Here is a 72,089-nt window from a genome sequence, read left to right as displayed (position 1 = left end):
AGAAATTCCCTCTGGACGTCAATTCCGCCTTCGAAATCCCAGTAATGTCGAGGATATATAGCATCCCTAATTTTGGAAACACTAGTTTTCTACAGGTTGTTAAAAAGGTGGCCTACTAACTGGAATGTGTTAGTTCAGGAGTTCAGGAGTTCAGTGTTCGTGTTCAGAGTTCTGTGTGTTAGTGTAGGAGTTGTGAGTCGTATCAGAGAGAGCTAGCAAAAGATCCGTGTTCTGTTCCTGTAAATAGTCCACTGTATATAATAAACACCTAACTACAAGTTCCTGGTTGTATGGCACTCCAGGCTTAATTGGTGTCATCTGGAGATGCAATTAAAAGGAGGAAGTTGAGTTTGCGGGGGGGGCACAAGGAGAGCACACATACCCTGTTAGTAAGCATGTTTCCAGCTAATTTGGATATATGATAAAGTGAGCTGCTGTTACTATGAGTTTGCAGGTATCAGGACTGTTTATTACTAGATTGAAAGTACATCACCTTGCCAACAAAGGTCCGTATAGTTAAAGCTATGGTTTCCCCAGTAGTGATGTATGGAAGTGAGAGCTGGACCATAAAGAAGTCTGATCGCCGAAGAATTGATGCTTTTGAATTCTGGTGCTGGAGGAGACTTGTGAGAATCCCATGGACTGCAAGAAGATCAAACCTATCCATTCTGAAGGAAATCAGCCCTGAGTGCTCAGTGGAAGGACAGATCCTGAAGCTGAGGCTCCAATACTTTGGCCACCTCATGAGAAGAGAAGACCCCCTGCAAAAGACCCTGATGTTGGGAAAGATGGAGGGCACAAGGAGAAGGGGATGACAGAGGACGAGATGGTTGGATAGTGTTCTCTAAGCTACCAGTATGAGTTTGAGCAGACTGCAGGAGGCAGTGGAAGACAGGAGTGCCTGGTGTGCTCTGGTCCAGGGGGTCACGAAGAGTCGGACACAACTAAATGACTAAACAACAACAAATACCGTGCTGAAGAGAGGAAGAAGGACTGTAAATGGTTTGTAGATAGTAATAACTAAAAATGCTTGTACAGTGGTACCTCCGGTTGTGGACGGGATCTGTTCTGGAGGTCCAGTCGAACCCTGAGGTTTCCGCAACCTGAGGGCCGCTTCTGCACATGCATGCACAGCAAAACCCGGTAAAATACTTCCGGGTTTGCTGTGCGCCCATCCCGAAGTTTATGTAACCAGAGGGTTACGTAAACGGAGGTACAACTGTATAACCAAAGGCTTGCATAAAGTAATTATTGACTGTGCATTTGAGTATGACTACTGTTCTCATCGTCTGCCGCCAGGAAAACTCTGCTAGACACTTTGGAAAGCAGTTATAGTCGCTAACCTCTAATAAAGGAGCCCACTGTTTCCTGGTCTCTTGGCCCTGGGTAACACAGCCTGGCCTTGCTGCTGCATTCCCAGCTTAGCTCCTTGCTTAGCTGGCTCTGCCTATGGTGAGCAGGCACAAATGGAGGGAAATGGGCAAGGGATGACTGCAGGTGGCCTGGCCTGGGGCTCCTCCCCACAGGTGTTGGTGGGGGGACATGTCGGCTGGATGGGCTCCCCCCTGTGTGGGTAGGCAGGTGGTACAGCACAGCCCCGCTCCGGTGAGTGGGTTTGCTCTGGCAGCATCGGCGATGAAGGTTGGGTGCGGTGGGCTCCGTTCATCCCCTGCTCCACTGCCCAGTGTGTGTGCACCCAGCACTGGCAAACCACGCTATGCCACTGCTGGGAACTGCAATTTGCTAAGAGTGCTGAGAGCCGTAGTGGTTTCACAATCTTCCCTATTCCCAGGGAACTCTGGGAACTGTAGTTCTGGGAGGGGAATAGGAGCCTCCTAACAGCCGGAGTGTTTACCACACCCCACCGTTCTGCTTTAAGTGTATAGTGCAGTTGGGGGACTCAGTATCTTCTCTAACAGCACTAATTTTGTTAATTCATCCCTAGGAAACATTTCAAGAGCCTCAAAGTTGGATAGCGTGAAGTCAAATAACTACAAATGGGCCTTGAAGAAATAGTTTTAGCACTTTTCTCTCAGAAGGCACCTGGGGAGATGGGTATCTGGAAATGAGAGCAAGCAGAGGACAAAGAAAGGGTAATGACAGATGAAAGGAAGGACTGAATAATGAGTGTGATTAACATGGGAGAAGTTCTCTAAACCAGCACCTGAAAATGATGCGAAAGGCTCCTTCGAGTTCTTATGATCTCCATCTAGGTAGCCAAGTGTAATTGGCTCCCCACGGGGCAAGTTCCCTACCAGAAGACTACGCAGTCGCTTCTAAAGTCTTCCACTCATCTTAGGTCCTTTCCAAATGAACAGAAAATTAAAATGATTTAAAAGAAAAAAAGGGGGGGGAAACCCCACGCACACAGATTAGAAACCCAGCAAATTTTAGACTTTGAATATGAACTTTAAGTAGTTTTTTTAATGAACAAAATCAGAAACTTCATTTATTGGGGTTTTCACATGTTTATAATGATAGCGGTGCCTTGTGTACAGGAAGTTCCAGGTTTGATCCCTGACATCTCCGGGTCGAGATAGAAATGTTATTGTTATTCTTATTGTTATTCTTATTTATTCAATTTATATACCACCCTTTCTCAGGAGGTCCCAGGGCGGTGTACAATGTTAAAATCACATTGCATGGACAGGGGGAGTCCCCAGATCCCGAACGGTCCCCCCCCGTCATGTGGAATAACGACTGAAGACAACGTGCTATGGGATTAAATTGGCCACAACTTTATTAAATTTCAAATGTGGGTAGACCTTGGCTCAGGCATTGGGCGTTCTCCCTCCCCAGTCCCCAGCTGGGGACCTAGGGAGCATCAGGGTTATCCAGTGTGTGGGGGGGGGGATGGGCCGGCTCTGAGGAACATCTGTTCAAGCAGAGATAGCCGCCCCCGTTATGCCGCCGCCGCAGGGGAGAGCAATGACAACCTTTCGGCGTACGGTCAAAGCCTCCCTTCAGAAACCCCTTTAACGGGGAACCCTGGTACCGCCACCGCAAAGAGTAAGATGGACTAAAGGATTCCGCCCAAGGCCTGATACCGCCAAAGTTGTGATGTTTTGCTACGGGAAAGGCGAAACCTGCCAATGCAGGGAAATTCCTTTCCGGCCCTTTAACAGCGACCTTAATGTAGCAGCGCCCGCATACCTGTGAAGAAAAGTTAACCTGCAAAACCTGTGAAGAAAAGTTAACCTACAAAATAAGACATTAACTGAGGGTGGGTAGGGTGGGAGAAGCTCTGGAGCCAAGTGAGGATTCTCAGGTAAGATCCTCCCTCTATTGTGTGGGCAGGTAATCCCTCCCCTACCTGGCCTGGTCTCCTTGGCAACGCTTCCCCCAGGTGGGATTGGACAACTGACTGAGGTAGGCGGAGACCTCCAGGTATCCCACCTGAGGGAAGGCAAAGCCAAGCCTATGCTGATGGAGCCGCTCCAGATCTAGGGGCTGCGTGCGTCCATGCAAAGGGCGCCCCCCGTTTTAAGCGGGGAGCGGTCATTACAGAACATCACTGATAAAACCACAATAAAAAACACAATTAAAAAAATAAAGGCAGACAGCCTAACGGCAAAATCGTCATCATAGTAACAGACCACTTCCCAACACAACAACTTCTACCTCGGGTTAAGAACTTTGCTTCAGGATGAGAACAGAAATCGTGCTCCGGCGGCACGGCAGCAGTGGGAGGTCCCATTAGCTAAAGTGGTGCTTCAGGTTAAGAACAGTTTCAGGTTAAGAACGGACCACAGGAACGAATTAAGTGCTTAACCCGAGGTCCCTTCCAGCTCTACACAGTGGCAGAGGAAGGGTGCAGGCTGACCCGGGTGCCATCACTGAAGGGGGTGACAAATTTCGCTCCATAAGATGCACCTGACCATAAGACACACCTAGTTTTTAGAGGAGGAAAGGGGGAAAGCCCCTTTTTGGGGGGGATCAGCTCACAGTTCTGCAGCTTCTTTAGGAAAGGAAAAGGAGCCGTTTCTACAGTTTCCAGACAGATAATCTAATCAGCCGGTCACATGTCGCTGGGGAAACAAACAGCCTCCGTCTGCAGAACATTCAACAATGGAGGCCTGGGCCAGAAAGGGAGCCAGTGATTGACCACACATTCACTCCATAAGACGCACAGACATTAGCCCTTACTTTTTAGGAGGAAAAAAGTGTGTCTTATGGAGCGAAAAATACGGTAAATAATAAAAAAAATGGGCTCACAGAACTTTTTAGGAGTGACATGGTGGTTTGGCACCTGCAGGTTCCGCACTGCCTGAAATGGCAGCGTGGGACTTGTCAGGAAATCTGAGCCTTATCAGGAGAAACTGGCCACTCTCCAGGCACCCGGCTTGATCTCCTGGTTGACCTCCCTGTCTGCATTACCAGCAGGATACAGGCTATGTCACTATCGGCGATCCTCCTCAAGTGTGAGAAGAACACACCACTCTTCCCTGCTCCCTGTTCCCCCAGGGAGGGGAAAGAGATAGACAGAAATGTATTTACATGCCTTTATTTCTGTCCTTGCAGCATTACAGAGAAACGTGTCTGCACTCTCCAAACTCCAACAGCAGAGAGACAAACTCCACCCCTGTACTTCCTGTACAGGTCAGATTCCACTCTAAGCTAAATCCAGTGCTCAGCATTGTGAATAGACTGTCCCTTTGTTCCCATGGTACAGTCCCAAACATTCCCTTCCTGTTTTGCTTTCCAGCCAGCTGCAGCTCACTGCCGCATTGCTCCTTTTCTGTAACAGGACTTGCATCTGCCTACTGCCTCCTCCTCAGCTGCCCTACAGCTGGCAGAGAGGCAGCAGAGAGGCTCCAAGCGTCGGAGAGGCTCGCCCCGCCCTCATGGGTGGGTTTCCCCACCCCTGGCTGCAGGACAACGCCCTACACACACACCAGGCACCCAAGCGGCTAGCTACGCCGCTGGCTCTACGATTCTGTGATTCTGTAATTTTTTAAGAAAATATTTTTATTAAACAATTTCAGCATAACAAATTATCAAACCATATAATCACATACATTATTTTCCCCCCTTCCATCCCTCCCTCCGCCCGCCCCCCAACCAGGGACTTCCCTCAGCTCCTCCCTATGATTTCTCTGCACATATTCTCTGCATGTTATAAAATTATACATATCCTTGCCTTGTCTATCTATCTATCATGTTATCAACCAATCAATTTGTGGATGTTTATTCAAAACCTGCCAAGAAGTCCAGTTCATTTTGTTGTCTTTTTAGATAATCTGTAAAAAGCTCCCATTCTTCCTTAAAGTCACAGTTGTCCTGGTCCTGCAGTTTGTATGTCAATTTAGCCAACTCTGCGTAGCTCATCAGTTTTTCTTGCCACTGTTCTTTCGCTGGAATTTCCTCATTCTTCCATTCTTGTGCTATCAAGACTCTTGCCGCTGTTGTGGTGATTCTGTAATTCTTGACACACACACACCCCAAGCCAATTTGAAGAGGAGAGGAGAGGAAAGTCCCATTTTACTGGCTGAACTCCTTGCACAGACTTTCACTAACAGGACTAGTTAGTTCAGTTCAGCCCATTTGGGCTTTCTAGTTCCCCCCAATTGTTCTTTTGCTTTGCTTTGGCCAGCACTAAAGATAATCATAAAATTGTAGACGTGGAAGGGACCATAAGGATCATCTTCTAGTCCAACGCCCTGCAATGCAGAGATCAAACCAACAATCTTGGCATTATCAGTACCATGCTTTAACCAACGGATCTATCCAGGATATGAAAATTCATACGCTGTCAGCTTTCAAAAACTGAATACCACTGTATGCCCACCACTGACTAGGATCAAATATGTTGTTGTTGTTTAGTCATTTAGTCATTTACTCTTCATGACCTCATGGACCAGAGCATGTCAGGCACTCCTGACTTCCACTGTCTCCCTCAGTTTGGTCAAACTCATTCTGGTACCTTCAAGAACACTGTCCAACCATCTCATCTTCTGCCGTCCCCTTCTCCTTGTGCCCTCCATCTTTCCCAACATCAGGGTCTTTCCAGGGAGTCTTCTCTTCTCATGAGGTGGCCAAAGTATTGGAGCCTCAGCTTCAGGATCTGTTCTTCCAGTGAGCACTCAGGGCTGATTTATTTCAGAATGGAGAGGTTTGATCTTCTTGCAGTCCATGGGACTCTCAAGAGTCTCCTCCAACACCATAATTCAAAAGCATCAATTCTTCGGCGATCAGCTTTCTTTATAGGATCAAATATAGCATACAACATCTATAAAAGAACCCATCATCGATAATAGCCTTGTATGTCAAATAGAGATATCAAATATTTGGATAACATCCGAGCCTTCAAAAGGGGTTTGGAGAGCTGGAGAATTTTTTTAATCACTATCACAAGCCGTTTTGTTTTAAGGATTAATTTACTTCCAGTTGTAGCCCAAATTCTGCAGGCTGCAGAGATACACACACAGCACCCCAGCGAAGATCTGAACCCTGAAGACTTGATAATGAAAGACATGACACAGCCTTGAAATATTTATTACGCATTGAATTATCAATACCTTTTCGTGCAGGATCCCCCTGGATCTTTTTGTACATATCAAGCAAAGGTTTCAGAGAGAGAGAAGCAAGCTTTCCCATGTACTGTATGTTTATTATTCCACTTTAACTTTGGGAAGGTCAGCTCTGTTAGTGCCTCTGGAAGCTGAAATGGAAGGATCAAGGAAGACTGATCGCCTGTGCTGAGGTAAAACCATGATAATAATAAATAATTCTTCTGATAGAGAGAATTACTCTTATGTGGGGGGCATTAAAAAGGAATGAGGCAAGGAGAGAGGAACAGGGAGCTAGAAGCGAAACCGCTGAAACTTCATGGAGTGGTATTTATCCATATTCTCTTTCAAAAACCAAAATGATTCACTCGGAGGGTAAAGTTTGTTGATTGCATCACTGGCTGTCAGAGATTAAGAGCTACGGAACCATGACATTTTAAAATTCAGAATAAAAGCAGCTGGCGGCAATTGGAGTCCCAAGCACCCCGATTCCAATTAAATATCATTAAGTTTTTCTGCAACAGTCGGAGCCATTTGCAAGCATGAAACCCATAGGGTAAACAATGCACAGGAATTATTCCAGTGCAGACAATGAGCAATAAAAAAAAAGCAAGCAAACAAACAAATTGTCCCATTAGAGGGAGACAACTGATCTCCCAAGCAAATAATGCCGTCCAACATGACATCTCATTTGTTATAGGACTGTGACAGAGAGCAGGCAGGAAAGAAGGAGATGGGGGAAGAGAATTTTTTGAATTAAATCTGCTGATGCCTATATTGAGATCTCATGTGCTCTGGAAAACTACATTACCCAGAGTCCTTGGCAGCTGTGCTATTGTGTGTTCAGACCCAGAAACCTCCCCCCTAAATGAATTCACACTTGACTCAAATTTTTGGTTTGGTTTTTGGCAGAATTTAGCCCACAACTTTATTGATTACAGAAAGTGACTCTGGTGCATAGGCTCTGGTTCGACTAGCTCCCTGCCATACAGGTAGCACTGACCCAGGGTTCCAGCATAGGTCAGCCAAGGGTGAACACCTGGATAATAGGAAAGCTAGGAATGGGCTAACTCCACCACCAAAATGTCTCCCTGGACTCAGGCATGGGCACAACCCCCTCACAGGGGTTGACCAAACCATCAAGTCCCTGGATTCCTTTAATGGAATACCCTTCAGATAGGCAAGAGTGTTCTCCCATCCCTATCACCTGAACCAGAGCCTATCCGCAACCTTACAAGTTGTGACGATTTGCTATGCGGCAGGCGAAACCCAAATGGCAACAGCCAATCAGCCAAGTGAGGAAAATTCCTGCTGTGCCCCCGTCCCAACAACAGATGACACACAATGGCATAGCAAGGTCAAGCGCACAAGCCCTAAAAGTAGCAAGAGGTGGACGGGTATTCCGAATGCACACACCGGAAGAAGCTCTGGGTCACGTGCATGGGCATAAATAGGTCCCTTGAACTGTTTGGACTGTGTCCCATTGGCCAGCTTTGAGGGACCTACCAATTGGGTGTTGTGGCTGACTAACTGTACCCACCCACAACACAGGGTGTCAGTTTTCCAGGTCTCACCACAATACATGCCCTCTAAGGGAGGACCCGATTTCATAGAATCAGAGAATCATAGAGTTGGAATAGACCACAAGGGCCATCGAGTCCAACCCCCTGCCAAGCAGGAAACACCATCAGAGCACTCCTGACATATGGTTGTCAAGCCTCTGCTTAAAGACCTCCAAAGAAGGAGACTCCACCACACTCCTTGGCAGCAAATTCCACTGTCAAACAGCTCTTACTGTCAGGAAGTTCTTCCTAATGTTTAGGTGGAATCTTCTTTCTTGTAGTTTGGATCCATTGCTCCGTGTCCGCTTCTCTGGAGCAGCAGAAAACAACCTTTCTCCCTCCTCTATATGACATCTGTTATGTAGTGTAGTTTCACCCTGGGCCAACAGGGGGATACTGTATATAGTTTTCACTCAGGTCTGTAGATAGTTTTCACTCAGGTCCGCGTCCGTTATTTTAGGCGGGAACTCTGAGCTGTTGTGGTTACAATGTTGACAGCCGGCTGACTATAAATACAGGCCGGCTGAGCTGTTCGCTGTCAGTTTATTTCCAGCTTACCAGAATAAAAGAGCTACTTGAAGAAATCGCTGTGCCGGCTGCTATGTCAACCCACAACTTAACACTGGCGACGAGGATGGGATGGATGGACATCAGAGCACAGCCAGATGCGGCCAGCCTCTGAACTGAGCTGAATCACAGAGCGAAATCACTGAGCGAAATCACTGGGCAGAACCAATTCAGAGCTGACTGTTCTGGCTGGAGCACTGTGTCCATCCATCGCCCTTCACGCCGGCATCGGAATCATGGCTTCACTTGTGCCTCTACCGCCGTTTGCGCCAGCATCTGAATCATGGGACTCCTACCTCGCTCGGTTCGACTGCTACCTCCAAGCCAACGAGCTGACAGCAGTATCAAAGGATCGGAAGCGGGGCCTATTCCTCAGCCTCTGTGGGCCTGAGGTGTTTGAGACAGCCCGAGCATTGGTTGCGCCTGAAGCAGTCCAGGAAACACCATGGGACACGATCCAAGAGAAGCTCCGCAGCCACTATGCGCCAAAGCCGTCCAAGATTGCTGCCCGCCATGCGTTCTACCACCGGAACCAGGCAGAGGGGGAGTCAATCAACAACTACACCACCGCCCTGCGACAGGCTGCAATGCACTGTGAGTTCCGAGACTTAGACGATGCCCTGATGGATCGAATCGTCTGCGGGGTCCGGGACATCCATCTGCAACGGCGTCTCCTAGCCAAGCCAGACCTCACGCTGCAGAAAGCCATTGAGGAGGCTGTGGCCTCAGAAGCTGCTGAACGCTCTGCTCAGGAGATCCGCAAGTCCAGCAGCCCACGTCTTGCTAGGGAGCCAGTTCCGGTGCATCATGAAGAGGCCAGCAGTGATGAGGCATCCTCCAGTGAAGACGATGATGTGCACCAGACAAAGCGGGAGCGCAGGAAGTTCCAACAGAACTCCAAGGGCCAACCGGAATGTGCTGGCTGCGGAGGCAACCATTCCCGTGCCAAGTGTCGATTCAGAGACGCCATCTGTAGGAAGTGTTCCAGAAGGGGCCACATCGCTAAGGTCTGCCGATCGGCTCCGTCTGACACCCCCCCTTCATCGACTCGCAAGTCCAAGTCTTCACTCCAGTCTGCCAAGGAAAGTTGTTTCGCACTCACCCACTGCCGCTGCCCGTCTGGAACCACGATTGGCCAAACCGACTCGTCGACGCGACGCAAGCTGAACGTCACGGTGCTCATTGAAGGAGCTCCATGTGACATGGAGATCGACACCGGGTCTGCCCTGTCCATCATGTCATGGAGCACCCTCAAAAGACTGGTACCCAGAGTGTCCAAAAGGCAACTCGACTCTCACCGCGTACACCTGAGAGACTACCAGGGAAACGACATTCCCGTGGTAGGCGTTGGCCGGTTCCGGATCGCCTTCAAGGATTTTTCGGGCCTGCTCCGGTTGGTGGTGGTCGAAGGTCAGCGGCCAAGCCTCCTAGGGCTAGACTGGTTTGATGCCCTCGGCCTGGAAATCACCGGCATCAACTGCATCTCTAACGCAGAGACTGAGGGTCTGGTCAAGGACTTTGCCGAGGTTTTTGACGGCACCTTGGGGCAATATACAGGTACGCCCATCTCCTTTAGCCTTGATCCACAAGTCGCCCCCATCAAGCTAAAGCCACGCCGGGTTCCCTTTGCTCTCAAGGCTAAGGTGGACGAACAACTGGACAAACTGATCGCCCAAGGAGTTTTGGAGCCGGTTGACCACGCAAAGTGGGAAACCCCCATCGTCACGCCTGTCAAGCCAGATGGGTCGGTGAGAATCTGCGCTGACTACAAGTGCACGATTAACAAGGCACTTCAGCAGCACGCTTATCCGGTTCCTGTTGTCCACCACCTGCTGCATTCCCTGGGTGAGGGTAAGGTCTTCGCTAAGCTGGACCTTGCCCAAGCCTATCAACAACTGCCTGTCGATGATGCCACTGCTGAGGCCCAGACGATCGTCACCCACCGGGGGGCATTCCGTTGCCGCCGGTTGCAGTTCGGGGTGAGTGTGGCTCCTGGCATCTTCCAAAGCCTTATGGAGCGTCTCCTGCAAGGGCTTCCGGGCGTGGTACCATATTTTGATGACGTCTTGGTGTCTGCAGACTCACACCAGCAGCTGTTCGAGCGCCTCCGTGCCGTGCTGACCAGGTTCCAGGAGGCCGGGCTCAAGGTAAAGAGGGAGAAGTGCCAGATTGCCGTTTCACAGGTAGAGTTCCTGGGCTATCTTATCGATGCCTCCGGCCTTCATCCAACCACATCCAAGATCCGCGCTATCCAGCAGGCCCCCACCCCAAAGAACAAAACGGAGTTGCAGGCATTCCTGGGGCTGCTGAACTTTTATAACATGTTCCTGCCCCACAAAGCCACAGTGGCTGAGCCTCTTCACCGACTCCTTAGCACTAAGACGCCTTGGGCCTGGGGTCATCGGGAGACGGCGGCCTTCAACGCGGTCAAGGCTCTCCTTTCTTCAGACAGTGTGCTGGTACAGTACAGTGAATCCAGGCCGCTGGTCCTTGCCTGCGACGCCTCACCTTTTGGCATCGGTGCTGTCCTTAGTCACCGTTTTCCAGATGGAAGAGAAGCACCGCTCGCCTACTTTTCCAGGACACTATCTCCGACGGAACGGAATTACAGCCAGCTCGACAAGGAGGCATTGGCACTTGTGGCTGGGGTGAAGAGGTTCCATGAATACCTCTATGGCAGGACTTTTGACCTCATCACTGACCACAAGCCACTCCTGGGCCTCCTCGCCGGTGATCGTCCAACTCCACCGGTCCTCTCACCACGCATGCTGCGATGGACTGTTTTCCTGGCTGCCTACCACTACCGGCTCATCCATCGCCCGGGGAAATCGATGGGCCATGCCGACGCCCTCAGCCGTTGCCCTCTTCCAGCATTTGTGGAAGACCCGGCTCCAGCTTCATCGCTCCTTCTGATTGAGGATCTTCCGACAGCGCCTGTATCGGCTGCCACTGTGGCCTCCGCGTCTGCCCAGGATCGCACCATCAGCCGGGTGCTCAACTGGGTGTGGAGGGGGTGGCCACAAGGGCCTTTTGCATCGGAGTTCCAGCCCTTCGCAACCAGACAACATGAACTCTCAGCTCATCGCGGCTGTCTGCTGTGGGGAGACCGCGTCGTGATTCCCCAAGGACTCCGTCAGCGCGTCCTGGAGGCTCTGCACGTTGGCCACCCAGGAATTGTCAAAATGAAGGCGTTGGCTCGGTGTTACGTCTGGTGGCCTAATATGGACGATGCCATCACTGCCTGGGTGTCCGCCTGCCAAGCGTGCCAAGAGTCGAGGCCTGCACCACCGGCAGCTAAGGGACACACCTGGGAGACGCCAAAGACACCCTGGTCGAGGGTGCACATTGATCTGGCTGGCCCCTTTCACGGCCGGACCTTTATGGTAGTGGTGGACGCCTATTCCAAATGGCTGGAGGTCGCCCTGATGCCCTCCACCACTACCGAAGCTGTCATCCGGGTGCTGCGAGGCCTGTTTGCAACGCATGGGTGTCCTGATGTCCTGGTCTCTGACAACGGACTGCAGTTCACGTCAGGCACGTTTGAGCGGTATCTTTTGGGACTGGGCATCCGCCATGCCCTAACGGCACCTTTTCATCCATCCAGCAACGGGCAAGCAGAAAGAATGGTGCGCTCGACAAAAGAGGCACTGGCGCGCCTGGACCGGGGAGACTGGCATGAGCGGGTCGCCGAATACTTGTTCGTGCAACACATCACCCCTCATGCGGCCACAGGGAGGAGCCCTGCTGAACTGCTTATGGGCCGCCGCCTCAGGTCACCGCTCGACCGGCTACACCCAGACTTTGCCGTGGCTGAACCCCCAGGCTGTGCCAACGCACCACGGTCATTTGTCCCAGGAAACCAGGTCTTTGCCCGGAACTATGTGGGGGACATCCCTTGGGTGCCAGCCACAGTAGTGGGAGTCACTGGACCTCGCTCATACCAGGTGGCACTCGAAGACGGACGCTTGTGGCGACGGCACATAGACCAGCTTAGGCGCAGGGTTGGGGACTTGGACACTACCGAGGTGCCCCCAACTGCGCTTGCGGCTCCAGAAGAGACACGTACAGATGGCGAGGCCCCACCTACACCTCCCTCGCAAACTGCCAGCGTGGAGCCGAACCAAGCCGTTTCAGAACAGACTCAGACCACTCCACTTGCGGAGGCTCCACTCACAGCAGCGGATCCAGGGGAGTTGGTTCCAATGCCACCTAGGGTCGCACCACAGCCTCAGCGAGAACTGTGTGGCCCTCCGGACTTGGCTACCAGTCCCCGGCGGTCTGGCAGAGTTTCCAAGCGCCCAACTTATTTAAAGGACTATGTTGTTGGACAGGTATCACTGTTGGTCTAAGTAGGGGAAATGTAACCGATATGCTTTTGTGCCTAATTGAACCATTACGCGTAGTGCTGTATATAAGGAAACCATTACGATTGTAACTAACGCCTTATCTCGGTGGGGAGGGGTGTTATGTAGTGTAGTTTCACCCTGGGCCAACAGGGGGATACTGTATATAGTTTTCACTCAGGTCTGTAGATAGTTTTCACTCAGGTCCGCGTCCGTTATTTTAGGCGGGAACTCTGAGCTGTTGTGGTTACAATGTTGACAGCCGGCTGACTATAAATACAGGCCGGCTGAGCTGTTCGCTGTCAGTTTATTTCCAGCTTACCAGAATAAAAGAGCTACTTGAAGAAATCGCTGTGCCCGCTGCTATGTCAACCCACAACTTAACAACATCCTTTTATATATTTGAACATGGCTATCATATCACCCCTTAACCTCCTCTTCTCCAGGCTAAACATGCCCAGCTCCCTTAGCCGTTCCTCATAAGGCATCGTTTCCAGGCCTTTGACCATTCTGGTTGCCCTCCTCTGGACACGTTCCAGCTTGTCAGTGTCCTTCTTGAATTGTGGTGCCCAGAACTGGACACAGTACTCCAGGTACTCCTGTTATAGCAGCCAAGGTGCCTGGGAGGGAACTCTCCAGCGATACCTCCTCTTGACTGCATTTGCCACTGTCCGATAAGTAGCCAAAGGAGTTAGTGGGGTGAGCGGGAGAGACTTCATCAGGCAAAGCCTTCTTCCACCTGCCTTGCCCCACCCTCAAGTCTCTGCTTCTCAATTTGTATTGTATTATTTTATGCACTGTGGCTTGCCATTGTTTTATTGATTGTCGTTTAGAAATTATTTCTTGTAATTGTTAAGAGTGAAATTCTGTTTAATTTTTATATGCTGATATTATTATTCTATACTATTCTAATGATGGCTGAATGTTACTTTTTTGATGCAGGCTGCTTATTTTAAAGTTATCTTTCATTATCTCATTTTTGTATTGCATTAGATTGTTATAAGGTGTACATTCTTTGTTCCTTCAGCTTGTAAACCGCCTTGGGTATTGTAAGATAGAAAGACGGTATACAAATTAAAAGAGAAGAGGATGAGGTTGATTCTCGTGGAGCACTGCCTGGGCATTCACCCTCCATCACCTTGTCAACAACAGGATGCAACAAAGTCTGAGTATCAGAATTAGGCTGTTTTCCAACTTTGTTGGAGAAAAACAATTGTTTTCTGCTTCCAATTCTGAACTGAGTCAAGTGTTGCTACTGATTAGGCAGAGTAAAAGAAATCAATCTGCAGATGTTCAAGGACACTTAACTTCACTTTATCCTTGCTTTGAAAACAGGCTCTAGGATTAAGTCCTGACAGCAGGTACGATAAAGCCCAGGTGATTCAAGAAAGCGGTCGGTTTCTTGTTTCTTTTTTTCTGCTGAAGAACTAAACGGCGAAAAGAGACCTGAAGAAGGATCAGACCACGGAATGCATCCATTCTGGGAGGTTTCTTGTGCGCTATTTACAAAGACCTGAAATATATCCTCTCTGCGGATATACATAATTCAGAGGGCCAAGTACCATAAGAGATTGCTTTTATCTATTTATTGTGAGCTCTGCCAAAGGTTATAAAACCATAAAGGCAAAAGGGGGCATGAAGGACATCTTTGCACGGAATGTATTCATAATTTAAAGGGATTGCAGCCGAGGTTTTCTCAACCCCTCGGAATAATTCTGACAGTTGGCAACGGAGAGTATTCATCGCCGCCTGCAGAACGACGACGATCATTTAACATTCAAGCCAAGGCTTATTGTTCCTGTCGCCTAAGATTATGCACAGAATGCCACATCTTAAGCCTTATTTACATGTAAAGTGAAAGCCACCAGTCTTTGGCTTGCGCTACTGCTTATTCAAAGGGATTCGAAAAATCAGTCCTGCCGATTTTAAGTTCCTTCTGAAGGGCTGCTTAGGAACATGGTGAAGGTGAAGTGGCTGAGATAAGGCCTGTTCTCTGGTTCACGTGTGGGTGAGAGACCTAGCTAGGAAGGCCAAGAGCAAGGTGTGGGGAGGGGTGTGAAGTGAAGCTGAGTTTCAGCTTTAAAAACTTCAGGTAAAACTCTGTTTCCTGTCCTTTCCCCTCCCCGCTCTGTGGCCTTTGCTTCAGGCCTGCGCACCCCTAAAAGGCTGTGCTTCTTCAGAGTTGACCCCAAGGCATTTTGGTGCTTGAGGCAAAGGACAAGATGGTGCCTCAAAACAGCTTGCTGCCAATAAAAGGTCCAAGTCTGGGCCGCAGCACGATGAAAGCGTTATTGCAGATATTAATTGTTATGTACTGAAGTTCTCACCCTGGGCCAGCAGGGGGATACTGTAGATAGTTCAGGTCCACATATGCAAATAAGGCATCAAAAGTGACGTTCAGCGATTGGATAGTTACAGAAAATGGTTACTGTTGCGTTCTAGTGGAGCTCTATATAAGCAGGCTGGCTGAACCCTTCAGTTCAGTTCTGTTCTGGCCTGCGAATAAACAAGAGCTGTTTGAAGAATCGCTGTGTCGTCTAATATGTTCACCCACAACTTAACATTAATATTGTGCGGTTTGAAGCTACAGAATGCATGAAAACTGATTGCTTTTTTTGAAATGAAAACATTGTCCAGGCCCATAAGTTTAATTCCAAAGTTTACCTGTAGAACTGTCCTGGAAAAACAAAACAAAAGCATCAACGGTACACCCAAAATATCCATACAATATCTTGCGCTGTGCGGAGCATGCTCAGCAGCTTAGAAATAAACTTATAATCAGGGCTGAGTCGCATAGTTTTATCTCTCTCACAAACATTATTATTATTATTGAAGAGCCTCTCTCCCAGCCCTACTTGGAGTTGCCAGGGATTGATCTTGGCACTTTCTGCATGAAAAGAATATATTCTTCCACTGAGCTACAGCCCTTCATCTTGAGAGTAAAGGACAAGGGTCTCCTTGAGGGTCAGGGGTGTAAAGTGCAATGAAACGATGCCTTATGAGGAACGGCTAAGGGAGCTGGGCATGTTTAGCCTGGAGAAGAGGAGGTTAAGGGGTGATATGATAGCCATGTTCAAATATATAAAAGGATGTCACATAGAGGAGGGAGAAAGGTTGTTTTCTGCTGCTCCAGAGAAGCGGACATGGAGCAATGGATCCAAACTACAAGAAAGAAGATTCCACCTAAACATTAGGAAGAACTTCCTGACAGTAAGAGCTGTTTGACAGTGGAATTTGCTGCCAAGGAGTGTGGTGGAGTCTCCTCCTTTGGAGGTCTTTAAGCAGAGGCTTGACAATCATATGTCAGGAGTGCTCTGATGGTGTTTCCTGCTTGGCAGGGGGTTGGACTCGATGGCCCTTGTGGTCTCTTCCAACTCTATGATTCTATGATTCTATGAATCTGCTGCCCGAAGATCAGTTGTATGCCAATAATAATAATAATAATAATAATAATAATAATAATAATAATTTATTATTTGTACCCCGCCCATCTGGCTGGGTTTCCCCAGCCACTCTGGGCGTGTTCCACAAAGACCAAAAATACACTAAGATGTCATACATTAAAAACTTCCCTGAACAGGGCTGCCTTAAGATGCCTTCTGAATGTCAGGTAGTTGTTTATCTCTTTGACATCTGATGGGAGGGTGTTCCACAGGGCGGGTGCCACCACCAAGAAGGCCCTCTGCCTGGTTCCCTGTGACTTGGCTTCTCGCAATGAGGGAACCGCCAGAAGGCCCTCGGCGCTGGACCTCAGCGTCCGGGCAGAACGATGGGGGTGGAGACGCTCCTTCAGGTATACTGGCCTACACACACACACACACACACACACACACACACACACACCTGCTCTTGCTGTGCCCAAAGCACTGCACAAATGAACAGCAATAAGTATTTTTTAAAACCCTAATAAGAAGGATTACAGATAGCCCATAAGTGGCCATGAGAAAACACATTATGAAAATATCAAGCAATCCGTACGGCTTTGCATAAAACAGCGTATACACTGGCCTAATACAGCAGCTTTAGAAAAAACTAAACAGAGAGAATAAAGACTCTGCGGTTATTTCTTTCATGATAATAATAAATAAATCTGTCCCAGTCTGCGTTTTAACCGAGAGAGTGCAAATCAGGTCAGGTCGCTTAACAATGCGGACTGAACAAAATCCTCAGGCATTTCTTAATTAGGAATTATCCATTGTTCAATTCATTCCCTTTATTAAAAAAAAGAAGAAGCCAGACTCTGCCTGAACAGTCTTCATTTTGTTCAGTTCGTTTGTTTTTCTCCCCATCTTCCTCACCAATACACAGAAACACATTGATAAAACACTGCATATAAAGAGATTTTTCCCACTGATGTGATTGTTTGCCAGGCCAGCGTTAGCAAATGGTGCCCTTGTTGGGGAGCTGCCAACCTACCCTTTCACCCGCCTTGGTTTCTGAGCCCATGAGGTTCCATTTTGAGTTTCCACAATGCGCCTGACATAGGGTCACCCCAGGGCATTGTGGGAAATTCCAATGGCCACTGGCTGCTCACCATCCTTACCATGTAATCTCACTGATGTAGGAGGCAGCCTGCCAGAGGCCACTTTGCCAAAGGCCCTCTAAGAACTGGAGCCAGTCCTGAATTAATTAATCTATTTCTGGTCCTCATCAAATTTTCAGGAATTTATTTGTAAATCTCTTGGTCCTGTTTTTGTATTGCCCTGATTTTTTTTTTCTTGTTTACATCATTAAAATGTTATTCAGATACATGGTTTGGAACATATCCAACTAAGTTCTACTCAGACTGGATCTGTTAAAATTGATGGGTCTACGTTAATCATGCCCATTACAATCACTGGATTACTACAATTTGTTCTATGTGGGGCTGCCCTTAGGCCTGGTCTGAAAGCTCCAGCTGATGCAGAATGCAGATTCTAGACTACTGATGGGTACAGACAGCTGACACCTCTGCTAAAACATCTGGGTTTTTATTATTTTCTTTTGCGGGTTTTGTCGGTCACATGGGGAGGGGCAAATAGATTTTAGCAGAAATGCTGGATGCCACCCCACTGGAAAACATCATGCGGAAGTTCTCCTGGCTTCTGAGATTCCTTTTATAAATTGATAATTCATTAAAACAATTTTATTTATAAAGAAGTAAACAATACAAGGAAAAGGAGAAAAATATGTGAGAAAGGTGCTACAGAAATACAACGAGCAAAATCAGTAACATTTCCGTACTTTCTTCTATAGAAACAAAAGATGTTCTAATCCCGATACAAATGTGGTTATTCGTAACCAACCACATTCTTTAAAAACCCATTCCAAATATTACTATATTTGTCCAAACAAAGTCTATGTCTAGAAGCAATCAGTTCCTAAATTGCAAGTGCTGTCGTCGCTCCATTGATTAAAGGGGATTTTATCTTCATTCTTCCAGTTCATCAATATCAGTCTCTGAACCCCAGTTAGGGCCCATAGAATCCTTTCTTCGTTGTCTGGTTGTCAGCTTCCATACAATAGGTATATAGTTCAAAAGAGTATTCTCCTCTAAAAAGTTTAACTTTTTTTGTACGGTCATATTTATAAATATCTTGCCTGACGTATCCTACCGGGCCAGGTTCCAAGTTCTTGTCTTGATATGCAAAGCCCTGAATACATAGAATCATAGAATCATAGAATCATAGAGTTGGAAGAGACCACAAGGGCCATCGAGTCCAACCCCCTGCCAAGCAGGAAACACCATCAGAGCACTCCTGACATATGGTTGTCAAGCCTCTGCTTAAAGACCTCCAAAGTAGGAGACTCCACCACACTCCTTGGCAGCAAATTCCACTGTCAAACAGCTCTTACTGTCAGGAAGTTCTTCCTAATGTTTAGGTGGAATCTTCCTTCTTGTAGTTTGGATCCATTGCTCCGTGTCCGCTTCTCTGGAGCAGCAGAAAACAACCTTTCTCCCTCCTCTATGTGACATCCTTTTATATATTTGAACATGGCTATCATATCACCCCTTAACCTCCTCTTCTCCAGGCTAAACATGCCCAGCTCCCTTAGCCGTTCCTCATAAGGCATTGTTTCCAGGCCTTTGACCATTTTGGTTGCCCTCCTCTGGACATTTGGGCCAGAATCTTCTTTCTTCTTTGGAGATCACTCATAGCTGAGTAAGATTGTCTTCCATAAACACGGTTTGAACAATGAGTCCGTAAGTGATTGTGGAGGCCAATTCTGGATCCACACATCCTTCCACAGTGGGGACATTGGTTTCCATGCTAAAGATCGCTGTGATGTTCTCCTTACCAGAGCTATGACAAGTGAGGACGACTGCTGGACAGATCACCGACTAATACGCTCCGTGTTGGCTATCAAGATTATACCTCAACGCAGGCTTCAAGGAAGGAAACCAAGGTGCAAAATGAACACTCAAGCTCTTCAAGATCCCATTAAGTGGGCTTGCTTCCAAACGACTCTTAAGGATCATCTGCTTTCGGAATTCCTTGATAACATCGAGGAACACTGGACCAAGCTAAAAACATCCCTTATTGCACCCTGCGAACAAACATTTGGGCCAGGATAACTTAAGGACCACCTGAGCCCTTATATATGAGCTCCATCTCTGAGTTCACCGGGAAGAGCAGCACAAGTTGTCTCCCATGTTAAGGAGGCCTGACTGATCTCATCTAGCAGCTGAGCATTTAGCATTACTGTGCTCTGGAACACTCTTCCAGCTGAGATTTGGCAGGCAATCTCACCATTGACTTTCAGGCATCTCTGAAAGACTTTTCAATGCCATCAGGCCTATGTAACTGTTTGATTTTTATCTTTAATTAGCCAGTCACCTTAATGATCTGCATTTTTAGTTTTAAAATGGTGTTTTATGTTTTAACATGGTACACCGCCCCGATGTCATATAATACGGTGGTACAGAAATAGTTTTGGAAATTAAATACCTACATTTCAACAGCCCTACTCTGAGTAGGCCTAGGATACAACTCTTGATCTCAACATACACAATTCTAAACACATTTTGTCCCACACCTTTTTGTGAGCTGAGAACCGTATAGCAGAATGCAGAGAAGTGAGAAATCCGAAGAGTAACTTTGTTTTTCCTGCAGGTTTTAGCCTACGAGGTGTGAGATAAGAAAGTTCCCTTTAAAATATAATCCAAATTTGTCCTCCATCCCTAGCCCAGATCACAATCAGGAAGGCATCAAGATTTGTTACTTGTGTGCAAGTAAAAAAAGAGGAAATTTGAGTCGCCTACAAACAGCTGCGGGCTTGTTTCTGCAATTCCTGTTGTAGAGATTGTAGAGGTGGGGTTTTTTTGTGGGGAGGCTAGTTGTGTTGTGTGAGTAGCTTGATCCCAAGACTATTTATTTCAGACAGATGCCTCTGCTGCCATGGAGCTCACACCTTGTCAGGCATAAACTGAGGCTGCCACTGGAGGTGATTAAAAGGGATTAAGAGTCACGTGGGCTCTTCAAAGAGCACAGAAGTCTGACCTGCTTTGAGCTTGGCTATATTGACACTTTTACTTCTAAATCTTTTTTCTATCCTTTGACTTTCCAGGGACTACAGCTAAGCACTTTTCTGCTGCTTAACACTTTTGCCCTTCTCCCTTAAAATCAACAAACCAGGTTTTGCACCTTTCAACGTTAGCTTTAGTCTGAGCTTAACTGCAATTAATCAGGCTTAACTTGCCACAGAGCCTGGCGGAGAAAATTGTCATTTTGTATGGAAATCAGCCCTGAGTGCTCACTGGAAGGACAGATCGTGAAGCTGAGGCTCCAATACTTTGGCCACCTCATGAGAAGAGAAGACTTCCTGGAAAAGACCCTGATGTTGGGAAAGATTGAGGGCACAAGGAGAAGGGGACGACAGATGACGAGATGGTTGGACAGTGCTCTCAAAGCTACCAGCATGAGTTTGACTAAACTGCAGGAGGCAGTGGAAGACAGGAGTGCCTGGCATGCTCTGGTCCATGGGGTCACGAAGAGTTGGACATGACTAAACGACTAAACAACAACAACATGGAAATGCCTCTGCTAGTCTTTCTGGACTCTCCTCTCCCGGCAGTTTAGCTTTATAGAGCCTGTAAAAGGTAAAGGTAAAGGGACCCCTGATCATTAGGTCCAGTCATGACTGACTCTGGAGTTGCAGCGCTCATCTCACTTTACTGGCTGAGGGAGCTGGCATACAGCTTCCGGGTCATGTGGCCAGCATGACTAAGCTGCTTCTGGCGAACCAGAGCAGCGCACGGTAAGGCCGTTTACCTTCCCGCCAGAACCTATTTATCTACTTGCCCTTTGACAAGCTTTCAAACTGCTAGGTTGGCAGGAGCAGGGACTGAGCAACGGGAGCTCACCCCATCGCGGGGATTTGAACCGCCAACCTTCTGATTGGCAAGTCCTAGGCTCTGTGGTTTAATCCACAGTGCCACCCACATTCCACATTTGTATATATAGCTCACAATAAATATACTGAAGAACCTGGAACTCTGAGCATTTCTGCTAAAGTGCCGTGAAGAATTCGCGACATGAACATATTGGAGGCTATGGTACTGGGCAAGGTTAGGAGCTGGTGCATGGGCACCCAATGACTGTAGAAGACACGTGGCTGATTCATACTGCCAGCTTTGACAGTAGATAGCTGCTTCTTCCATGGTTATCCATTGTTTCCCCTCCCCCTTGTATCTACAGTTGTACCTCGGGTTACATACGCTTCAGGTTACAGACGCTTCAGGTTACAGACTCCGCTAACCCAGATATAATGCTTCAGGATAAGAACTTTGCTTCAGGATGAGAACAGAAATTGTGCTCTGACAGTGCGGCAGCAGCAAGAGGCCCCATGAGCTAAAGTGGTGCTTCAGGTTAAGAAGAGTTTCAGGTTAAGAACGGACCTCAGGAACGAATTAAGTGCTTAACCCGAGGTACCACTGTATTGCATTCCATTGCCTTTTTGGAGGAAAAAAACCTATGGAGCCATAGATTGTTCGTCTTTTGCCCATTTCAGTGTAACACTTCTCATATTTTATAATAGCATTTAATGATTTCGTGGCTGTCATAAAACACTTTACGATGCTAGTAAATAGCAAAGCATTGTTTGCCTACGTGTAATTAACATAATTGTTTGTAATCAAAGAGTCAGTGTAAAACCTGTAAATCTACTTAGCAGCAAAGAAAGTCAATTCCACCATATGTTCACAGCACACAAAAGTATGTGAAAGGAGAACATAAGAAGAGCCTGGTGGATCAGGCCAACGGCCGACCTGGTCTAACATCCTGTTCTCACAGGGGCCACCAAAATGGATGCAGAAAACCCCAAAGCGGGACCTGAACACACAAACATTCTCCCCTCTTGTGGTTTCCAGCAACTGGTATTCAGAAGCACGACTGCTTCAAATTGTGGCGGAAGAATATAGCCATCAAAGCTAACAGCCGTCAATAGCTCTCTCTCCCCCATGTATTTAAAGCCATCTAGATTGGAGGAGACTCTTGAGAGTCCCATGGACTGCAAGAAGATCAAACAGATCCATTCTGAAGGAAATCAGCCCTGAGTGCTCACTGGAAGAACAGATCGTGAAGCTAAGGCTCCAATACTTTGGCCACCTCATGAGAAGAGAAGACTCCCTGGAAAAGACCCTGATGTTGGGAAAGATGGAGGGCACAAGGAGAAGGGGACAGCAGAGGATGAGATGGTTGGATAGTGTTCTCAAAGCTACCAGCATGAGTTTGACCAAACTGCGGGAGGCAGTGGAAGACAGAAGTGCCTGGCGTGCTGTGGTCCATGGAGTCACGAAGAGTCGGACATGACTAAACAACTAAACAACAACAACAACAACAGATTGGTGGCTATGTGGAGGCTTCCAAGCTCAGTTGTAGAATCTGAGTAACATTGTGGCAGAATTAAATGGCTCACCCTCTGCCTCCTCCTCCTTTCATTTATTAGGAGAAAGGACCTAGCTCAACGGTAGACCACATGTTTCGCATGCAAAAGGTCGTGACTTCAATTCTCAGTGTCTCCAGGTAGAGTTAGCAAAGCTGTGGTTAGCCCGTGTCAACAATTTTGCACCAGATCCCAGATGAATACTCGTATTTAGTCAATGATCAGAGATCCGGTCTTCAAGGACGGCCAGAGGAAAGCCATTCTGATGAACTAGTGAGAATGTCTGGAGTTTGACACACGTCCATGTTATCCTGGTGCCAGATGTGAGAAGTGACCAGCTGAACCTTGTTGAATGACGTGAGTTCCTAACTAAGATACTAATCCTAAAGTCTGGGGGAGAATGAGAAGGGTTTAAATATATGTGACTAGACAAAGCCTTACAGACATGTGTGTGAGTGCTCTAAATCATAGGAGCCAACTCCTAGGGGGCTGAGGTCCCTTTGCCGTCCCCCACCCAATAAAACATTTGAGGGAACAGCCTTCCCCAAGTTGATCAACATTTCTGTGTGTGCACCACATCATGTGATTGATTCTACAGGGTGAGACTTAGGATGATGATGATGATTTTATTATTTGTACATTACAAGGGACACGGGTGGCACTGTGGGTTAAACCACAGAGCCTAGGGCTTGTCGATCAGGAGGTTGGTGGTTCGAATCCCCGCGACAGGGTGAGCTCCCGTTGCTCGATTCCTGCTCATGCCAACCTAGCAGTTTGAAAGCACATCAAAGTTCAAGAAGATAAATAGGTACCGCTTTGGCGGGAAGGTAAACGGCATTTCTGCGTACTGCTCTGGTTCTCCAGAAGCGGCTTTTTCATGCTGGCCACATGACCCGGAAGCTGCATGCTGGCTCCCTCAGCCAATAAAGCGAGATGAGCGCTGCAACTCCAGAGTCATCCACGACTGGACCTAATGGTCAGGGTTCCCTTTATCCTTTACCTTTACAAGCATTACAAGATCAAGCATTGCCTACAAAGGTATTTGTTATAACTGCCCCAGCCACTCTGGGCAGCTTCCAGCGTGCACAAAAACACCACAAAGCATTAAAAACTACCTTCAGGCTGCCTTCAGGTGTCTTCTAAACAGAGGCACCACCTCACCCTTAGGATTGTGGCTGCCTGCCGCTGTACATGGATGTGCAACGCCACACGCTCACACCTGCATGTAGTGAATGAGACGTCACACAGCCAGTGAGGCACCCTTTTCCATGGGGAGGGACTTGGACTTGGAGGCAGGGAGACACTGCCTCCACATCCAAGACCCACTCCCCAGAAAAGGATGCCTTGCTCACTGGCTGTGGAGGACAGAACTGCTTCCCTCCTGGACTTTCATTGACTTTGTGGGTGCCCAGCCCCCACATTTATATTATTTATATTATTGTGGGTGCCCAAGCTCCCACAACCCCCTAGAGTTGGCTCCTATGCTTCTAAAGATTGAACAGTTACTTATCTCCTTGACATCTGATGGGAAGACGTTCCATAGGGTAGGCACCACAACCCAAAAGGCCCTCAGCCCGGTTCCCTGTAACTTCACTTCGAACAGTGAGGGAACCACCAGAAGGCCCTTGGAGCTGGACCTCAGTGTCCGGGCTGGACGATAGGGGTGGAGATGCTCCTTCAGGCCTACTGGACCGAGGCTGTTTAGGGCTTTAAAGGTCAGCACCAACACTTTGAATTGTGCCCGGAAACGTACTGGGAGCCAATGTAGGTCTTTCAAGACCGGTGTTATGTGGTCTAAAGGCTGGCTAGCTTGCTTTAATTGTAAAATGCTGGGACTTTGATAGAGAAATGGAATTAATGGTTTGTATTAGCAAAGATAATCATTTTGATCCATCCTTGGTTATTTTACTGACCTTTGTTACCCATACTGTTTTAATAAAAGAAGAGACCTGCTCAGGCCAATGGCCCATCTAGTCCAGCATCATGTTTTCACAGCGGCCAACCAGATGCCTGTGGGAAGAAGAAGAAGAAGAAGACCACAAACTTGACATGAGCCAACAGTGTGACGCGGCAGCTAAAAAAGCCAATGCAATTCTGGGCTGCATCAATAGGAGTATAGCATCTAGATCAAGGGAAGTAATAGTGCCACTGTATTCTGCTCTGGTCAGACCTCACCTGGAGTACTGTGTCCAGTTCTGGGCACCACAGTTCAAGAAGGACACTGACAAACTGGAACATGTCCAGAGGAGGGCAACCAAAATGGTCAAAGGCCTGGAAACGATGCCTTATGAGGAACGGCTAAGGGAGCTGGGCATGTTTAGCCTGGAGAAGAGGAGGTTAAGGGGTGATATGATAGCCATGTTCAAATATATAAAAGGATGTCATATAGAGGAGGGAGAAAGGTTGTTTTCTGCTGCTCCAGAGAAGTGGACACGGAGCAATGGATCCAAACTACAAGAAAGAAGATTCCACCTAAACATTAGGAAGAACCTCCTGACAGTAAGAGCTGTTCGACAGTGGAATTTGCTGCCAAGGAGTGTGGTGGAGTCTCCTACTTTGGAGGTCTTTAAGCAGAGGCTTGACAACCATATGTCAGGAGTGCTCTGATGGTGTCTCCTGCTTGGCAGGGGGTTGGACTCGATGGCCCTTGTGGTCTCTTCCAACTCTATGATTCTATGATTCTATGAATCTCAGATCCGAAAACTGGCAGCAGAGACCTTGGCGGAGACCTTCTTTGATTCTAAGAAGAAGAGGAGGAGGAGGAGGAGGAGGAGGAGGAGGAGGAGGAGGAGGAGGAGGAGTTTGGATTTGATATCCCGCTTTATCACCACCCGAAGGAGTCTGAAAGCGGCTAACAATCTCCTTTCCCTTCCTCCACCACAACAAACACTCTGTGAGGTGAGTTAGGCTGAGAGACCTCAAAGAAATGTGACTAGCCCAAGGTCACCCAGCAGCTGCATGTGGAGGAGCAGGGAAGTGAACCCGGTTCACCAGATTACGAGTCTACTGCTCCCAACCACTACACCACACTGGCTCCCACCACACTGTGGGAAATCTGCAAGCAGGACCCAAGGGCACTAGCACCCCCCCCCTCCTGTGCCTTCCAGCAACTGGCCTTCAGGAACATTACTGTCTCCAACTGGGGAAGCTCAGCAAGCTATCCTGGCTGGTAACCATCAATAGCTTTCTCCTCCATGAATTTGTCTAATCCTCTTTTAAAGCCATCTAGGTTGGCGGCCATCACTGCCTCCTGTGGGAGCATAGTTTAACTATGAGTTTTATTAATATACAATAAAAATATGTTCACAATAAAAGCTAAAACAATGAGATGAACCCTTTACTGAGTTTCTCAAAGCTTTTCTCAGCCTTTCCTTCTGCTTCAATGTTGAGAGCTGACGAAGGCAAGGTAAGATTGTATTCTTGCTGTTATCCCCTTTCTGGTGGAAACTGTCTAATTATCCTGAGAGCAGATATAGCATCATATTTATATTTTTGTTTTAGTACAATCGAGACATAACTGAGTTATGTGTTGTGAGATTAATGCTTAAGTATAATTTAATGCTGAAGTACAATTTATCTCCAGATCTTGCTAGATCAATTGGACAGGGGCTAAGCTGGAAAACAGGTTGGTGGGCTGCCAATTTACATCTGGCATACATCCAAAATACTACGGTACAAGCATTACAAGATCAAGCATTGGCTACAAAGGTATCTGTTAGAACTTCTGTGTTTGAGATGCTTGAGATAAGATGTGCAGAAATGCTCTGGGGAGGGAGCACCTTTGTATTGGAGGGCAAAATGAAGCAGACCTGATGCATTGTGTTCATACATTGCTGTACACTACTCTGATATCTTATGAGAGGGCGGTAAATAAATAAATAGAAATTACGGGAGGAATTTAGTGCTGCACTAAGGTGAACATTCTACCAGGACAAATCTGTTGGCTTGCCAAACACAATGAGCTGTGTGCTGTTCTGCCCACCCCCCACAAACCAATTTTGGAGGGCATGGGGGCACATGATGGCGGGGAGGAATGCCCCATTGTGCAAATGGAAGAGGAGAGGCACAGTGGCAGGCAGTGGCGGAGCTACCTTCTCTGGCCCCGTGAGCGGTATACATCTGGGGGTGTGGCTGGCACGCGTCCCAGGGGTCGTGGTGCATCCCAGGGGTTGTGACGGCCACCCGCAGGGGACATGGCACACGTCGGGTGGGTGCAGGTCAAGCGGTGTGCGATTTCCTGTGTCTGGGCATGCACAGACATGGTTTCCAGTGTCTAGGCATGCACAGAAGCAATTTTCAGCGTCTGGGCATGTGCAGAAATGATTTCGGGAGCCAAGGAAGAGAGTCGCCATGCTGTGCTGTGCCGGTTTAACGCAGTGCACAGGGACTCGCCTAGTGGGCGGATCAGTTCAGGGTTGGCTCATGGGCCAGTTAAGCGACCCTCATGGGCTGCTTCTGGCCCATGGGCCTTAGGTTGCCGACCTCTGCTCTAGATGTTGCTGGACCAAAACTCCTGGCATCCCTAGCCGTTGGCCATCATGGCTAGAGCTGAAAGCCAACAAGATCTGGAGGGGCACAGGTTCCCCACCAATGGTTTAAAGTGGGGATAAACATGGACTTTTAAAGAAAAAGCTACAACTATAATTCTTGACATAAAAGCCTTCCATACAACCATGTTTATTAATCACCTTCTAATCGAGGCAGGATGCTTTGCCCACAATAATCTGCACTGCGGGGGACCAACTCTGTAGATCAAGTAAACACAAATTAGAAAACCCGGCAGCATCCATTAAAAATGGCAGCTTAAACCCTGATAAGAGAAGGCAGTGTTTATATTTGGGTTATTTGCTTTCATATAATTCAATTATAAATTACCGGCAGTCGTTTCTCTTCCCATGCCGAAAAAGAGGCAGTGTGGGAGGGAGGGCGTGTTCAGGGGAATGGCGGAGTCCTCAACACTTTCTAAGGAAACACTAATTAAAATTTGCATTTACTTATGATCGGGCTTATTTGATTGGTACACAATGAGCAGGCTCACTGGAGAGGGTGCGTGTGGCTTGTGAGGAAGAGAAGGAAGAAAAGGGTTGCCTTTCTTTGCTTTATTATTTTATTTTATTATTTCATTTATTTCATTTATTTTCGCACCCTATACCTGCAGGTCTCAGGGCTGCAAAATATACATTCAAGATATAAACAGAAACAGTCGAATAATCCCCCCAAAATACATTAATACAATTTCAAAAAATTTAAAAATGCAATTAAAAAGCAGTTTAAAAGAATGTCAACAGGACTCTCTGCTGGACAGCAGTAGTCCTTTTGTAGGACATCAGGCCCTGCCTTTGGCCTGGTGGAGAGAGGACTCTTTTAGGATTTCTTGATGAGCATATCAATTCCTGCCTGATCAGCTAATACTTTAGAACCCATAATCCACGACCAGTTTGGGCAAGATTCAGTGTAACTTTCTACAGGGTTTCCCAAACTTAGGTCTCCAGAAGTTATGGGACTCTACTTCCCATCATCCCTGATCACTGGTCCTGCTAGCAAGGGATGATGGGAGTTGTAGTCCCAAAACAGCTGGAGACCCACGTTTTGGAAACCCTGTGTAGAAGAGCGAATTTTGAAGGATGTCTGTGTTTCGCTTTGCACGTTGTTTGAGAAAGTGCAAATCAGGAGGCTTTGATTTGAATGTGAACTGTATCAAATTCTGTTCCAACTCCTGCTATCACCCAACAAGCTAATCCCTGGTGCTCATTTATGGTGTCCCTTCCCATAAAAAGAACAGGACAGTGATACGAAATCTCAGTGGGGTGTTAGGTATCTAATGGTCTCGGAGGAATAAAAAGCCCAAGAGATTTAGCCCTGCCAGCCCTAGGAATATGCCTGCTTAGCAAAAGGGAGAGTTTGAGGAATTCAGCTCTGAATAATTCATACCATTAAATTAATATAGGTTGGATAACTTTTCGTGGTCTCTTCTGCTTCCCTAAATTCACTTTATTAAATGTTCCTGACATCAAGCTAGGCAAGAATGATATAAGCAGCATAATACACGGGGGCGGGAAATGGGTTCATTAAAAAAAATAAATCCCAATGACCTTGTCATAGGAAATATATATCTGCATTCTCACTGTGCTAAGCTAAGCCATATATTTTATGATTTTGTTCTTAAAAGCCTTGGCACCCAGGAAAGAGGAGCAGCTTAACTCCTTTGAATGTACACTTTTCTGCCTACAGCCCTCCCCCCAATAAAAGCATCTGAAAAGATTATTTATGCCCCAGGTGATTGCTCAGGAAATGACAAGCCCAGTGGGATGGATCTATGTGAGAATTCATTCTCTTTTAATTTCATTACATTATGTTCATTCCTGCGTAGTGAATATTGTCTGCATTGGAAACATGCTTTTGGTGAATACAATTGTTAGGTAAATTGATCAGTTAAATACAGCACTGAGCTGACAGAAATACATTTTGCATATATTTTTCGGAGAGCTAAAAAAAGCAGCTACTGAGAAGATGTGTAAAGGTAAAGGTACTCCTGACTATTAGGTCCAGTTGCGAACGACTCTGGGGTTGAGGCGCTCATCTCGCTCTATAGGCCGAGGGAGATGGCGTTTGTCCGCAGACAGCTTCCCAGGTCATGTGGCCAGCATGACAAAGCCGCTTCTGGCAAACCAGAGTAGCACACAGAAACTCTGTTTACCTTCCCGACAGAGCGCTACCCTATTTTTCGCCCCATAAGACGCACCAGCCCATAAGACGCACCTAGATTTTTGGGGGGGAAATAAAGGAAAAAAAATTTATTTCCCCCCCCAGGTGCGCTGCGCTACACCAGGAGCTTGGGGCGTGCAGAGCTCAGCGCGCCCCAAGCTTCTGCGTGCCGGCAAGGTCTCCGCTAGTGTGGGAGAGCCGGGTGCCTCTCCCAGGGCTAGCGGACCCCTGCGCTAATCCAGAAGCTTGGGGCAAGCTGAGGTCAGCGCGCCCCAAGCTTCTGTGTGCCGGCAAGCAGTCCGCTAGCCCTGGGAGAGCCGCGGGGCTCTCCCAGGGCTAGCGGATCGCTGCGCTATAACAGGAGCTTGGGGCGTGCTGAGCTCAGCGCGCCCCAAGCTTCTAGGTGCGCGCAAGCAGTCCGCGGCCGCCCCAAGCCTCGCACACCCGGCAGGAGGTCCCACCGGGTGTGCGAGGCTTGGGGCGGCAGCGGACTGCTTGCGCGCACCTAGAAGCTAGCAGTCCGCTGCCGCCCCAAGCCTCGCGCACCCGGCAGGAGGTCCCACCGGGTGCGCGAGGCTTGGGGCGGCAGCGGACTGCTTGCACGCACCTAGAAGCTAGCAGTCCGCTGCTGCCCCAAGCCTCGCGCACCCGGCAGGAGGTCCCACCGGGTGCGCGAGGCTTGGGGCGGCAGTGGACTGCTTGCGCGCACCTAGAAGCCCCAAGCTTCTAGGTGCGCGCAAGCAGTCCGCTGCCCCCCCAAGCCTCGCGCACCCGGTGGGACCTCCTGCCGGGTGCGCGAGGCTTGCAGACACTCGCCCGAAGCAGGGGGAGCCCTCCCGAGGGCTCCCCGTGCTTCGGGCGACAGGCTGCCGCCCCAAGCCTCGCGCACCCGGTGGGACCTCCTGCCGGGTGCGCGAGGCTTGCAGACACTCGCCCGAAGCAGGGGGAGCCCTCCTGAGGGCTCCCCGTGCTTCGGGCGACAGGCTGCCGCCCCAAGCCTCGCGCACCCGGTGGGACCTCCTGCCAGGAGCACGAGGCTTGCAGGCATTCGCCCCATAAGACGCACCCCGATTTCCTCTTCATTTTTGGAGAGGAAAAAGTGCGTCTTATGGGGCGAAAAATACGGTACCTATTTATCTATGGTGAGTCTTCTTCTTCTTCTTCTTCTTCTTCTTCTTCTTCTTCTTCTTCTTCTTCTATCAATCGTAGCCAAGTAAGATTGTCTTCCATGAACACAGTCTTAACAGTGAGTCCGTAAGTGATTGTGGAGGCCAATTCTGGATCCACATGTCCTTCCACGGTGGGGGTAGGTTTCCAGACGGGAGTTGATCGTGGTGAGGGTTTGCCAAGCATGCCTTTCTCCCTTTTGTTCTGAGTTTGAGCATCTTCAAAGCCCTTGACACCTTTGGGCAACAACTGTTCTCCAGTTGGAGCGCTCGCAGGCCAGTGTTTCCCAGTTGTTGGTTTTATACTACATTTTTTAAAAAAGATTTGCCTGGAGAGAGTCTTTAAGCCTCTTTTGCTTTGGAAGATGGTAATCAGGCATCCGCACAACATGACCAGTCCAACGAAGTTGATTTTGAAGAATCATTGCTTCGACACTGGTGATCTTTGCTTCTTCCAGAACACTGGCATTAGTTCGCCTGTCTTCCCAAGTGATGTGGAAAAATTTTCAGAGACACCGTTGATCGAATCTTTTGAAGGAGATGGCGTTTATAGGTGATCCACATTTCACAAGCATACAGTAAGGTTGGTAGTACAATAGCAATCTTTCCTGCAAAGGTCATTGTGAATCTTCTTTAAGGGTGTGCAGGCAAACAGCACCTCTCCAGGGCTTTAGAGAAGTGTTTTATCTCAGTCAATCTGGAGATGTTATTGACCGAACCTAGCACCCCATCTTTGAGCAAACACACAGAAAGCGGTAGAGATGTGGCAAAATGTTGTGAGGTTTTTAATTAGGCTGAAAGATGCTAAGAGAAGTCTCAGACTGGGACTTCCACCGTTACTCTGTGCAAACCACAAGCCTGATAAACTAGCTCCTGTGTCAGGCTGCAGTACTAGCATACAGACCATTTGGTCAGCTGATCCCAAGGACCAATCCCTGTCCACCAGGCCCTACAAAGCCCTAGCAAGCAGAAAAGTGGGCATTGTGGGGGCAGAGAAGCACCACAAATAATGAAAACAGAAAGAAGAACTGACTCCAGTCCTTACTGATGTAAGACTTTAAGTTCTGGGCATCTTAGAGTGAAATACTCCTTCTTCAGAAGTCTGAAAAGCTTGCAAGCTCTTAAAACTCCAAAGCGCCTTGCTCTGAAAAAACTAAACTTAGGAATCACCTTTGAACAAGTTCTGAGGCAAAACGTTCTTCTCTCGGCAGAGATATAGAGAGAAGAAAACTGTGCCTCACAACTTGTTCAAAGCTTAGATTTTCAGAGCCAGGCATTTCAGAGAAGTGTGCGTTTTGAAGGATAGCTGCCTTTCAACCCACAAATTGTTCGGTAGGTGCAAATTAAGTAGGTCCTCATTAAAACCCAAACAAGATTTCTCCTCCTTCCGCAAGCAAGGCGGGTATCATACGTTTCATCTACCATCTTGAAAACATTCCTGATTATTCCATTCTGAGCAGAGAATGCGACATGATATAGTATTTTAAATAACTATCTCCAGCTGACATTTGACACCAATTTCAGTACTGCTGCCTTGTCTGTGCCATTGTTGGGCGTTACCCTCACGCTTTGCATCTGAACTCTCTGTATTTATTTTTAATATAGTCGAAGCATCAATCTTCTTACACCTTTTGGGTCATATGCTTAGTGATAGGACAAGCATCATGTGCACTTTGCAAGGACAACCTGTTAAGGGCAAGTTGACTACAGCAATAATAATAAACAGAATCTGGAGGGCAGAAGTGAAATAATTGCCTCTGATTGCATTCATGTCTTCCCTGGGAGGAAAAAAAAATGACATGATGATTTGCAGTCTGATTGCAAACCGGGATTAAATCAGCGGTAATATAAAACGCTGACACTTTAATGGGCCCTTTTAACTCATTCAAGGGCCCATTGTAAATCTGCAGGAAAACAATTGAAATGTTTTCATTTTGGTTAGTTGCGCTGCATCACCCATCTAACAAGCTCTTTGGCTTATCATAATCACGAAACCATTAGCTATACAAAGAGCACATTTGTACGTCATGAACTTGGCAGAACATAAAAAGTGGTCTGATTTCTCCAGGGCTAATTGTGTAATGGCGTGATTGCTATCTTTTCAATGTTTACTGTTTTCGCCCGCTGAAAGCTTTGTCGGAGTTGTCCCAGCCAAGGAACAATCCTCTGCAGAACTTCAGGCTGATTAGCGACTGTCATATTGATTAAAGCCGGCTTTGTTTGCATTTAAACACATCTGCATGTTACCATGCAAACTGGGAAGGGCCACTGCGAGCATATAATTTGCAGAAAAATGCCCAGATTTCCTCCCTGGCATGCCCAGATTAAAGCTTCTCAGATAGCTGATCTTGAGAAACACTTGTCCAATATCTCCATGAGTCATTGTCACTTGCATTATACCAACATCCTCCAACTGGATGCTCCCATGGGTTTTAAACTCCCATTCCCATCAGCACCAGCCAGAATGGCCAATAGTTAGGTATGATAGGAGTTGTGGTCTACACCCCGCTGTGTAATTTTGTTATGACCCTAGGGGTGAATTCCGGGATTCAGACTGGGAGAGGGCATAGCACCTAAGGCCAGCCTAAGAAGCACCTAAACAACAGCAAACACTTTTTGCAGAAAGATCCAATGATCTTTTAGCAGAAAGTTCCAAAGATCCAACCAGTACCCTTTTGATCCAATACTGTTAAATTGCCTTCCTTTGACTCAGAGGAATTTGGCTCAGAATACTTAGCTCAGGGATAGGGAGCCTCTGGTTCTCCAGATGTTGCTTGACTACAACTCCCATCATCCCTACTCACAGTCCCTGCTGGTTGGGGCTGAGGGGAACCAGAGGCCTATGATATCTGGAGAGCCACGAGTTCCCCATCACTGCCCTAGGCTGGGCATCTGTAACGAAAGAGGTTCCTCTTATCAAAAGTAGAGATTGTCAGCTTCGCCTTTGAGCTGGTGCCAATGACTGGACTCAACCTCTTCAGCCCCGGCTGGGCCAGGTGAGCTGGGAAGCACTTCCACGGTGGGAGAGCAGGTCTAAGTGCAATGGACTCACAGCTTTGAGCTGTGAGTACCAAACTCAGCACCAAAGTCAGCAGAGCACAGCAGAGTATGAATTACACGAATGACAGCTCTGGAGCTTAACTTTATTCTATTACAGCTACTGCAAACTAAAAATAAACTACAAACTAAAGACTAGCGGAGGCTTCTGGACTGCATGAGTTTCTTATGCAGTCATCTTATCTTTACACGGATAACACTCAGACTCCTACAGAGTCAGGCAGGAGCGGAAGAAGCAATGAGCAGATTCCGCCCCCTCCTTTCTGAAAACAGCATGAGATTCTCGCAATGGGAGGGGTGAAATATCCACAGAGATAGCTATTGAGACAGAGGTGCAACTCCTATTTAATTTCCAGTCTGAAGATGTTAAGGCAACATCTGAGCTGTGGTCTCGTGAAGTTTCCAATTTGAGTTTTACAGGAGCTGTCCAGGTATCAGGGACTGGGAAGAGGAGGAATGGTGGAGACCGCCTCCCCATCCTGACCCTTCCAGGGAGGAGGAGGAGGCAGAAGCAGACTGACAGCTGATGGACACAGTGTCTTTAGAAAGCATTCCAGACACTCCATCTCCCAGAACCCGGCGAGCCTTGAAAGTAGGAGAGCAAACAACTCAAAGACAGAGGGCACGTAGCAGCACCTGTAGAAGTGACGGATGAGGAAGTGGGAGAGACGGGGTGGTGGAGATTCACTTGGGACAATGCTATTATCCAAGAGGCTGGGTTCTATAGCCTCTCTCTGTAAAGACAATGAAAAGAGGATGGTAAGAAACCTTTCATTGTCTTTATACTTTCCTGGGCAAGCAGCCGGGAGCCACTGGCAGCATCCTGACACCAGGGTAGCCTTCCAGTGAGATCATCTCTCACTGCAGAACAACTCCTCACTTTTTGCTGAATATGTGGTCTTCCTATTATTTAATACTGATGGCTTTGGTCCTTGTAGCTAGGGATGATGGGAGTTGTAGTCCAAAAACAGCTGGAGGCCCAAGTTTGGGGAACATTGAGCCAGATGGACCAACAATCTGAATCAGTATAAGGCAGCTTCCTGTGTTCTGGAGAAGAACCATAGCATAGGGTGGGCTATCTGCTCTGCATGAAGAAGGTTTCTGGTTCAATCAATCCTAGATCTCTCCAGGTAGGCTTGGAAAAGGCGTTGGGTCTGGAATCCTAGAAAGCCTCTACTAGTCAACATAGACCAGGGCAGAGAAACCTGTGGCTCTCCAGATGTTTCTGGAGACCAGTTGCCATCATCCTTGACCACTGGCATTGATGACTGGAGCTGACGAGAATTGGAGTCCAACAAAACCAAAGTGATACAATACGATATGATACGATAATCTTTATTGTCATTGTCCCATACAGAACAACGAAACTGAAAAAATCTACATCAGACATTCAAAAAGCAACAAGCCTGCTATCCCAGCCTGGTTAACCCCCTAAAAACTCTGATACCCCATAATTAAATACAATATACTCCCATACAGACTACCTTACACTGCGTTTAAAACTGCAGTTTTGCCAAACATTCCCCTGCTCATGTGCAGAAAATGCTGAGCTAGATGAACCAAGGATCTGACTCACTATAAGGCAGTTTCTTACATTCCTGAAAATGATAATAAAAACAAAAAAATAGTTAATTGTTGGTTGTTAGTTTTTGCTCGTTTTTAATTTAAGCTAGCACTGGTGTGTTGAATGTATGTAAAGCAGTTGACATTCGTAGGATTGTGTTTTATTTATAGTCGTTCATATCTTATTTTTCCTGCAACTCTACAGCGGCTGCAGTGCAAAACAAACGAAAACAAAAAAGAAATACAACGGACAAGCAAGGCTTTGGGTAGAAGCTAGGCATCACGAGAGACACATGGCTTTGTCCAAAAATAGCAGCTTCACATCCCCCCTCCTCTGTCCCCTGGTAACCAACAAAATATGCGACATCATTGCAGTCCTTGCTTCTCTGCCCCATGCTACGTCATTGGCTGCAGCTTGCAAGGGCGTGAACTCTCAGAAAGAATGTCCTACTATGGTAATATCATGCCATCAAAGGAGAGATGAAGTTGCCTGGGATTGCCTTTTTCAACTGCAACCACACATACGATTGCATTCAACTAATATTTAATCAAGACAATGGACTCTGAAATGAATGAAACTCTGTTAAACATGGCCATTGATTTCAGTGGGTCTACTCTGAATAAATGGAGGCGGTGAGAGATTTTACTTTCTTGGGCTCCATGATCACTGCAGATGGTGACAGCAGCCATGAAATTAAAAGATGCCTGCTTCTTGGGAGAAAAGCAATGACAAACCTAGACAGCATCTTAAAAAGCAGAGACATCACCTTGCCAACAACCTTGTATTGTTAAAGCTATGGTTTTCCCAGTAGTGATGTATGGAAGTGAGAGCTGGACCATAAAGAAGGCTGATCACCGAAGAATTGATGCTTTTGAATTATGGTGCTGGAGGAGACTCTGGAGAATCCCATGGACTGCAAGAAGATCAAACCTATCCATTTTGAAGGAACTCAGCCCTGAGTGCTCACTGGAAGGACAGATCCTGAAGCTGAGACTCCATTACTTTGGCCACCTCATGAGAAGAGAAGACTCCTTGGAAAAGACCCTGATGTTGGGAAAGATGGAGGGCACAAGGAGAAGGGGACGACAGAGGACGAGATGGTTGGACAGTGTTCTCGAAGCTACCAGCATGAGTTTGACCAAACTGTGGGAGGCAGTGGAAGACAGAAGTGCCTGGTGTGCTCTGGTCCATGGGGTCACGAAGAGTCGGACACGACTAAACGACTAAACAACAACAACAACAACAACAACAATATTTAATCAAGACAATGGACTCTGAAATGAATGAAACTCAGTTACATATGGCCATTAATTTCAATGGGTTTACTCTGAATAAGGTCTAGGGCTGCAAACCTAACCGCACTTACCTAGGCACATCATATTTAATTCTGGTTAAACAAAGTTAGGATTGCACCATAATTTTGGCTTCAGTAACTGCCTGTAAGCATCTTTTTGCTTTATTGATATATTTATAAAGGCCAACTTCTTTGCTCTACTCTTATCAAGTCATTCAAGATGTGATGGGAATCTTTTCTCAAATGCGGTCTTAAGTTCATTCGCCGTGCCTTCTTCCAACCATCTATCACACAGAGTGAGTCGAATTATGTATGGCTGTTACTCTATTATGCATTCAGCTGAATGTGTTACCTTAATTAGGGCATCGTGATTTAATACATGCAAATGCATTTGGTACAGGAGCCGTCCTTTATTTATAGAATGCAACTCTTTGGCTTTTGATATTAACCAAAGAGGAGCACTGCAGTCTGTCTTCTCTCCTGCTGAAAAACATCTCAGCTTTGCCCGCTCCCAAGTCTCAAAAGCAGCTGTTTCCTAGGTATGCAATTTAAGTAGACCGTTCAGCCCAATTTTCTGCATGTTTATTTAGAAGTAAATCTGACTGAGAACTCCCAAGTATGGGAGTGTAGGATTGCAGCCTAAATCACACTGAAACAAATGTGGCTTGCAGCACAATCTTCTGCATGTTTACTCAAAAGTAAATCCCACAGTCTTCGCTGGGAGCCAGCCCCTCAAGATGTCCTTTCTTATTGCGCATTCATCACCATTTGTGCTCATGATACTGTTTGGGGTAGTTATATGTGATTGTGTTGTCAATACAATTGCATGCCCTGTAGCTTCCTGCAATAATCATAGAATCATAGAGTTGGAATAGACCACAAGGGCCATCGAGTCCAACCCCCTGCCAAGCAGGAAACACCATCAGAGCACTCCTGACATATGGTTGTCAAGCCTCTGCTTAAAGACCTCCAAAGTAGGAGACTCCACCACACTCCTTGGCAGCAAATTCCACTGTCAAACAGCTCTTACTGTCAGGAAGTTCTTCCTAATGTTTAGGTGGAATCTTCTTTCTTGTAGTTTGGATCCATTGCTCCGTGTCCGCTTCTCTGGAGCAGCAGAAAACAACCTTTCACCCTCCTCTATATGACATCCTTTTATATATTTGAACATGGCTATCATATCACCCCTTAACCTCCTCTTCTCCAGGCTAAACATGCCCAGCTCCCTTAGCCGTTCCTCATAAGGCATTGTTTCCAGGCCTTTGACCATTTTGGTTGCCCTCCTCTGGACACGTTCCAGTTTGTCAGTGTCCTTCTTGAATTGTGGTGCCCAGAACTGGACACAGTACTCCAGGTGAGGTCTGACCAGAGCAGAATACAGTGGCACTATTACTTCCCTTGATCTAGATGCTATACTCCTATTGATGCAGCCCAGAATTGCATTGGCTTTTTTAGCTGCCGCGTCACACTGTTGGCTCATGTCAAGTTTGTGGTCAACCAAGACTCCTAGATCCTTTTCACATGTACTGCTCTCAAGCCAGGTGTCACCCATCTTGTATTTGTGCCTCTCATTTTTTTTGCCCAAGTGCAATACTTTACATTTCTCCCTGTTAAAATTCATCTTGCTTGTTTTTGCCCAGTTCTCTAATCTGTCAAGGTCGTTTTGAAGTGTGATCCTGTCCTCTGGGGTGTTAGCCACCCCTCCCAGTTTGGTGTCATCTGCAAATTTGATCAGGATGCCCTTGAGTCCATCATCCAAGTCGTTGATAAAGATGTTGAATAAGACCGGGCCCAAGACAGAACCCTGTGACACCCCACTAGTCAATGATGATATAAAAATCCTGTAACAATTTATACTACAAGTTCACCAGTTGTTGCTTTCTTTAGTCCCACATTTAATGCGCTATGGTGCAAGAATGCCTTAGAAAAATGTATCCACTTTTTGTGATGTAGCTACTCCCACATACTTCCTGTTGGTATAATATACGGATACACCAACCCCTTGAAAATGAACAATATTTTAGCATAGCAATCACAGCCTAATCATAAAAGCTGAAAGTGTAGAACTATGGTGGCATGGCATTATAGCACAAATAACATGCTGTAGGGAGGGGGGTGGGATTGGGGGTGGCCAATGGAATAGGTAAAGGTAAAGGGACCCCTGACATTGACTTACTAGGTGTAACATGGAGGGGAGAGAAGGGCAAGGGCTGCATGTCAGTAGGTAACGATTCATCGTCATTATCATCATTTATAATTCTTTATATGCTGACTGGGTTGCCCCAACAAAAAACAATAAAAGCACGATACAACCCCATACACTGATAACTTCCCTGAACAGGGATGCCTTCTTTCGTGTGTGTATGTGATTCATGAAGAGTAAGGCTGTCAATGGCCATCAGCCATGATGAGGAACTTCTGACTTCTAAGTTTCTGAGGAACGTCTAAGCATAGCTGTCAACTCTTCCCTTTTCTTGCGAGGAATCCTATTCAGAATAAGGGAATTTCCCTTAAAAGAGGGGGGAAAGTTGACAGCTATGCTTCTAAGCTGTCATTCTAAGCAATAACAAACTAAGGTGCTACTGGAATGAATTTTTCTATTTTGTTTTGACTACGGCAGACCAACACGGCTACCTACCTGTTACTTCTAACTCCTCTGTGGGAGCAATTTTCTCTCTCAACACCAGTTGCTGCGTATCACAAGTATGGAGACTGCTGTTACACGCAGGTCCTGCCTGGGGGCTTCCCTTGGCATCTATTTGACCTCGGTGAGAACAGAATGGAGGACTAACTGGCCTGATCTTTGGCGTGATCTGGCAGAGCTCCTCTTAAGTTCTTAAGTTCTGTCTGGTGCTCCCATCCAAAGCATGCCGTGTCTTGCGGTTAGCTAGCAGGTAAAGACAGAAGGAGAACTGAAAGAGCCAATGAACCAAAAGTCAGTTATTACTAGGTCCCATCAAAGTGAATGAAAATGAAACACGCAGTTGAATTATTTTGCTGGAAAGTCTTATTACACTCAGGCTCTGCTTGCAGGTTTCCCAAGAGGTCTTTGGTTGGCCACGGGGAGAACAGGATGCTGGACTAGATGGATCTATTGCCTCATCCACCTGACAGGCATTTCTTATGTTCTTATGGCAGACGTCAAGAAGACATCATCATCATTTATTATGTATACCCCACCCATCTGGCTGGGTTTCCATAGCCACTCTGGGTGGCTCCCAACAGAATATTAAAAACACGATTAAACATTAAAAACTTCCCTAATCAGGACTGCTTTCAGATGTCTTCTAAAAGTCAGATAATTGTTTATTTCCTTGACATCTGATGGGAGGGTGTTCCACTACCAAGAAGGCCCTCTGCCTGGTTTCCTGTAACCTCACAGTGAGGGAACCACCAGAAGGCCCTCAGAGCAGGACCTCAGTGTCCGGGCTGAATGATGGGGTTGGAGACAATCCTTCAGGTATACTGGACTGAGACCGTTTAGGGCTTTAAAGGTCAGCACCAACACTTTGAATTGTGCTCGGAAACGTACTGGAAACCAATGTAGGTCTTTCAAGACCGGTGTTATATGGTTTCAGCAGCTACTCCCAGTCACCAGTCTAGCTGCCGCATTCTGGATTAAGGTAGCTGTTTCCTGTCCAGGAGGGCCTAGTCACACCCCTGGGAAAGCAGGCAAGTCCAGGACCTGACCTGAGAGTAAGCCTGAAGGAAAGGACTATCTTGTTGCAGATCTTTGCAAGCTATCCTGGGAGTCTTCTTGGCTGAAGTGTGGAGTAAACAAAAAATGCTTAAAATAAATCAAGCTGACTAGCCAGGTGCTGCAATACCCAGTTCAGTGGCTCGTCACAAGGGAGCAGCCAACCTGAGTCCCAGAAGCTCTTGACACCCATCTTCTTCTTAATAGTACAGCTTAACTCATGCCAGGTCATCGTTGCACAGAGCAGTTCCTCGTTCCTGCCAGCAGCAGCCAGAGATACAGAGTGATGGGAACAGGGAAACATGTGGTGTGAGAACTCGAGGCCCCTGAAGCGCACATCATAGAAGGAGATGACAGCACTCAACATGGGGCCATTGTTTTCCACCAGCAGGCCTGCGTACCTGATAATGGGTGGTTCTGCCCAGGAGGACACTGAGAATTTATGTGGATCGATCCATAAAGGTGCAATTCCATCCTTCCTTTTTCGCTGCATGAAATAAAAAGGGAGGTTGTGAAAGAACAGCATATGTGTGGCAAAAGGCCAGGTGGCGCCGGATTGCAGGTAAAAGCATGCTGAGGGTTTTGAGTTCCTATGAAAACGGAAAGGGATAAGATGGAAAGGAAATCATTCTCGACCTAACATTGTAAACATCTGGGATGTCTTTTTGCCATAGCATTAGAAATCAAAGAACTGTACAGTGGTACCTCGGGTTACATATGCTTCAGGTTACATACACTTCAGGTTACAGACTCCGCTTAGCCAGAAATAGTGCTTCAAGTTAAGAACTTTGCTTCAGGATGAGAACAGAAATCGTGTTCTGGCGGCACAGCAGCAATAGGAGGCCCCCGGAACGAATTAAGTACTTAACCCGGATTCTCAGGCCTCAGTCAGAGGTAACTGGCCACTCTCCAGGCACTAGGCTTGAGATCCTTGTTGACCTCCCCGTCTGCGTCTCCCGGCAGGATACAGGCAAGGTCACATTCGGCGATCCCACTCAGCGTGAGAGGGACACACCATTCCTCCCTCCTCCCTGCTTCCCTCAGGGAGGGGAAAGAGACAGACAGAAATCTATTTACATGTCTTTATTTCTGCCATTACAGCAGTACAGAGAAACACGTCTGCACTCTCCAGACTCCAACAGTAGAGAGAGAAAAACTCCACCCCTGTACTTCCAGTACAGGTCAGATGACACTCTGAGCTAACATCCGGTGCTCAGTACAGTGAATAGACTGCCTCTTTGTTTCTATGGTACAGTCCCAAACATCAACATTCTGTTTTGCTTTGCAGACACCTGCAGCTCGCTCTTGCATTGCTGCTTTTTCCTGACAGGTACCACTGTATGTGGTTTGCCATCCCATGCCTTGCAGAGTGTCTTTTGCCCTCAAACGGAAAATGTGAGGCTGGGTAATGATAGTGTTGATGTCATTTCATAAAGTAAGGTGGGAGAATGAGAAGAATTGACACTGGGCGGGGGAAACCCATCACTTTGTGATTGATTGATCACAAACTATACATCATGTTTGCTTTTATCTTGGATAAGCTGTCTGCTTGTGAAGATGAGTGTTTAGCAATATTAAGCCAATATGTAAATATTACCCATAGGAGATCTGGAATAATCTAATTCATTTCCTTGAATTATTCATGGGAGAGGGTGTTATCTGGCTAACTCTGTACAGATTACTGCACAGGGACTAGTATAAATCTCTGTTATTATTAGGGTAGATTAATCACACCCAGTTGTACAATTATATACATCTCTCCCTGCCAGGCTCAATCTTATCCATCAGTGATCAAGGTTGAAGTTCACAGATGCCTTGCTTTCCATTCCATTCACAGGCCTGGTCCACCACAGAAGGCCATTTAGGAAGGGGAAGAACCTAATGGTTTAATATAGGAATGACTAAATTTTACATTGGTGAGGACCCCACTGGAAACGTAGCATCATGAGTTTCAGCGAAATGCCAAATTTGCATACTTAATAACATAAAGTAAACATAATTTGCATAGTTATTGGTTACATTTGGGTGCACTTGATGCAAGGAGCTCAGTAGCATTTTAGCTTCACAGAATCTAATCCTCTACAACACAGAGATCATAACATACACAACCAAAAAAAAAAAAAAAGCCAGGGAGAGAAGGTAGCTAGGGGTGGAGAGAAATTAAATTCAGTTCACATTTAAAGGCAAATCTACTAATTCGCACTTTCCAAAACCGTTCAAGAAATGAAACCAAAATTCACTCTGCTCTGAATTTTGAGATGCAATTCTCCAGCCAAGTAATGTGTAGAAAACTGCATATATACTGAGGTAAAAATGTGCCAAAAAAAGTATATACTTTGGAAAGTGGTTTGTCTGACTTTCTGTCTGTCCATCCATCTGTTCTCTATGGGTTCAGCCACCAATCAAGATATCACCAAATGTGGCCCTCGAATCTCCCTGATTGATCCTTGGGACTTTGCCCAAGCCATATCCCCTTCCCAGCCACACCACTCACTGCTCTTACTTCACACCTTCCTTGAGTGTTGTTTGCCTGACTGGGACACATCCTTAAACTCTCATAGTGTCTTGGGCAAGGGTGTGTAGAAACTAGCACAATGCACAAAGGTAAAATATATGTTTGTTGCTCCCCACACTTTTTATTTGGGCCCCACCTACCACTGGCATTTACACACACACACACACACACACACACACACACACACACACACATTGCTGAGAAGGTAATGCAGCTTTTGGGCTGAAAGAAAAGTGCGCACTTCCGGTCTAAAGTTAAGGGTTTTGCACCGTAAAGCATAGTGGGTGGGGATTGGCCTGGAGTCAGCTGACTTAATGTTCAGATGGGGTGGCACTGCAGAATAGATGGCACCCTTGAAGAAGGAAGCTTGCTTTTCTAAGTCTGCAGAGAAGACAAAATGGCCAGCTGGTCAGGAGGTGATTGGCCAAAGCTTAACTTCAGGGAGGTCCGGTATGAGAACTCCCAACACCCAACTCCATATGCATAGATCAATGGCCCCTGCTTCCCTCTCTCCTGTCCCTCTCCACACACATTCACACACTCTCTCTCTATCTCATACACTCACATTTCCAGTAGTGGGTGGTGCCCAATGGGACAGTTAGAACAGAAGGCAATGAGGCCAAATGTAGATGGACCCAGAGCCACCCCGACTGCTTTTAAGGAAAGCAAGCAGGCAGGGACTACCTGAGGTTGGTGGAACCAGGCTCCATTTGCCCAAATTGCTTCTGCCGCACTGTTCCCCATCTGTAAAATGCTATTTTTCCCTCCAGCCACCATTCATTACCCTTATGAAAGTTTATAATCCTGTAAAAGCGACTTGCACTTTTAAACACACCCACACATTCATTTCGCTCTAAACAAGATAACAGAATATACTCCAGCCCCGTAGAAACCTATGATTTGATACAATGAAATGAAATGAGATATATTTTACTCTTCAGTGTTTTGTGCGTTATACCTTAATTTACTGGAAACCTTCGAGTCACAATGTGGAACGGTATGCACAATGAATCTTCCTTCAGCACTGCATAGCCAGATAATTCACAAATCATTCAACCATTTCTCTGAAAACACACACACACACAAGAAAGATTGTCTTCTTCTTCTTCTTCTTCTTCTTCTTCTTCTTCTTCTTCTTCTTCTTCTTCTTCTTCTTTTCTGCTTAGGACCTTTGACTCTTTTTGCTATGGTCACTTTTAAAACAATGATGTCAATCCAAACATACACAGAGAGAGTGATCAGAGCTGTAATCCAGAAAGAATTTAGAATGCAATCCCAGATTCCCAGGCTGGAATCCCAGATCCCCACTAGGACTCCACAGAGGCCAAAAAGAGACAATGCACGTACTATTGTAACAAACCAAACCAAACCAAACCCTTTAATATAGATAGATAGATAGATAGATAGATAGATAGATAGATAGATAGAATCCTAGAATCCTAGAATCATAGAGTTGGAAGAGACCACAAGGGCCATCGAGTCCAACCCCCTGCCAAGCAGGAAACACCATCAGAGCACTCCTGACATATGGTTGTCAAGCCTCTGCTTAAAGACCTCCAAAGTAGGAGACTCCACCACACTCCTTGGCAGCCAATTCCACTGTCGAACAGCTCTTACTGTCAGGAAGTTCTTCCTAATGTTTAGGTGGAATCTTCTTTCTTGTAGTTTGGATCCATTGCTCCATGTACGCTTGTCTAGAGCAGCAGAAAACAACCTTTCTCCCTCCTCTATGTGACATCCTTTTATATATTTGAACATGGCTATCATATCATGGCTATCATATCATAGATAGATAGATAGATAGAAAGATGAAAGATGAAGATGATAGATAGATGATAGATAAATAGATGATAGATGATGGAGAACGAGAGAGAGAGAGAGAGAGAGAGAGAGAGAGAGAGAGAGAGAGAAATGGATCCAGGCTCTGGTCTGCCCTGTCTAAGTTTTGGGGCATAGGAACCTGCCTACCCTGAACCCCAAGGAGACACCTCTGATCACCTACTCTGATGGGTAGTCCACAAACTCCTTGGGGGATCAAGAGAGCTATGAGGAGCCAATGGCTGCAGGGGGGGAAGCACTAGTCCTTTATCTGGCCAGGAGGCAGCACTCGGATCGTGGAGCCTCCTGTCCATGACTTCCTGACTGCTATAAAACTCAGCCCTTGCTGACAGGACAAGTCTCAGCTGTAAGAAGTGTCCATGGTCCTGAACCCAGAATTTGCTTTTCCTCTAAGATGGTGACTTTTAGGGCTGTGTATCGGATCTGGTCAAGTCCTGGGCCAAATTGAGCTTATTTGGAGGGACTTGGTCATCAAATGAGTCAGGTTCTGATAGTCACAGATTGCTATGGGCTGGCTTGGATGTCCCAGAGCAATCTATGGCAGTCTGATGGGGCAGGGCATCAGGCAGGAAGGAGAGACAGCCAGGGTGGGAAAACCTGCCTGCCCGCCTGATGCCTCAAAAATTTTTGAGTGGAGGCGACAATCCTGCAAAGTGCAGGACATGTTCTGCAAGTGGCTTTCCTTTAGGAAAGTCTATCGCATGGCACACAAACTCACGCAATCACCCCATCCAATCAATAGCTATGAGCAAAGGGAGTTATCTTGTGAGGGAGGCACCCTCAAACTTGGGAGAGAGCGGAAGAAAAGCCAAGGTCTTATTTCTCCATCCCTGAGAGCCAGTGTGGTGTAGTGGTTAAGAGCGGTGGACTTGTAATCTGGTGAACCGGGTTCGCTTCCCCACTCCTCCACATGCAGCTGCTGGGTGACCTTGGGCTAGTCATACTTCTCTGAAGTCTCTCAGCCTCACTCACCTCCCAGAGTGTTTGTTGTGGGGGAGGAAGGGAAAGGAGACTGTGAGCCGCTTTGAGACTCCTTAGGGAAGTGATAAAGTGGGATATCAAATCCCCCAGCTATATGTCTAATTAGGGGAGTCATGTCCAACTTGGACTTATTCCAGAGAATGCACGCAATTCAATTTCTGCAATTTGCACCCCTTCTCTAGGGTCCCTACTGCATGCATGCCATACTGGCTGTGATAGGCACTGGTTCCTTTTAAGAGTCCAAACTTTTAACTGGCTTCTGCTATGCACCGAGAGACATGAACACAACATTTCCACGGGAGAGACAGGCAGTGCATTAAAAGAGAGAAATATGGAGCATATCAAAAGTAAAGTCAATACAATGTGATTTAAAGGCAAAATAGATTTTCCCAGCTAGAGCATAAGTAGAGATTGCATCAATTTGTGCGCAGCATTGCAATTCACTAAGTACACAAGATGCAGAGACAAAGTACATTAGTCACAAATAACGATAGATCATAACCACAATCAGGTGTCAAATTAATATTTATTTGCAAGTTCTGTCCCGGTGTCACCAAGCTTGAAACTAGATCAGTTGAGCATGGAATGGAATGGCAAATCAATTGATTCGGGCTCCTTTTTGCTGCAGCAGCACTCTGGAAGGGGGAAAGAAATTATAGCACAATGTTCAGAGTGCCAAATCTGGCCTGAATAAATCTGCACTCAGTTTTCGCACAAAGTACTTTGAAACAGTTGCTCCAGAACGATAGATTCCAGAGAGGCTGCTGTTTTCCTGTTGCCAATGTGGAAGAGAGATGTGTTGCACATTGTAACCCTATGCATGGTGGAGAGAAAGTAGGAAGGAAGAGATTTTTCTTCCTCTCTTTATAATATTAGAAACAGGGGTCACCAACCAAGTCAAATGGAGATTCAGGATAGACTGAATAGTGCTTCTTCCCACATTCATCATTAACCTAAGGGATTCATTTGCACAAGACATGGCAATGGTCACTAACTTAGATTGCTTAAAAGAGGGATTAGACAAATGAGTGGAGGATAAATCTATTCATGGCTTCTATTCATGATGGCTGTCTATGAGCTCCAGGATCAGAGGCACCATATCTCTGAATACCAGTTGCTGAGCAACAAAAGCAGGAGATGGCTATTGCCTTTCATGTCCTGCTTCTGGAGTTCCTGAAGATGTCAACCCAGTGTGCGGCAGCTGTGAAAAAGGCAAATTTCATGCCAGGGATCATTAGGAAAGGAATTGAAAACAATACTGCCAATGTCATAAAAGCCATTATACTCATCTATGGTGCAGCCACATTTGGAATACTCTGTTATGCTCGCTTTGCTTCAAAAAAGGATATTGTAGAGTGGGAAAAGATTCAGAAAAGGGCAAGGCAAATGATCAAGAGGAGGAGATAACTCCCTGATTAAGATAATGGGACCTTTTAGTTTAGAGTAAAGGTGAGAAGCGACATCATAGACATTTCTAAAGTTAAATATACCATGGACAAAGCAGATAGAGAGAAGTTTTTGTCCCTTTCTCACATCACTACAAGTAGACTGCTTGGCAGGGGGTTGGACTCGATGGCCCTTGTGGTTTCTTCCAACTCTATGATTCTATGATTCTATGATTCTATGATTCTATGATTCTATGATTCTAGACATCCAATGAGTATTGGGACAGATCAAAGATTTGGGACAGATCAAAGAAAATACAGTGGAACCTTGGTTCTCAAATGCCTTGGTACTCGAACATTTCTGCTCCTGAACACTGAAAAACAGGAAGTAAGTTTTCGGGGGGAAATTGGAAGCTGAATGTCCAATGCGGCTGTCGGCTATTGTTTCTGGGGTGCCTGTGTCAACTGGAAGCTGTGCCTTGGTTTCCAAAAATTTTGGAAGTCAAACGGACTTCCGCAATGGATTACGGTTTGAGAACCAAGAAGAGAAGAAGAAGAAGAAGAGTTTGGATTTGATATTCCTCCGTATCACTACCCGAAGGAGTCTCAAAGCGACTAACAATCTCCTTTCCCTTCCTCCCCCACAACAAACACTCTGTGAGGTGAGTGGGGTTGAGAGACTTCAAAGAAGTATGACTAGCCCAAGGTCACCCAGCAGCTGCATGTGGAGGAACGCAGACGCGTACCTGGTTCCCCAGATTACAAGTCTACCACTCCTAACCACTGCACCACATTGGCTCTCAAGGTACCACTGTACTTCTTCATGCAGCACATATAAACTGTGGAACATGCCAGCACAGGAGGCAACAATGGCCACCAACTTGGATGACTTTAAAAGAAGACTGGACAAATTCATGAAGGCTATCAATGGCTACTAGCCATGAATCCTATTCTCTGCCTTAACAGCTAGAGGCAGAGATGCTTCTGAATGCCAATTCCTGGAAACCAAAGGAGGAGAAAGTGCTGATGCACTCAAATCCTGCTTGAGGGTTCTCCACAGGCATCTGGTTGGCCGCTGTGAGAACAGGATGCTGGTCTAATTGGACCACTGGCAACTGGACACTGAGAAACAAGATGCTGGACCAGATAAATATTTGATCTAACCTAGCAGCGATGTATGGAAGTGAGAGCTGGACCACAAAGTAAAGAAGGCTGATCACCGAAGAATTGATGCTTGTGAATTATGGTGCTGGAGGAGACTCATGAGAGTCCCATGGACTGCAAGAAGACCAAACCTATCCATTCTATAGGAAATCAGCCCTGAGTGCTCACTGGAAGGGCAGATCCTGAAGCTGAGGCTCCAGTACTTTGGCCACCTCATGGGATGAGAAGACTCCCTGGCAAAGACCCTGATGTTGGGAAAGATTGAGGGCACAAGGAGAAGGGGATGACAGAGCTGGTTGGAGAGTGTTCTCGAAGCTACCAGCATGAGTTTGACCAAACTGCGGGAGGCAGTGGAAGACAGGAGTGCCTGGTGTGCTCTGGTTCATGGGGTCATGAACGACTAAACAACAACCACAAAACCTAGCAGCATTCTTCTTAGGAGCTCTGTTTGACATATTGCTGCTTCTCCACCCCTGATGCTTGTTTTGGTGTGTGTGTGTGTGTGTGTGTGTGTGTGTGCATTAGGCGTGAAAAGCCCACACATTCTTGGCATGCATAATAAAGACTGAGAGGCACAAGGTGTGGATCCTCTCATAAAATCCACTCTGCATATAATCTTCTCTGCAATAGTCTTCATATCTAAGTCCACTGTTTCTCACTAAAGAGCATGTGCAATGCCAATAAACTTTAACAGTCCCTCTCCACTGAAACTGACACTTAAACATTCATTACTGATCGGGTGTAAACATGGCAAGCTGGCTGATCACCCATTGCATTAGTCACTGAAGAGAAAGGGACAATACTAATTATAATCCAAGGCAATTAGAGCAGTGCTTCATACTTTTGCTCACGTTGACGTAGGCTATAAACCACTGTCAAATCTTAATATCACTGTTGCAGCCGGCAATTACCGCAGTCTTTTCTAATGCGCAACTTGTTGATTTTTGAAGGCGTGGGACACATCACTGAATATTCTAATAGTCTGGTGCTCACTAGTAGGGAGTGACTCCCAATTATTTTTAATTGGTTGCCTTAGTCACATTGGGGCATGGAGGACCGTAAAACTGAAGAGGTCAAGGGACATGTCATTATTTTCGGTAAATAGCTGGCAATTTGGCATAAATGTAGACCAATGGTCCTCAACATAAGGAGCTTGGATCAGACCAAGGTCAGAGGAAGCTTGCTTGAATCAAGTTAGACTAGCTGGCATGAAAGGTTGGCACATTTGGGCATCCGGTGAGGATCCACACCCCACCGAGAGGCCCACTGGCAAGAGCCCTTTGTACCTGCTTTTGCTCTTCACCCTTGCAACCTGCTTGCTTGTTCACCCACCACTCGCTCCAGCCCAGACAAGGGTGGTGAGAAGAAGGAACGGAAGATGAAAGTGCCTCCTTGCACAGTATGAACCTTAACCGTAAAAGATGCTATCATCCCCCTGGTTCTCAGATTCTGCTGGTCACGGGCATGGCAGCAGTTTATACTAAGCTGAATAAATAAGGTTTCCTCTAAACAGTGAAATGGCAACAGCATCAGAGTTAAGCTTCATGAAGAGCTATCTAAAATATTTCCAAGAAGTGGGGACGGAGGGGTGGGGAGAACTGGCCAAGTGCCTGAATTTCAATGCTAGTCTAGAAATTAATAGACCAAGCACTGCCCGTTTATAAAACTCCCAGCGTATTATGCCCAAGTTTAGTGAATTGTGCTCTGCTTATTAACTGGAGAAAATAACCATTCTGGAGTTTTATTGTTTTTTAATGTCTCAACCTGATAACATTATTTCTCTAAAATGAATTACAGTGGTGTGTTAAAGGGGAATAATCTAGCTGGGTGTTTTATTAAGTGTTCAGTGAATGAAATTTTGAGGAGATCCACTGGACACTTATTTGATTTCATAGAATCATAGAGTTGGAATAGACCACAAGGGCCATCGAGTCCAACCCCCTGCCAAGCATGAAACACCATCAGAGCACTCCTGACATATGGTTGTCAAGCCTCTGCTTAAAGACCTCCAAAGTAGGAGACTCCACCACACTCCTTGGCAGCAAATTCCACTGTCGAACAGCTCTTACTGTCGGGAAGTTCTTCCTAATGTTTAGGTGGAAGCTTCTTTCTTGTAGTTTGGATCCATTGCTCCATGTCCGCTTCTCTGGAGCAGCAGAAAACAACCTTTCTCCCTCCTCTATATGACATCCTTTTATATATTTGAACATGGCTATCATATCACCCCTTAACCTCCTCTTCTCCAGGCTAAACATGCCCAGCTCCCTTAGCCATTCCTCATAAGGCATCGTTTCCAGGCCTTTGACCATTTGGGTTGCCCTCCTCTGGACACGTTCCAGTTTGTCAATGTCCTTCTTGAACTGTGGTGCCCAGAACTGGACACAGTACTCCAGGTGAGGTCTGACCAGAGCAGAATACAGTGGCACTATTACTTCCCTTGATCTAGATGCAATGCTCCTATTGATGCAGCCCAGAATTGCATTGGCTTTTTTAGCTGCCGCGTCACACTGTTGGCTCATGTCAAGTTTGTGGTCAACCAAGACTCCTAGATCCTTTTCACATGTACTGCTCTCAAGCCAGGTGTCCCCCATCTTGTATTTGTGCCTCTCATTTTTTTTGCCCAAGTGTAATACTTTACTTTTCTCCCTGTTAAAGTTCATCTTGTTTGTTTTTGCCCAGTTCTCTAATCTGTCAAGGTCGTTTTGAAGTGTGATCCTGTCCTCTGGGGTGTTAGCCACCCCTCCCAGTTTGGTGTCATCTGCAAATTTGATCAGGATGCCCTTGAGTCCATCATCCAAGTCGTTGATAAAGATGTTGAATAAGACCGGGCCCAAGACAGAACCCTGTGGCACCCCACTAGTCACTCTTCTCCAGGATGAAGAGGAACCATTGATGAGCACCCTTTGGGTTCGGTCAGTCAGCCAGTTACAAATCCACTGAGTGGTAGCATAGTCAAGACCACATTTTACCAGCTTCTTTACAAGAATATCATGGGGCACCTTGTCGAATGCCTTGCTGAAATCAAGGTAGGCTACATCCACTGTGTTCCCTTCATCTACCAGGCTTGTAATTCTGTCAAAAAACGAGATCAGGTTAGTCTGACATGACTTATTTTTCAGAAATCCATGCTGACTATTGGTGATCACAGCATTCCTTTCTAGGTGCTCACAGAGTGTTTGCTTAATGATCTGCTCCAGAATCTTCCCTGGTATTGATGTCAGACTGACTGGGCGATAATTATTTGGGTCCTCTCTTTTCCCCTTTTTGAAAATAGGGACAACATTTGCCCTCCTCCAGTCGGTCGGGACTTCGCCTGTTCTCCAGGAATTCTCAAAGTGGTTCTGAGATCACATCTGCCAGTTCTTTTAATACTCTTGGATGCAGTTCAGCTGGCCCTGGAAACTTGAATACATCTAAACTAGCCAAGTATTCTTGTACTATCTCTTGTACTATTTCTTGAAAAGTGAGCAAGTAAATCCTAGCAAAAGGTCTACCTGTGGTGTGGGCAAGGCATCTTGGTATTCAGAAGACAGGAAGATTTCTTGTAGTGGCTTTGGCAAGGAAATTCATTGTTTTCTGTTCTTAATCAAAATTGTAGTGATCATTATTACCCAAGGGTTGAAAAGGGCCTCTGGAGCAGGAGGAGGAGGAGGAAGAAGAAGATGTCAAAATGGGTTCATACTCTCATTCTAGCAAAATTTGTTATTGTTGTTGTTTAGTCATTTAGTTGTGTCCGACTCTTCATGACCCCATGGACCAGAGCACACCAGGCATTCCTGTCTTCCACTGCCCCCCACAGTTTGGTCAAACTTATGCTGGTAGCTTCGAGAACACTGTCCCACCATTTCGTCCTCTGTCGTCCCCTTCTCCTTGTGTCCTCCATCTTTCCCAACATCAGGGTCTTTTCCAGGGAGTCTTCTCTTCTCACGAGGTGGCCAAAGTATTGGAGCCTCAGCTTCAGGATCTATCCTTCCAGTGAGCACTCATCTAGCAAAATAGGAAGATCCATTCTAGCTCAGTACTGCATGCACAGACTTGCAACAGCTTTCCAGTTCATGCAGAGAACATTCCCAACCCAATCTGGAGATGCTGGCAAATGAACCTTGGACCTTCTGCATGCAAAGCAGATGCTCTGTCATTGAGCTATGGCCCATCCCCATTCTCTCCTTTTTAGAGAGAGATGTATTGTTCATGTCAGCTGTCTTTTCCTCCAGAAAGTGATGGCAGCAGTGAACATCATTTTCTGAGTCATGACAGACCACTGTCTGATATGAGGAGGGGGGGGTGGTTATGCAAGGAGAAGGAGGTTGTTAGTGGTCCAGCTGTTCCCCTGGCCCCCTGATGCGATTCATGGGTTCACCGATCCACCCTAGAAGAGACGCCTCCCACTTTGTCAGTCAAAACAGTGCCATTTTTGGCAAAACAGTTCAACCGAGCTCTTTCTGCATTGCCCTAAAGTATCAAGAACATCTGAGTCTTTAACATAGAACAGGGAGATGGGCCAGCAGTGTTGTGTTCTCCCAAAAACACATCACCACAGTTTTGGGAAATCAACACCATGGCTGGTGTGTTACTCCCTTCAAAGAATTAATTCTTCAGGTGATACTGCAAGGGTTAACAAGCCTCTTGCCTTTGATTCTGCCCTCTTCCAAGTGGCTGAAGGGTCTGCTGGGGTTGGCTCATCAACTGTATTCCAAACCCCGTCCTTCCTTAAAAATGCCTCCGCATAGACTGACCAGGTCTGATAATTTCCCTGCGTCAACTTGGGGAAAGGAACCCCTTCCTGCACTGGGTGATCCATCCCAGCTCTTAACTGCTGCTGGGAACTTGCAAGCAGTCATTAATTTAAGCTGTGTACGCTGCCGCCAGCTTCCAGGTTCGGCTTCCAGACCTCAGAAAAGCCTTTTGCCTCCACATCTGGGCGTTGATCCAACTTACCTCATTAGAGTCCAGCACAGTCTCTGCAAACAGCTCTGTCCAGAACAAAAGCCTCGCTGCTCTGGGCCCATAACCAGATATTGGGAAATCAACACCACGGCTGGTGTGTTACTCCCTTCGAAGTGCCACTCGGGTGATTAATGTTCCTCTCGAGCCACCGGTGCGACAGATATCCGTAAACATCTGCAAGCAGTATCAGCAGATATCAGCAGGCAGTGAAAGTGAGTCTTGAGGCATGGATACGAAGCACTATGTTTATTATTTACAGGACAAAAGAGAACATGACTCCTCTTACTTTCTTCATCAGCAAGAGAAGAGAAAAGCAAAAGCAATATCACGGAAACAGCGTATCTGAACTTCTGTTCCCGTGACATCCAACACTGTGGAATGTAAACACACAGACATGAGATGAAACAATCCCACATATCTGCAGCACGGGGGAAAGAATTCCAACACACAGTCGCTGATTGCATGATGACTTCTACTCATATTGAACCAAACATGAGTAAAAGCCACCTTGCAGGTCTTCCTTGCTTAAAACAGGGAAGGACAAGGACACAGCAGGTGGGGTGGCATACACTGGGACATTGGGGGTAGAGAATAGGTGGATGTCCCTGTCCCCATGCATGGATATGTTTTATTTGCAGATGTCTCCTCTATATATGTCCAGACACCTGCAAACAACATTTGTGTGAGCTGCTTCAGAAGAATCAACTTCAGTTCCAAAATGCATTGAACTTACAACAAACCTTAACAGTTGGCACTTTCAAAACTAGTTCACCAAAGATACCATTTCGGCCATCTCCACCCTGGCAATCTCCACCCTGAAGACTACCTCTCATGGGAACAGATTCCACAATTTAACCATGCTCTGTCACAAGGGACATTGATCATTTTGGTGGCCTTTTTCTGGCCTTTTCCATCCAGCTTCGTTCCATTTCAGACTACAGGTGAACATCTCCAGAGGAAGCCAACAAAGGCATCTGGAGACCATGGAAGGCTCAAAGGACTGTATATATTTAGCCTGCAGAAGAGATGAGCAAGAGATGACATTATATCAAATATCTGAAAGGCTGTCACATAGATGATGGAGCAGATTGGTTTCTGCATCTCCAGGGGGGTAGGATCAGAACCAACAGTTTCAAATGGCATTGGGAGGAGAGAGATTTATAGTTAAGATTAGGAAGAGCTTCCTGATGGCCTGAATTGGCAATGGGACTGGGTGCCTGGAAGCTGATAGGCTCTCATTTGGCAGAGGTCTTTATGCAGGAGCTATCAGTGATGCTAGGACTGGATTTTCTATTAGCAGGGGCTGAACTTACAGCTTGATGTGGTACTTGATGTGGTACCTTACAGCTCTTTGATTCCGTGCTTCTCTGTGAGGACTACCTGATTATTTCTCTTACATGGGGGGGGGGGGTAGTCTGTGTGCATAGATAACTAGGATGACAGGGAGAAAGCTCTTTATGATATCTAAGTTTTCTATGTGCAAAGGTTTGCTTTTTCTTTTTTTCATATTTTGAGTGGCAGCCTTTCAGTGACATGACTCCTGCAGTCTCAAGGGCCATCACCCCGACATGGGCTGACTGCCTGAGGAAGAACTCATCTTCTGTCTCTCCTTAATCTGCTATGATCAATGAGATGATCTTTTAAAAGATACCTAGGGGAAACTACTTTAAAAAAAGAGAACAGAAAAATCTCAACCTGCCGTGGACTTTAAGAGATCTTTGGATTTTTCGCTAGCAAAAGTGGATCTGGAAACAGCAACAGCCAAAGAGCAAAAAGGAGAAGAAAAAGAAAAAGGAGGGGGGGGGGGAAGGAGAGAAGAGGCAAAGAAAAGTAATTTCCAGAAGTCTGCTTCTGAAATTTATTAGAGTTCCTCTGATAACTAGGCTGCCAGCTGAGGCTCTCGCTGCCATGGAAACAGACACCACTGGCAATGGGGCAGGTTGTTCTAAACTAATCGCTGTTTTACAAAAGCTGGGTTTTTGTGCAATGATTAGCTTTAAAGGAACCCACATGCATTTTTCACCTACAGCATCCTCTCCTGTTATAGCGGAAGCAGCAATTGCTGTTACACGCAGTCATCCCAGAAACGGGTACCTCCGACTATGCCTTGGTCTCACTTTGCATCGTATTTACAAAGCCCCAAATTCAGTGTGGAGTCCGGGTGTGGAGTCAATTTTCCCCTATTGAAAGGGGAATTTCTCCATGGAATTGTGGGGGGGGGGAATTATTATCCTAGAGGAACAAAAAGAAGAGTTTTGGGATGGGGCAGCCCCTCTCTTCAGATCTTCCAGGTGTGAGGCCATCATCCACAGAATTTGACCCTGTAGCCTCTTCCTATCTTTCTCTATAAATAGCAGTTTGTATCAATTGGTTTATACAGGGGTAAAGGGAGGGGGGGGATTATGTCTCAGCTAGCCTTCAAAATTCATGCTTCTCTGAATTTTGCAGGGCAGTTCCTCACACAAACAATATCAACAAAACCGCAGGATTTAAGGGGAAATATACATAAACATGCTTATATCCGAATAAGTAACATGCAGAAGTGTTAGGGAGAAGTGCTAGCAAAATTGTATGTTATTCAAAACTGTATATAAAATACATTTTGGGGGAGGAAATTGCATTAAAATGCGGACAGATTTTCATGAGGATTTTTTCTTTGTTTGTTTGTTAAAAGAAAATTGCAGCAGAAATGTGAGGAAGATAAATTAAGACTAGGAAAATATAGAAATTTGGAGGACCAACACTGACAGATTGTCTGCAGTATCTGGCTTGCATTTTTCAATTATATTTTGAAAGTTCAGCTTGCAGAAGCTTGTAGGATTTCCAGTCACATCAACCACCTAGTAGAAATCAGAATGTACAAGCTTTTATACATAACAATCACTTAATTATTTCAGAACTCAGTCTTCAGTCTTTGTTTATATCAGCCACAGTAGTTATGAGCTAATAAAGTGATTCATTTTGCTTAAGATGCTCTGTTTGTTTTTGACTTTTTCTCTTTCATTCTACAGATCTTCAAACCAAACCTTGTCTCTTGTTCCACATGAAGATGAAACTGGGGAGATAAATTAGGTGTGAGCAACATATCCATGTGTTGCTGTGCATCTTCATTTACAGTGGTACCTCAGGTTAAGAACTTAATTCGTTCCGGAGGTCCGTTCTTAACCTGAAACTGTTCTATACCTGAGGTACCACTTTAGCTAATGGGGCCTCCTGCTGCCGCCATGCTGCCACCACGCGATTTCTGTTCTCATCCTGAAGCAAAGTTCTTAACCCGATTTACTATTTCTGGGTTAGCAGAGTTTGTAACCTGAAGCGTATGTAACCTGAAGCGTCTGTAACCCAAAGTACCACTGTATTTCCATTTGATTTTGGACAGCGTATCGGAAAGTAATTTAAATAAATAGGATATGCAGGAGGTGATCCCATCCGTGGGCAGCTCTTTAGCAAAAAATGGCAGGAAAGAGAAAAGATAGTTTGAAAGCCATTACATAACTGTCAAGAAACACACTGAAGATTCTTCAGATGATTAGCAATCTGAAACCCTCCTGCCACCTCAGCCCCTGGTCTGTTTTAAAAAACAACCCCGGAAGTGTAAAAAAAATGGCTGTAGTACTGTTGTTGTTTTTATTATTATTACTACTACAACAACAACAACATAGAAATATACACCACTTGATCGTACAAAACGTCGAAGCAGTTTATTAAAAAACACACCAAACAATAAAATTATCAATAAAATCAGTTAAATGCTCACAGAATCATAGAATTGTAGAGTTACAAGGAACCCCAGAAGTAATCTAGTACAAATGCGTGCAATGCAGGAATCTCAGCTAAAGGATCCATGACAGATGGAGGCTTAAAAAGCTCCAAGGAAGAGAGTCCACAACTTCCCAAGGGGGACCGTTCCACTGTGGAACAGCTCTTAATGTCGGAAAGCTCTTTCTGATGTTTAGTCACTTGTAAAGCAGTTAAACAATGGAGACTTGCGATGCACACTATGTGGGGCTTCCCTCGTGCTTGATCCAGAGGCTGCAGTCAGTGCAGAATGCTGCAGCACAACTGCCGACAGGAGTTGGAGAGCAGGGTTGCTGAGGATAAAATGGGGAGGAAAAGAACAAGGTATGCCACCTTGAGCTCCTTGGGGAGGAAGGTGGGATATAAATGCAATAAAATTGTTGTTGTTTATTCGTTTAGTCCTGTCCGACTCTTCATAACCCCATGGACCAGAGCAAGCCAGGCACTCCTGTCTCCCACTGCCTCCCGCAGTTTAGTCAAACTCATGCTGGTAGCTTCGAGAACACTATCCAGCCATCTCGTCCTCTGTCATCCCCTTCTCCTTGTGCCCTCAATCTTTCCCAACATCAGGGTCTTTTCCAGGGAGTCTAGAAATAAATATTGAAAGCATATCAGGCCAAATGTATGATTCTTTATTTTAACATGTTTTGGGAATGTGGAATATATGCCTTTATTTTAGATGCATCTTCTGGCTCATTGGAACAGCACCGAGTAGTAAATAATCATTTAATTAGCACTACCTTTGGAAACCAGGATCATTATCCAGATCTCAAATCCTTCTCCGGGGATTTCTCCCTTAATTGCTTTTTCTTTTCCCCTCACAGGTTACAGCTGTCTGTTTCAGAAGAGCTGCGTAAACCTTTGGGGAAGCAGAGATCCTACTTGTTGTTCTTTCAAAATGTTCACAGTGCATCTCGTAGCATTGGGCACAGTTATTTCATACTGCTGTGAAATACACTGTGCTCAGAATTAATTACCCTGTTAAATGCGCCTGTTCAATAGGCATGCGATAGAACTTGTGCTTCTGTTTCTTAATCTTTGTGATTAATGATAATGTTCTGCTCTGCTTTCCCATGGGCTGTACTTCAATGGTAGGTAAAAGGTAAAGGACCCCTGGATGGTTAAGTCCAGCCAAAGGCGACTATGGGATTGCGGTGCTCATCTCACTTTCAGGCTGAGGGAGCCAGTGTTTGTCCGCAGACATCTTTCCAGGTCATGTGGCCAGCATGACTAAACCGCCTCCGGTGTACGGAGGACCATGACGAGTGCCAGAGCACACAGAAACACCATTTACCTTCCTGCCACAGCTGTACCTATTTATCTACTTGCACTGGTGTGCTTTCGAACTGCTAGGTTGGCAGGAGCTGGGACGGGAGCTCACCCTGTCACGGGGATTCGAACCACCGACCTTCTGATCGGTGAACTCAAGAGGCTCAGTGGTTTAGACCACAGCGTCACCCGTGTCCACGTCAATGGTAGAGGTGTTTGGCAACAGGGGTGGCAACTTGAGTAAAACATGGGGGGCAGGTAAGCCCTGCCCTACATAATTGATCACACGACATGGTGCAAGCACTCCATTTAAATGACAATACCCATCAACTTTGAGGGTTCCAGCCTCCTGAAATATTTTACTGGGGGCGCTGAAGTCCCCAAAGCCCCTAGGAGTTGGCTGCTATTCCCGGCAATGCTTGTCAATCACATGCAAATGGTAGATTTGGGTTTCGGTCAAATTGGGTTGAGAAAGCCCTTGAAAGTCAGCTTCTTCTACCCAGTGCAATCTGGCACTGTCTAAAGGTGGGGTGCTCAGTGTTGGGATGTGTCTGGGGAGACGGGGGCAATTGGCAAGCCCCCAGCTGGCTCCAGCCCATCAGCCGACAGCCGGGTGAACTCCGGTTCTTGGAACAGCATCAAAACTGCGACTCAAGCCTCAGAGACCTTTAGAAGCTTAGCACGCAAGCCAGCAGAGATAAGAACTCTTTGCAACAGAAGTAGTGGACAGAGGCATATGTAAGCATATTTACAAGCATTTATTCAGCAGCAGGATAAAGGAAAAACATGTCTGCTTCCCTCCGTGTCCAAGCAAACAGCATAGGCAAAAGCTATATACAACAGAAGTTCCCGGCAGACTGTGCTGGAAGTTAACAGACACGTGACTTACAACAACTTCACATGCCTGTTCTAAAGGTGGAACGGAACTACCGTATTTTTTGCTCCATAAGACGCACTTTTCCCCTCCTAAAAAGTAAGGGGAAATGTGTGTGCGTCTTATGGAGCAAATGCAGGCTCCATGGCTTCAGCGAAAGCAACGTGAAGCCTCTGGAGCACAGCAGGAGCGTTCCAGAGGCTTCGTGTTGCTTTCGCTGAAGCCAGGAGAGCAAGAAGGGTCGGTGCGCACGGACCCCTCTTGCTCTCCTGGCTTTGCTTCGCTGGAGAGGCGCTGCACAGCTTTCCCTCTCTGCACAGCGCCCCTTCAGTGAAGCGGGAGGAGAAATGGAAGGGGCTCCGTTTCTCCTGCCACTTCGCTGAAGCGGCACTGCACAGAGAGGGAGAGAATATTTTTTATTCTTGTTCTCCCCCTCTAAAACTGGGTGCGTCTTATGGTCGTGTGCGTCCTATAGAGCGAAAAATACGGTATATCCTAACACTCAGTTAGCTTGGCAGCAGGAGGGAGAAAAAGAGCCAGGCAGGCATTGCAGACCCTCCAAGTGTCCCTATTTTCCAGGGACAGTCTCGGATTTACAAAAGCCATCGCGGTTTCTGATTTGATCCAGGAATGCTCCTCTTTTCCTTAGGACGTCCCTATTTTCATCGGATAAATGTTGGAGGAAATGGCATTACTGAGTGAAAAAAAGTGTCTTTGGATGCTGTGTCAGGAATGCCGGATTGGCCTAGCCCCAGTCCCAGTCTACTGTGATTATAGCAACCATGGACCTTATCAAACAAGGTTGTTTTTGTGCTTATATATAATGCCTATTCGCACCTAGACATTTCCCTAAGAACCGAGATCAGTTTCATGTACACAGAGCATACAAGAACACAGAGAAATGAAAGAGAGCCGAAGGATCACTGGAATTGCCTTTCCACAAACCCCTTGAAGAGCAGAAGGTATGATTAATAGCAAGTAGAAGGTATAGTTGGTGGCCTAATCTTAAAAAAGGGAATTTCAAACGATCCCCTTCATGTTTATGGATTTCAAATATATTTGCATAGCAAGTCGTCCAAATATTTTAGGCAAGAATCTTTGATTTGTCCTTGGAGTTAAATATTCATGGAGTTTCCTTCTCATTTCCTGTAGGTCCTCCGTCAGAAGATGCGCTGGGGGAAGGATTGAAGAAAAATTCACTAGCACCCTTCCAGGACTGTGTTTGTTCATTGCTCTTTCAACCAGCTGTTCAAAATTCTACATCCTCATTCCTCGGTGGCCATTATCTACTCTACAAAATTAAAATAGTTTAATTGCCTCTCCCAACCCATGAGGAAGCTACACTGCTGTAGTACTGTGAGGTGGGTTAGGCATATCTAGGGATATCAACATCATTGCCAAAGTTGTATTCCCACAATTCTTTGGGAGATGCTGTGACAGTTAAATTGGCATGGAACTCCAAATGTTTGTATTTCAGATATGCCCACAGTCCACTGAGCCTGTTGATTCAAATGTGCTGCTGTGCTTATGGTACCACTCTCTCATGGAATTAGGTTGCTGAAAGACAAAATTCTGGTACTATTGTTAAACACTTATGTAGTTAGAAGAATACAGTGATAGATAGACAGATGATTTGATGGATAGATAGACGGATAGATGGACAGATGGACAGATGGACAGATGGATAGATGATTAGATGATAGATAGAGATTAGATAGATAGATAGATAGATAGATAGATAGATGATAGATAGATACCAGACGTCCCCAGTTCCCGGGGACAGTCCCCAGATTTGCAAATCTGTCCCCGGAAACGTGGCAGCGGCAACTGCAGCAGCCCGGAGCCAGCCTGATAGAGCAGTTGGCTCTGGCTGGCTTCAGGAACTGCTCACTGCTGTGGCACCCGCCCTTTCCCCCGCACAGCTGGGGGGTGTCACCACAAAGAAGGCTGTTTCACTGAAAGCAAACCTGCCACATTTCAAAAAGCTGCCATACTTAGAGAGGATGCAAGAAAAGCCTTCCTCCTTGAAGGATCAAAGCATGCTGGGAAACGTATCTGTAACAATAAAAAGCCACTTTTGAGCATCCAATTTAGGCTCTGCCTCTCCTCTTTGTTATTCATTTGTTGCTTTGTTCTGCTGAGGAACGGTGCGTAACGCAGAGATGGGATTTCCCTTCTCAGTGTTGGAAAGCAGCCAAAGGATGGCTACCCAACACCACCTTCTGAAGTCTCCAGTTCCTCCTGAACACCAGCTGCTCGACTTCCCTGCTGGGTCAATCTCTCTTGAGCCAATCATCCACACAAGTGCTAAAGGAAGCCATCTTTTACCATGCAAAGCAGTGATGCATTGTCGCTCCTGCTGGAGGTAACGCGAGGTGCTCAGCCGTACCTTCTCTTATTGCTGCAGTTTGTCTTGCCATCTGCCTTGTCCCCCTATGCACTGTCTAAGTGACAGCTCGGGTAATTAATAATGCTGTGGGGGTCTTTTCCATTACCCGTTGTTTATTTCAATAGGGCTACGGTAGCTCCCGGAGCACTAAGGGAATAGTGGCATTTAATCAGGGAGAACACAGGAGCTCGGACGCAGTGTATAAATATTCATAAGACATGTTAGCCTCCTTTTAAAGAAGTTGTTTTTCCCAGCACCAGTCAAGCTTCAAAGTGGGGCATTTGCACCATCTCTCAGTTGTGGGCCAAGGCAGGGAGGACAGGACATTTAATGCACAGGGTACTTTTTGTGTGTGCTTTTATGTGCCATTCTTGTTTTACTTTTGTGCCAGCAACCAAGCCTTATGAGGAACGGTCGAAGGAGCTGGGTATGTTTAGCCTGGAAAAGAGGAGACTGAGAGGAGATACGGTAGCCATCTACAAATATCTCAAGGGCAGTCACATGGAGGATGGAGCAAGCTTGTTTTCTCCTGCTTCAGAGGGTAGGATCCGAGCCAATGGCTTCAAGTTACAAGAAAGGAGATTCTGACTAAATGATGGGGGGAATAATAATAATAATAATAATAATAATAATAATAATAATAATAATAATTTATTTATACCCCGCCCATGTGGCTGGGCTTCCCCAGCCACTCTGGGCAGCTTCCAAAAGAATATTAAAATACAGTAATACATCAAACATTAAAAGCTTCCCTGAACAGGGCTGCCTTCAGATGTCTTCTAAAAGTTTGGTAGTTGTTGCTCTCTTTGTCATCTGGTGGGAGGGCGTTCCACAGGGTGGGTGCCACTACCGAGAAGACCTTCTGTCTGATTCCCTGTAACTTGGCTTCTCGCAGTGAGGGAACCACCAGAAGGCCCTCGGCGCTGGACCTCAGTGTCCAGGTAGGTCAGCACCAACACTTTGAATTGTGCTCGGAAACGTACTGAATAACTTTCTGAGCTGTTCAACAGTAGAATGGACTCCCTCAGGAGGTTGTGGACACTCCTTCCTTGGAAGTTTTGAAGCAGAAGTTTGATAGCCATCTGCCATTGATGCTTTAGTTGAGATTCCTGCATTGCAGAGGGTTGGACTAGATGACTCTCAGGGTCTCTTCCACCTATGCAGTTCAACTGTATGATTCTATGATTCTAAGCCCAGCAACAGGATCTGGCCCCAAGACCAGAGCCATATGTTTCTGTTGTGTTGGGGTAGCAGGAAACCAAATCAAGAAGTATCAGGCACCTCAAACACAACTGTCCTTTTTTTGCCATATAGCAATAATGGAAAAATAAACTCAGTTTGGAGGGTTGCAGCATGCAAACTACAGGAGCTCAAGAGGTCCAAAAAGCATCACAGTGACATACACACTGCCCAGGCTTGTGACCTGGGGAAGTCACTTGAGTGCTACTAATGCCCCCAGAGTGCACTCAATTGTGATGGAGGCCAACAACAGCAATAGATCATATAACACTGGTCCTGAAAGACCTACATTGGCTCCCAGTACGTTTCCAAGCACAAGTCAAAGTGTTGGTGCTGACCTTTAAAGCCCTAAATGGTCTCGGCCCAATATACCTGAAGGAGCATCCCTACCCCCTTCGTTTAGCCCGGACACTGAGGTCCAGTTCCAAGGGCCTTCTGGTGGTTCCCTCACTGTGAGAAGTGAAGCTACAGGGAAGCAGGCAGAGGGCCTTCTCAGTAGTGGTGCCAGCCCTGTGGAACGCCCTCCCATCAGATGTCAAGGAAATAAACAACTTTCTGACTTTTAGAAAACATCTGAATGCAGCCCTGTTTAGGGAAGATTTTCATGTTTGATATTTTGTCACATTTTTAATCTTCTGTTGGGAGCCGCCCAGGGTGGGTGGGGAAACCCAGCCAGATAGGCGAGGTATAAATGTCGGACTTGTGTTCGACCGAGCGACTCTTCCGGTCGAGTCCTCCAGAATCGCATCCGACGATAAGGCTCCAAGCACGTTCCCCCATTACGCAGAGTATCCAGCACCATGCGGAAGGACAAGATAGTATGAGCTACATGGCTAAAGAGTGTTTTATTCCTAACTACACAGACAGAAAAGAAAATACATCCTCTCTCTGTGAGAGCAGAGAGCAACTGAAAAACAAAGGAACAGGAAACCAGTAACATCACATCCGTCTCCTGTCTTCCATGAGACTTCCAACAGTCTGGAATGTCTCTGGAATGCAAAACAGAGTCTTGTGACTCCAAGAGCACGGCACAGTGGCAACACACAGAAATCTAACATCAAATAACATTTTTTTATTATTATAGACAAATTCATGGGCAAAGCTATCAATAGCTACTAACCATGATGACTATGTTCTACCTCTGATACTGCTGATGCCTCTGAATACCAGTTGTGCTCATGTCCAGCTTGCAGGCTTTCCATTGGCATCTGGTCCACCACTGGGAGGACAAGATGCTGGACCAGAGGGGAAATTTGTGGGACTGTTCCGGGAGGCAGGAGAGAATATATTTTTTATTAATATCCTTCCTAACTTGTGCTAGCAAGTTCCTTTACTTAGCAGAGTTTTACATTCCCCTTTGAAACACACAGAGGGTAGCTGGTTGCAGGCTTGCTTAAGCCTCTTACTATCATACAATTCAATATTGAATTGTATGTTCCTGGTAAGGTCCCTTTTCATCCCTCTTAAAAGAATAAACACATGACAATCTTATTTAAAGTCAATAAAAGAAGTTGACTTACATCATCATCAGTTCACAGTTGGATCTCTGAAGGCAGACTTAGTTACAAAGTACATACATGTGGAACTATCCCATATAATAATAATAATTCGGCTTCGGCTAGGGATGGCGGGATATAAATAAAATTTATTATTATTTATTATTAATAATAATTTATTATTTGTACCCCGCCCATCTTACTGGGTTTCCCCAGCCAATCTGGGCGGGTTCCACGAAGACCAAAAATACACTAATTTGTCATACATCAAAAACTTCCCTGAACAGGGCTGCCTTAAGATGTCTTCTGAATGTCAGGTAGTTGTTTATCGCTTTGACATCTGATGGGAGGGCGTTCCACAGGGTGGGCGCCACTACCAAGAAGGCCCTCTGCCTGGTTCCCTGTAGCTTTGCTTCTCACAATGAGGGAACCGCCAGAAGGCCCTCGGTGCTGGACCTCAGCGTCCGGGCAAAACGATGGGGGTGGAGACACTCCTTCAGGTATACATATGTGGACAATCCCAGTGTCCTCTGCTCTTTAGCTAAAAAGCTGCTCCAATGATGGAGGAAGTCAAAAAATAGAGACGGAGAGAGAGAGATGGCAGCATGCCTTGTCCTTTTTGTTACCTGGACAGTTAAGGTGAGGCCCACCTCTAGTCACATGCAAAGGAAGTATGTCTGAGCCCAGGAGGAAACAGGAAGTTCTGACTGGCTGGACCAAACATCCACCTGCATGTCCACTCTAGGAAAACAAGGAATGTTGTGCTTGACTGCTACTTATGTATCAGAACCCACAAAATATGGCCTAATTCATCATGTTCATCTTATGTTCTTATCAATGGGTCCTGCATGAAAGGCAGCTTACCTACTAAACAGCCAAATAAGGAAGGCTGCAATCCTTTCACAGCAAAACCCAGTTTTAATGAGCCACTGTGGTGTTGTGGTTCAAGCACTGGACTCAAATCCCCACGAAGCTATAAAGGTCACTAGGTCTAAACACAACAGGCTTCACAAGCTTGTTGTGAGGATAGCATGGAGAAGAGGAGGAATCATAGAATCATAGAATCATAGAGTTGGAAGAGACCACAAGGGCCATCGAGTCCAACCCCCTGCCAAGCAGGAAACACCATCAGAGCACTCCTGACATATGGTTGTCAAGCCTCTGCTTAAAGACCTCCAAAGAAGGAGACTCCACCACACTCCTTGGCAGCAAATTCCACTGTCGAACAGCTCTTACTGTCAGGAGGTTCTTCCTAATGTTTAGGTGGAATCTTCTTTCTTGTAGTTTGGATCCATTGCTCCGTGTCTGCTTCTCTGGAGCAGCAGAAAACAACCTTTCCCCCTCCTCTATGTGACATCCTTTTATATATTTGAACATGGCTATCATATCACCCCTTAACCTCCTCTTCTCCAGGCTAAACATGCCCAGCTCCCTTAGCCGTTCCTCATAAGGCATCGTTTCCAGGCCTTTGACCATTTTGGTTGCCCTCCTCGACTCGTGGGCACTGTTCTAGAAGAAAACGTGAGGTAAAAATGTAATCAACAATAATAGTCAGAAGGTATTGATTGTTTGCAAGAATGATATGCAATTGCAAGTTGGATTATCATAAATGGTTTGATATGGACTCCTACTGGTATTATGAAATCATTGGATGCCAAATTTGGACACTGAATAGCTTCACAGCCTGTGAAGATTCACCATCAACATTTACAAAGAGGACAAATGCATTTCTCTTCTAGTATTTGGTGAAACTCACAAATAATTTGTTTCCTGTGGATCCTGTGCTTACTTGCTCACAGCTCTGACCAAGCTAAAATGGTCCTGTGATTCAGTTCTGTTCCGGAATCATCATTCCAGCACCATCATTCATTGTCAAAAAGAAATCCTTGTCTGGATCTATACTTGGTTGAATACATTCATCCTCTGGGGTTATATGGAGCACCTTTTAGCTTGTCATTCATCAACAAATTACTTCAATTCCTGATTTGACGTCGCGTCAGAACTGGCATTCAAACCCTACTAAGGCATGTTGAAATTTGAGATGATTGACAGACTCATCTGTTGTTTAAAGAGGATTCTTGTTGTACAATGGTACGCAAGATAGCTGCTTATTTCGAAAGGCAGCTGGGGTCAGATTGGGATAATTATCCAATGTATAAGGGTGTATCCGACAACTGGGATAATATGGCTGATTTGCTAAGGAGAATGGCCTGGTTCACATGTTATGGTAAGTCAGACTATGGTAAGTCAGGACCTTGTGCAGTTGTGGGCTTTTGGAGAGATGTTTGGGGGTGGGCAGATCTGTCAATTTGGTTTCCCTCAATTTCTTATTTTGTGAATGAAACTTCTGCTTTGTGGTCCCCCAAGGTAGCATTCTACAAAGAGATCAATTAGTGAGGATAAATCTCCTCAGGCTAGTGCCCTCCAGATGTTCCTTATCCCCTCTGTCTTCTACCACAGTTTCATAAACCTGGCTGGTGGGAGTTATAGTCTAAAACATCAGGAAGGTATCATGTTGGTGAGGAAGGCATCGTTTGTTGGATCAGGATGTGATTTAAAGAATCCAGTAGTCCCACTGCTGGATTTACATATAAGTTAAACAAGCTATAGCTTAGGGCCCCACTCTCTTGGGGGCCACCCAAAAAATTAAAGGAAAAAAACCTGGATATACATTTCCAAAATATAAGATAAAATAAAACCAAACCTACATACAGCAACAGTGTTTTGTGTTGCGCATGGACCTGTTAGATCCATAAATTACCATATGGCCGCCACCCCCAGACTCGGCGCTCCAGATGTTTTTGGGACTACAACTCCCATCATCCCTAGCTAACAGGACCAGTGGTCATGGATGATGGGAATTGTAGTCTCAAAACATCAGGAGGGCCAAATCTGGGGGTGCCTGCCATATAGCATATATTCAACACAAAAAACAGTGACAATTTGTGGTTGACAAAGGACAGCTTTGAAATGGGGAGGGGATTTCAGCTCACAATGAGTGTGCTGGGATGAGGCATTGAGCAGGAAGGTCTTTTGTTCAAATCCTGCATAGCCAAAGCCTCACCAGCCCCCCTCCCCGGCAAAACCCTGTTGCCTCAATCCTCCTTAAGTAATCTAGACCTTGCAACAAAGGTGGTCAACAAGCCATTCAATTCTCTGAGGTAGCTTTATTGAATATATTTCAGGTTCAGGATATGGATATCTCATTTAATTGTCTTATTGGCTATCTGTCGTTAGCAGCTAGACTCGTTAAAGCTTGGTTTTGGAAAGACTTGGAAAAGGGCATCTTATTGAACTGACTAAAAAGAGGCTGGCAACTGGCCCCAAGAGAGAAATTGAGCAACAAACCACAAGAAGCTGCAGTATAGAGCAGGGCTCGGCAACCTAAGGCCCATGGGCCCGAAGCAGCCCACAGAGGTCATTTAACCAGCCTATGAGCCGCCTCCGAACTGAGCTGTCCGCTCGGCAAGTCCCCGTGTACTGCGCTAAAATGGTGCAGTGCGGGGACTCTCTTCCGCGGCTCCGGAAATCACTTCTGCGCATGCCCAGATGCCGGAGATTGCATCTGTGTATGTCCTTGGCGCCAGAAATCGCATCTGTGCATGCCCAGACGCCAGAAATCACTTCTGCGCATGCCCAGAGGCCGGAAATCCCTTCTGCGCATGCCCAGATGCCGGAAATGACTTCTGCGCATGCCCAGATGCCGGAAATCGCTTCTGCGCAGGCCAGATTTTCGATGTCTGGGCATGCACAGAAGTGATTTCCGGCACCGCAGACATGTGCAGACGCAATTTCTGGCATCGCACTGCACCTGTCCAGCTCATGGAAGATCTCCGCGGGAGTGATCTTGCCCATGTCTGGTAAGCCTTGCTGACCCCTGGTATAGAGGCACAAACCCTCATCTTCAACTGACTGGTACTCTTTTATGGATTTCATGCATAAAAGAAACAATCCTGACCTCTCACAGACATTCAGACTTCCTGGGCTAAATCATATTCTATACTTTGTTTTTGTTTGTTTAGGCGTTTAGTCGTGTCCGACTCTTCGTGACCCCATGGACCAGAGCACACCAGGCACTCCTGTCTTCCACTGCCTCCCGCAGTTTAGTCAAACTCATGTTCATAGCTTTGAGAACACTATCCAACCACCTCGTCCTTTGTCGTCCCCTTCTCCTTGTGCCCTCCATCTTTCCAAACCTCAGGGTCTTTTCCAGGGAGTCTTCTCTTCTCATGAGGTGACCAAAGTACTGGCGTCTCAGCTTCAGGATCTGTCCTTCCAGTGAGCACTCAGGGCTGATTTCCTTCAGAATGGATAGGTTTGATCTTCTTGCAGTCCATGGGACTCTCAAGAGTCTTCTCCAGCACCATAATTCAAAAGCATCAATTCTCCGGCGATCAGCCTTCTTTATGGTCCAGCTCTCACTTCCACACATCACTACTGGGGAAACCATAGCTTTAACTATACGGACCTTTGTCAGGAAGGTGATGTCTCTGCTTTTTAAGATGCTGTTTAGGTTTGTCATTGCTTTTCTCCCAAGTAGCAGGCGTCTTTTAATTTCGTGACTGCTGTCACCATCCGCAGTGATCTATACTTTAGATTGTGCTTACTGTGTTTTCATATGCTGGATTTTACCTGTAGACCTCAATATTTTATTTTATTTTATTTTATTTTATTTTATTTTATTTTATTTTATTTTATTTTATTTTATTTTATTTTATTTTATTTTATTTTATTATTTTATTTTATTTTATTTTATTTTATTTTATTTTATTTATTTTATTTTATTTTATTGGCTATGAGGTTGTCCAGCTGTTCAGTGGAGGCACCAATCCTGCTCCTTTGCAAGCAGCTACTTCCAGAGACTCCAGTCACAGAGAATAAAACCTTCCTGCCCCATCTGTGTAGCGTGGTTCTGGGTTCAGTCTCTTGGTCACACTCAAGTGTGACACAACATTTTAAATATAAAACTGGTTATTCTCTCTCTCTCTTTTTTTAAAAAAGCAAAAATCTGTGAAATCCCTCTGCGGGGATCTTTGCCGATAAGCAGTGGCAGAGAGCTTGATGGACAGCACTACCAATTAGTTACCCAAAGTGTACTAAAATCCTTATTTCCATAGCGGAATGGCTAATTGGAAGAGAGATCAAATAATATAGCAGAATGCATTTGCATACCGAAAGACTGGTCTGTTTTTAATGATCTCAGCCAGATGAAATCTGGTGTAGATATAAATCTTTAAAAAGAAGAAGGAATTGAAAGATGGAGGGAGAATATTACTAAAAGCAAGGGTATTGACAAAGGAAGAGATTAAGCAGTTATTATAGCAAAATCCCTCAAGCTTTCAATTCTGCACAGCCACAGTAAAGATCAGAGACATGACAATGAAGTACATTTAATATGTCATGTTACAAACCCCGGTACCAGTGAGTGAAGATATTATCTGGTCAGTGATATGTTGTATGTTCCATAAATTTCAAATAAGATCAGCTCCCTCTAAAATCAAATCAACGCAAAACAAAACAAAAAAAAACACAAATCATATGCGGATTGGAATGAATCCTTTGGACTCCTTTGCATTTTTTTTAACTTACTCTTTAACGCAGGAAAAGCTTAAAATAGAAACTCAGCCCCTACCCACAGTGCCTGGTAAACAATTTATATGGCATTGAGACAATTTACAGTGGTACCTCGCAAGACGAATGCCTCGCAAGACAAAAAACTCGCTAGACGAAAGGTTTTTCCGTTTTCGATTTGCCTCGCAAGACGAATTTCCCTATGGGCTTGTTTCGCAAGACGAAAACGTCTCACGACTTTGTTTCCTTTGTCTAAAAACAAAGACATGTTTTGTTTATAAAGTTAATTTATTTTCCCTTCAATTTTTGAACTGCTCTTTACAGTATGTGTGACTTTAAAGAGCAGTTAATAAACTGTTGTTGTACCAAATTTGGCTTTGTTTGGACTTTTTTTGACCACAGGAACGCATTAATTGATTTTCAATGCATTCCTATGGGATTTTGTGATTCGCAAGACGAAAAATTCGCTAGACGACAAAACTTGCGGAACGAATTAATTTCGTCTTGCGGGGCACCACTGTATATGGCATTGAGACATTGAAATCCCCTGTCTCACTTCCTCATCTGATTTAATTCCAAAATACAATGGGGGAAGGAAAAGCAAAATAATTTGCAGGAGATGGGGGTGTGTGGAATCTATCAAGGGAGCTGTACCACCCTACAGATAAAGGGCTCATTCATAAGAGTAAGTGGTGTCTGGCACCCATTGAGACTGGTAGGCTAGAGGAGCAAGAAGAATTACCGATGAAAGAAGAATGGCGGATGGAATTGATGGACTATGCAGAACTAGATAAATTAACAGGAAGGATTCGAAACCTGCGGGACCAGAGATTCTTAGAAGACTGGAGTAAATATACAAACTATTTGAAAAGTAATAGTAATGAACAGATTACGCTAGTAGGACTGCAAGAAGTTCTGTAAGGCGGACTACTGAAATATTGCAAGAAAGACTATGAGGAGAATTATTAGTTAATGATAATTAAGAGTAATAGAGAAATTAAGAAATGCAGAATAAGTGATAAAGAACAAAAAATCATCTGAGGTGTTGACGGAAGTCTAAAACATTGTATTTGATAATAAGTTGTGTTATATGGCTGTTGGAAATGATATGTTAAAAGAGGAAGACTAGTAGGCTGGAGGACAAGAAGATCAACAGTAGGTGGCGCCACTGCCAGGTGGAGTCAGGGCCAATTATAAGCATCCTCCTCTCTGCAACACTGAGACAAAGGATTGGAGAGCTGACAGGCAGTGTTGGTTGGGCACTGTCCCATTTCCCATAATAGGCCTGCCTTCACTGCTTATGGGCATGGAATTATTTTCCGGATAGCTTCTCAGCAGTGGTTCAGCGGCAACAACAAAAAGTTCCTTCCAAGTCTCCTTTCTGTTTTTAACTGATCAGTGTGCCCATTTACAGTGGTGCCCCGCAAGACGAATGCCTCGCAAGACGGAAAACTCACTAGACGAAAGAGTTTTCCGTTGAATCTCCTATGGGCTTGCTTTGCAAGACGACAATGTCTTGCGAGTTCCTGCTGGTTTTTTTTCTCCCCCCCCCCCTTTTTCTAAGCCGCTAAGCTGCTTATCAGCTGATCCGATCAGCAGATAAGCCGCTAAAAGCCGCTAACAGCCGCTAAAAGCCGCTAATAGCGCTAATAGCGCTAATCCGCTAATCCGTCAATGGGCTTGCTTCGCAAGACGAAAAAACCGCTAGACGAACAGAATCACAGAACGGATTCTTTTCGTCTTGCGAGGCACCACTGTAAATGAAACACAGCAGCTGGGAGATTTGCCTCTTATTACACAGGTATTAGCTAAGGCAGGGGTTTTTGTTGTTGTTTTTAAGTGTTTTGAAATCAAGGCTTTGATTGCTACAGGGTTCCCCCTCCCCCCATTTTGGGAATGATAGTAACAAGAATGCTCTCGTGTTGTGTGAAGTGAAGTACAGTGGTACCTTGGGTTAAGTACTTAATTCGTTCCGGAGGTCCGTTCTTAACCTGAAATTGTTCTTAACCTGAGGTACCACTTTAGCTAATGGGGCCTTCTGCTGCTGCTGCACCGCCGGAGCACAATTTCTGTTCTCATCCTGAAGCTAAGTTCTTAACCTGAGGTACTATTTCTGGGTTAGCAGAGTCTGTAACTTGAAGCATATGCAACCCGAGGTACCACTGTAAAGACCTTTTTTAAATCACCCACAGGGTTAGTAACCTCTTTCATGAACAACGATGGCTAGAAGATGCTTAAAGGTAAAGGTAAAGGGACCCCTGACCATTAGGTCCAGTCTTGACCAACTCTGGGGT

At 46.0% G+C, this 72,089-nt stretch overlaps 1 long non-coding RNA gene across 1 annotated transcript; it reads right to left on the bottom strand.

Annotated features, from left to right (window-relative positions):
• Positions 1–37,360: 37,360 nt before the first annotated feature.
• On the bottom strand, positions 37,361–53,551 carry LOC310702993. The gene is made up of 3 exons (XR_014523873.1): positions 53,151–53,551; positions 40,730–40,815; positions 37,361–37,472 (listed from the first exon to the last, which is right to left on the bottom strand). It is a non-coding gene; the product is annotated as an uncharacterized lncRNA (long non-coding RNA).
• Positions 53,552–72,089: the final 18,538 nt, after the last annotated feature.

Source organism: Podarcis liolepis (genome assembly GCF_965112155.1).
Source record: "Podarcis liolepis genome assembly, chromosome: 3".
NCBI lineage: Eukaryota > Metazoa > Chordata > Lepidosauria > Squamata > Lacertidae > Podarcis > Podarcis liolepis.
Note: the sequence above shows the minus strand (reverse complement) of the source record. Positions and strands in the feature narration are given on the sequence as shown.